Consider the following 72,089-nt stretch of genomic DNA (forward strand, 5'->3'; position numbering starts at 1 on the left):
CTATATATTATATGTTTCCGAGATTATTTCTTCCTTGAGGGCCATTAGGTAATATATTTCAATTATGGACAAATTCACAGGGTAGAATTTGCAAATCATACAGAAAGACAGAAATAAAAAGCGAATGTTCAGCCTCTCCCCAATTATCAGCCCCATTACCCAGACTTTCTGTGTACCCTTCTGGATATTTCCCATGTATACCCAAACTATATTATATATTTCAATTTTTTGCACATAAGCATATTCCCAAATTGGATATAATTCCTTTCCTGGTTGAAATTTTTATCCAAATCACATTTAGTGATATAAAAATAATAAGCTACCTTTTCTGTATTTCTATTTATATACTTTCTAAAAGCTGTTTTGTTTTAAAATAACTATACATTCACAGGCAATCACAATGGTAGTCCAGATAGGTCCCAAGTACCCCTCACTCGGTTTCTCCCAATGCTTACCTCGTAAACACATACAGTATAATATTAAAAACAGGAACTCGACGTGTGTACATTTCCACGTCACTTTGTCCTGTATGTAGAATCCTGGAACCAACACTGCGATCACGTTGCAGACACCCCCATCTTCCTCCTGCTCCCCCTTCACAGTCACCCCCGTCCCTCCCCCCCCTCACCCCTGGGTGTGACGTCCTCAGCCTCTGTGGGCTCGTCCTTGTCACTGCCTGTGGAAATGAGGCTGCAAGCTCCGACTGGCCTCAGCTGACACCAGGGGGAGGGCACCTTGTCATGGCTGGCGGGAGTGGGACTCCAGGCTCTCCACCAGGCGTCCACTGAAGCACCTGGTGGCCACCTCTCCACTGCTCCTCGTGTGGTCTCACTGACCCTTGGGGTGGTGTTGCCCTTACTCTGGCACTGGCGAGCGCCTGATGCTCCCCCAGACCTCCTCTCTCAGCACCTTTCTGCACCAGCTGGAGATGGGATCCAGGTGTCCACGTGGTCCCATGGGTACCACCTTACTGCTGGGGAGAGGGGAAGGTCCCAGCTGCCCAACAGGCCTTGATGCCCCCATGGCAGGGTGGGGGGCTTCTTACGCCTGCAAAGCTCTCCACCTGACCTTCACTTGTGGAGCTGTGCTCTTCACTGTAGATGCCCTGTGTGCCACTGCCCGGCGGCACGACCGTGTCCGGATGGCTGGTCTGACGTGTACTCTGTGGATTAGGGGCTACCATCCATCATGTGTGCTGCCGCGATGTGCACACGGCTTCGCGGGGGGGCGGGGGGGGGCTGTGGAGGGCTAGTCTGTAATTCTCCGCGATACCAGGTACGTGTGCTTAACCATTTACACAGACTGACAAAGTTGTTTAAAAAAAAAAAAAGAAGCCAATTTCATTCAGCAAACAGTGACTGGGTGCCTGCTATGGTCCTGACAGTAAATTAAACACAGGAGGTAGGAACGTGAGCAGGAAAGGATGGGTGAGTTCCTGAGAGGCATTGTCTGGTAGACGCGAGGCGGGTATCTGACTCAGTGAAACGTGCTGTGTCCGTGTACAGACTCCATGCCGAGTATTTCATCAGCTGTGCTTCCTGAGCACATCTGGAGACGTCAGAAGAGACGCTGCAGAAGACGTGGACACGGAATGAAGGAGGAGGTGGATCTATGGCACAGGCTTCTGACAGAATGCACAGGACCCAGGCAAGGAGTCCTTCGTACGAGAAAGCAGGACCATGTTTCCACCACAAAACAGCGTGAACTAATACAAGACATAGTTGAGGGCAGGAAAGAGACCGTGGGCAAACGAAAAGAAGGTGAGAGTATCAAGACATTCGAGACTTTGAGGTTTGGAAAAGCCCAGCTGCTTCCTGAGCCCCAACAGAAAGAGACGGGGTTTCCAAAGGTTGCACACAGCAAGGGCCTGATTACAGCTACCCAAGGAGTAACACGGCAGAGGCCACCGTTCTGATGTCCCACTTCCTATTCCAAATTTCGATCCAGCTGCCATAGATTGAGAGAAGCCAAGGCGCTGACAAAGGAATGAAACAAGGTGGGCTGGAGAACATGAAGACACGCCTTTGGGTGTGGAAACAAACACGCAGGTGGATGGCAAACAAAGGACAGCAGGCTTCGGCTATGTTTTTGAGGAATTGCATTTCCAAAGAAATCGTGAGCCTTTGGCTGGTTGAGCCTTAAAAACAAAAACCTCACGAGTAGATATGTGGTTATGAAAGCTCTCCAGGCACCGACAAGGACAGAAATCCCAACACCTACTTCAGACGTGAACAGGGAGGAAACTCAAGAAGGAAGAACCACACTGAGACCGGACACAGAAAACGTGATGTGGGAGTTTCTCCTCGAACACATTTTGTTCAACATCTCCTCGCACAACCAAAACCCAGAGCGTTCAGTTAACCTATAAACAGTGATGACGGCTATGAAACAGCAGAGTTCAGTGATGACAGCACCTTCCCAAAGTCTGTCTCGTGGGGACTCGGGGGTGACAGCACACGTACTGACGGCGGAAGTCCCTTTTCACTTTGAACGTCTCCTTCACGTACGGTAAGTCTCGCCCTTTTAAGGGTACAGTTGAAAGCGCTGTAACAATTGTGTGTAGTCAGGTACCAGCCACCCCAATCAAGACACCACCCCCAAAGTTCCCTCATGCTCCTCCGCAGACACTCCTCTTCCTCACCCACCAATGAATATACTCTCTACGATCCCATTTAGATGACAGTCTGGAAGAGACAAACTATAAGAGCAGAAATGAAATCAGCGGTCGCCACAGACTGGGGGGATGTAAGTGGTTGTGTAGCTGCCTGGCGAGAGTGAAAGGCAGAGGCAAGCAGGGACTCTCCACCTGGGGGACCCCGACTTCCTCAGCCCCTCCCTCCCTCTGTCCATCTTCCATCAGTGACTCAACCAGAAGCCGGAGGCCAGAAAGTCCCCGAAAGTCCCAGTGGAGGTTTAGGGGGAGGTGGAACCTCAGAAGGTTACAGGAAGAGAAATAAATCAAATCAGTCAATTTGCAAGATTTCTTCGGGCCGCTAGTTTGGCTTCTTACTTGTGTCAAGGATTCCACAGAGCAAAGCAAACAGCGCCGAGTTTGCCAATTAAATCTAGGCATTGAATTTGTTGGCCGAAATCGGAGTTGTCCTGTTTGCCAAGGTGCTAAGTCGGCTCTGAGAAAGATTACAGTTATAGAAATAGGAACGGAAGTAGGAATGGATTTCGGCGAGAGGGCTCAGAAGGACGAAATTTAGCCCCAACATAGGAGGACTGCTTACAATATTTCATTTTCAAAAACCTTGGGGAAAGTGCCTGAATGAAGCTTTCCTAACGACTAGAAAAAACATGGTGTGGAACACGTATTTCAACTCAGTGCTGCTAAGACGGTCGCAAGCATCTCTGAATGCCTGATAGTACTGAAGTTATACATGAAAGGTAAAACTTTTTTTGAAATGTTAGGAGGGGAGAAAAGTAGGTAACCCTGTCATTTGTATTTTATCATAAGAAATATTTCTGGCCAGGATCTTACACAGTTTTGTTGGATTCACTAAATGCATACAAACAAGTAAATGACATTATATACTGGCTGTTTATATACTGATTTTATTTCTGGAATGCGTTCTGGCAATATGAAACGGAGGCACTGTTAAAGGGACTTCCATGGGTGACACATTTAGTCTGCAATATATTAGGGGTGAAAACCTAGGACTTCGATTCCTAGTTCTAATGGTTATTCCATCGTTAGACAAAAGCCAGCTACAGTCTCCAGCATCTTATGCACTAATATAAAAGCATATTAAGTTACTGTGTTTTCTTTCATGGCTCATCTACTTTTTGAGAACAAAATATATATATTCAATTTCCCTCTAGCTTTTATGATCACTTCCTCCTATTTTCTAGAATTTCATATTAAATATGAATATTATGGGCAGTACAGGTTTTGTTTCATTTGTCCTATTTTGGGACCATTTCAATTTGAAAACAGGTGTCCCCTCTTCAGCTCTGGGAAATACTCTCATTTCTCTGTTTTTTGGTGTGTTTTTTTAAAATCTTCTATTTCCCTTGTCCTTTTTCTCTCTGAAATATGAAATAATTTCAGACGACCAGAAAAGAGCACCAACCCTTGCACCCATCACCCAGGTTAAGAAACAAAACAGAAGAAATGCATGTGGGTCTCCCTCCTACCTCTCTCTAACTGCACGTTCTCTCCCTCCCCGCGACAGCTCACCACTGTTCTACATGAGGGGGTTGTTATGCCGCAGGTTGGAAAACCTGCTTACGCCACCTGCATCTGTTTCTGACTAGGCCCGCACAGACCACAGTTGCACACTGCACACTTTGTAAGGGCACCATCCAGTGTGGACCTTGCAATGTGATGTCTGCCTAGTACCACGTGTGTGAGGTTCATCCATACGGATACACACAGTTTTCCTTCCACCCTGAACGGTACTCTACTGTCATGGACAATTTGTGTATCTGGTCCTCCACTAATGCATTTAAAATTTGTCCCCAACTCTTTCCTTTTACAAACAGTGCTGCCACAAACATCATTCACGTACCTCCGTTTAGCGCTCAACTAGTTCTTGGAACTGCGCCTCAGTACCTCGCCCAGGGATGGAGGGCAGTTCTGACCGACTGTCCTGTATGACCCCCGCCTCTGCTGGCCTCTGCAACACATCATCCGGTCAGAAGCGGCCACCTGTGCCAGTGTGCCGGGTGACAAATGACATCTCCGTCACTTATAACTTGCATTTTCCCGACTCTGAATAAAATTTGAGATCGTTTAGAGATACCATGTTTCCCCGAAAATAAGACCGGGTCTTATATTAATTTTTGCTCCAAAAGACGTGTTAGAGCTTATGTTTAGGGGATGTCTTCCTGAAAAATCATGCTAGGGCTTTTTTCCGGGCAGGTCTTATTTGAGGGGAAACACGGTATTGGCCTGTGGGGTTTCTCTCCGTGAGTTGCTGGGTTCTCTCATTTGTCCATTTTTATATTCTGTTGTTTGTCTTTCACTTACTGATTTGTAGAAGCCTCCGAGATATTCTAGATGGGCAGACCTTGGTGATTCAGGCTGGGAATACTCTCTCCCATGTGTGGCGTCCCCTCCACTCCCGCTCTTTTAAAAGAAATACTTTCTTGTTCCGCACTGATGTTTTTAAATGCAACGCAGACTTCTACTGTGTGTGTGGTTTGTTACGTGTGCCTCTTGTATGTGAAATCCTCTCCTCCCTCATGGGATCGTAAAGATATGTGTCTACGGATTTGCACACAGTTGTAGCTTTGATTTCCATACTCACAGCTTTAATGCACCTGGGCTTCATTTTGCGGGAATGCCGAGTGCAGCTGCTGACGACCTGGTTCCCCACGTGAGGAAGCTGCTGGTCTGTCCACCAGGATCAGTGTCTGTCCCCTGGTACACGGCGCATTCCCTCCCACGGCGAGGCCACCTTCCCCGACTCAGGCAGCACCCTCAGCTCCACGGGGGCAGCTGGAGAGAGCGGCGTGGTAAAAATGCCTTGGGTCCATTCCACAAATCGGCAGGTAATCTGTATTCCAGTTGTCTCTGCAGCTGCCCCACCGCCAGGGGCGTTCAGGACGGAGCACGTCCCTGCTGCGTGGTCTCACCTGCTGAAACCCTCTCTTAGAAGCCATCTGACCGTGCTTTCCTTTACCAGGACATTTGATCCCCTCTGCTTTCTGTCGCATAGAGATTTGTCAAAATCTTGGTCTGCTGTTTCCCTCTTCCAGTGTCTTAAAAACATGGTCTCTTTTATATTTCTTTAATTTCAAGCTTTGAGGGAACAGGGGGCTTGATTATATAAGCTTTGTCCACCATGCTGAGGCAGGACAACAAATACTATGTGAATGAACTGTGATTTGCATACTGTTATCAATACTTATTCACAGGGGAAATAGTTATTTCCAATTTTTCAGTATTAGAAATGGAAAAGCAATAATTATTAATGAGTTCAAACTTGTCTCTATTTGTTAGAACACCTTGACTACACAATTTTCCCAGTTTTTCTAATGAATATATTTGGGCTCTTAATATAGTAACTGTATTAACACACGGAAATTTTGCAAATATTGTGTCAGATTTTTGTTTTCCTTTCATTTCTGCTAGCTATTTTAAATGAATACTATGTTTATTAGATAAAAATCTAAGAATATTTTTCCTTCTGGTATTTTTTTTTTTTGCTTTTATTCTGCAAGTGTTGTTCTTTATTGAGATAATAGATAATTATTTATCCCCATTGTTTCTTAGACATTATGGTACAATATTATCCTTTTTTTTATTTAGCTATTTAAATCTATCTGGAATTAAGTTTGGGGTATGAGATATGGTGAGAATATTAATTTATACAATAAATGACATTGAGGAAATTAGCTAGTTTCTTTAAAAAATGGGCAATTCCTTATTCCACTAATTTGTGATATTCTCTTAATATATATTAATTTCTTTCCATTAATGTGTTTTAATAAAACATGTACACTAACCAGTCATAATTTAGAATGCCTGTTTGTGGAGATGAACTCCAGGTACAAGTGAAATACAGATCATTTGCAATCACAGAGGTGACAGACCTGCAAGTTTAAACAGAAGTCCTGACACCACGTGCGGCCCGCTTCGCCTCAGAAAAGTTCCTCAAGTAACCTCACGTTTACCTGGTTTGACTGAAGATTGACTCGTTGGGAGTTTATGCAGCTCCTCTGCTGAAGTGTCACTGGGCTACTCTGAGCTTCTTATGTCAGAAATGGCCATTTTGATTTAACACACACCTCCATTAGGCATTTTCATCTTGGATTGTGGCAGTTTATAACCTTTGAAGACTTATCTTCATTAATATTTAGTGACGCACCTGAGGACTTTTTCCCTACTTTTTTAAAATCTGTTTTAGCTGCAGTTTATTATCTATTTCCATGAACACCAGGCTTCCTTGGAATGCACTGCAGGCTGATAATACAGGGCGAGTGTTGGTCTGGAAGGCAATCACAGAAAACCAGGGGTTGCTGCAGCACCTGACTGGTTGGAGACTGAGGCCCCCCTGATCCCAAGAGCCCCAATCTGGCCTTGACCCCAGTCCCTTCCTCTGTGGGGTCAGCTTCTTGGTTTGACATCCAGCAAAGAATGGAGAGTTGTGACTCATTCGTTCTGACAAACAAACTTTCGAGGGGCTCCGCTGGTTCCTTCCAGAGCCAGCACTTCCGTGTTCCCTAAATCACCAGGAAGCCTCTCTTACAGGGAAAATGCTCCTGCAAGCTGAAAAGCTGGCTGGATGGCCTCCTGGTTCCAGGCTCATCCCACAACCTCACTGCATCTCAAGGTTATGATGAGTCGGCTGCTTAAGGAATTTGGACCGAAATAATATTAACCAAATCTACAACAACCTATTAACACTTCCTCAGACGTGGACATATGTCGAGTGTCGTAAGGATCTCCTTCCCTCCCAGGCCCAGTTTTTAAATGGGGAGCATAGCCCCAAGAAGACTCGAGCTGCTGGAAAAGTGAAACTGAATTAGGAGAGGGGATCGGGATAAACCAAACCGTTTCCTTCGGGAAGACAAATAGAACCAATTTAATAGTTGTTCTTTTATGAACGTTTTGCTGAGTAGGCAGAAAAGATGTACACAGAGGAGTCCAGGGGGGCCGATGCAGGTAGAGCATCGCGACAGGGCTGTGCCTTTGGGGCAGGAAAGATGTCCCGTGTGTTAAATATCCCCGTGGCCTCAGCGGCCTCCGAGGTCATCGACTTCCGGGAGTTGGCACGCTCACGCCACCACTGCCGCAGACTGAACAGAACCCAGCACCCACCGATGCAACACGCCGTCCGCACCCATGAGAGTCAAGAAGTCAGGTCAGGAATCTCAGGCTGCAACTGGGAGGATGGACCACTAAACACACAGCAGTTACACAAGCACCAACATGGCCTTTAAATTAAACAGAAAAACCACGAAACTTACATAACAGCTGTGTGCCTTGGAGAGAAGAACATTACCATTTACACCTGCAAAAGGAGGGATTTGGACAAATAATCCCAAAGGTTTCTCTGACTGCCAACGTCCTATGCCTCTGTGGCCCCATTTCCTGTCATCACTCGGAGGCAGCTTTCTGGAAAGGACGAACATGCCACCTCCTCCTGGCACACAGGCCCTGAAAAAATAGCACGCCGCCCCCACACGTGGAAAATCACGAAGCCGATGACTCACCCCCTGGATGTGTCCTGCGGTCCCCAGTGGGCTCGTTCCTCCTCACTCAGCACTCTCTTAGGTGCCTACTTGCTGGGCTCCAATAACTCATTTAAGTTGTCATAGCCCAGATATACCTGTATTTTAAACAGGGTGCTTGAGAGTGTACAGCTCAACCTAGAGAGATGTTTTTATTCGGAACAACATATCAGATATCGAGAGGAAGTTTTTGGCGTGAACATCCTTTAACTCTGGCCTTGCAGGTGGCCACCGAGTCAGGTCAGGTGCTGGCGATCCACTTGGGGACCGCTTGTTCTGGGTTATTGTTCCAATAACCCTACTAGAAGGTACACAGTACGTCCTGAGGTCCAGGCCAGGCCAGCTGAAGTGTGACTCCCCTTTGGAGCTGGTTAGTTTAGAATGTACTAAATGCTAGTGAACTGTACACTTTAAGGCACAGGCTGACCGTGTGTTTAAACCACGTTCTAACAGACCGCCCATCAAAGAACAACACCTGGGCTGCCACAGGGGCGCGTGCGCTGTGTGGTTTGTTCTCCCACTAGCAGGCCCTTCCCACCCTTCCATCGTCACTAAACTAATTTTCAAACTCTCAGTGGAATGAAACGGGAGTTGATTAGGAAGTAGGACTTCAAGAAGGTGCCTCCAGAGCCACCTTTCATTGCTTAGTGGGAGGGGGACACGGACATTTGGATCATTTTGGAGAGAAAATAAGTAGGAGAAAATGTCCGATTGTTCCATTTGAAGTTCTACTCTTTCCGGGATAAACACTAATTAGGCAAATGGCTTTTTCCTCCTTCCAGATACCATTAATTATGTCATAATATAATATAACATAATATAATATAACATAATGTTATATTGTTGTTATATATAACAACATGTTATAATATAACATAATATAATATAAAACATATATTGTATTATACATCTTATATATTTTGCACTATTTCCTACCCACTCCCTCTTCCGCCAATGGCATCATATTCCTTTTGGTCAGGATAGTCAGGTTTTCCTCCTCTGTGGATCAGAATTACTAGTAGGGCTGAAATAAAAATAAACATAGGGAAAAGGATTTATCATCCCTCTCTGTAATTTTGCACGATTATTTAAAAGTCGCACGGCTCCCCGAGGGGCTGGTTCACGGTACACCCCACCTCCTCTGGGTTCTCTTCCAGCTCCCAAACCCTGGGCGTCCCCTGTCAACACCAGAAATGAGCAGCTATGAAATGACAGTGATAGTTCAGATGTCCACTGGAATTCAAGTGGAATGCAGACAGCGCTTCACCGCTGTGAGGTGACAGCATGGGACGTGTCTAGCCAATGTGGCTTTTAAGGCATCAGGTCAGTGGACGCTGTCTACACTTCAGCATGAGGTGGCTGATGAGGTGACCCAGGCCCCATCGGGACACCTGGCTCGGAGTCCTTCTAAGGTCACTCCTTTAGGGCAGTGGAGACTTCTACCAGCGTGCAAACATGTGCCCTGGGAGAGAAGAGCCTGAGTAACAAAGTAAAACTACACCCGGAGCCCCTTTCAAATGGACCTGGAGCTGACGTCCCAGAGGCACTGCCTCGCATGTCTTCTGCCTCGGACCTTTGGAATGTTAACACGGGACAAAATAAACTTGGCACTGGGCCCTAAGCAACAGCGTGTCCCAAAGAACCGTTTGCAAGGTTAACCAGAAAGCAGATGTTACGACGACCGGACTGAGGAGTGCTCGACTGGAAATGTTTTAACTTGTTTGGAATGGGCCTCCCTACGTATGTTCCCTGCATCAGGAGCCACGCCTTCCTTCTGTGGATGTCACTGTCCCCCTTCCTTTCTCATAAATAACCCATCACCTTTGTCTCCTCATCAGAACGTTATTTGGGCTTCTGCCTGAATCAGCAATTCCCGAATAGCTAATTTTGTATTTTTTTGATCTAAAATAAATGCTCGTTGCCTCTCACTTTGAAAGGCCTTTTATTTTTAGGTTAACAATAATAATCCGTAACCCACGCACAATTCCTTTATCTGAAATGCTTTATTTGAAAGCGTTCCCACCAATTAACTCATCTGATCCTTACAACAACCCCGAGAAGAATGGGGAGAGGACCTGTAAGACAGGCTCAGACAGGCCACGTGACGTGGCAAAGCTCAAACCCTCAGAGGGAAGGACCCACGCCGACACAGGCCTTCCGGTCTGTCTCACACGCCCCACCAGCCAATCACAGCCCGGCATCACTTCCTGATGTATCTTCAAGAAGTACAACTCCACGCGTGGGAAAGCTAGCCACCACCATCCCCATATCAAGTGAGGGGCTGTAGGGCCTTCTAGCGGGGACGTCCCAAGCAGGAGTCAGAAGAAGACGGGCAGAAAGGGGCAGCATTACAGAGGAAGCGGGGCCCCTGGGAGCTCACGAGACTCTGAACTCTTCCAGGGCAGGCATCAGGCACTTCACACACTGTCCATTCATCATCATTTTGGGAACCCACGTTCCAGGCCCGGCACTCTGCTACATTATGGGGACATCCAGACTTGACAGAGAGCCAAGTGAAGGCTAAAACGGGGTCGGGGTGGGATCCAGACTTCTGAGCCCCTAGAGAGCAGAGCAAATACGAAAAGGGGAGCAGAGAGGAGCAGACGCACGTGTGGCACAGCACTGGCTCCCTGTATGTTGTCGCCTGTTGGGGCGCTTCCTCTGAAGGTGGGGCTTGGCACCTGTCCCCTTGCCAGCCACCTCGCTGCTGCCAGGCTAACAGATTTCTCTCTCACACTTCATCCTGCCCCCACCACTCCCAGGCAGAAGCTGTTTACAAGCCACGGGATCGATCTGAGTCGTGGAAGGAATCAATACGAGTATCTGGACGTGAAAAGTGGCCCCAAGCAGGTTTTCAGTGTCAGTGCACCAGTGCCCCCCAAAGTGTCCCTGTCCCCCTGCGTCTGTGCTGAAGGTGTCAGATCAGAGCACATGATCAGCCTCGGAGCATTTGAGGAATAATTCATCACGGACCCTGCACCTGCATCCACATAGCCAAACCCTCAAGTAAGTAATGATTCCTCTGTTTTGAACTTTCAGGAAAAAGTTCAGGCAACTCTCCAAAGAGCAAGCTGAAGGTTGGACTTAACTTCAGCACATTATTTTTATATTATGCTTTGTATCCACGCATATTCTGTCAAATCTCATAAACCTTTCAACTCAACTGGTACTGTCTTTTAAGGTAAGGAATCCTGGTACATTCTAACTTCTAAAAGAATTTTCAATTTTCTAGATGTTACATGTAACTTATTAATTCTTACCAAGACAGGAAGGAAAGGATTCTATAATTTGACAAAGATTTCTTGTTAAAAAAAAAAAAGAAATTAAAAGGCCATAGGGGTCCTCAGTCAAACCACATTTAATAATCACAAATCTAATTTCCAGCACATTTTGGAATCGAATTTCCATGGCAGCTTTGTTCATATTCAAAGGAAACTTTCTCCCATCTCAATCTGTTTTTACCCCTGCTTCTCCATTCTCCACCGTGAAACTGGGTCAATTTCTACCCACACAACACCATTATAACAAAGAGAAATGGTCGCTCCTAAAGGGCCGTGGACGTAAAACCCACAGCAGTTCAAAAGAGACCAGAAGGAGAAAGCATCTTTTCTAAGGAAAAAAGGATTTAGAGGCACCTTGGTTTTTATGTCCCTACAATAGTACAGAAATGATGAGACATGTAGTTATTACAGACAGTGACGTTGTCACCTATTTATACGCCATCTCCTCTACGGAGGGCACCAGATAGGGATTAATAGATATTTACGTGTCTACATCCCTAACGTGCAAGAACTCAGGACAGAGCTGGAAAGTGAACCACACGTACACTTGACCTCTGCCTCATTCATTCTGCATTCCTAGTGCCGTGAACAGCACCTGACCCAAAGAAGACACTTGACAAGTACTTGTCAAAGTACACGGATGAATGAGCAAATGGTTTGTATACTTACTATGTATTACAGGAGTATACGCTGCATAGAATCCCGAGAAAACAGAGCGAGTAAGCCTCAACAGGGGGCTTCTTCAGAGGTGTGAGGGTGGGGTGGGCACTGGAGACGGGAACAAAGAATCTGTAAGAGTTTAAGGGGCAGGGGGTTATAGGGTCCAACTCCTGCTTTCCCAGGGTCGCCCTGCGCACTGAGGGTGACAGAGGGACAAGCAGAAGACCAGCTGTGAAGCTACTGCAGGGACGAGGGGGTGAGGGGTGTCAGTGGTTCCGACTGGACGGCAGCCAGGTGGGGATGCAAAGTGCTCGGACTCCGCGTGTGTCCCGAACGTAGAGGGGACTCCTTATTCATTGGTGGCCTAAACCTGATTTCCGGCTCAGAAATAAGGACTATCATTTGCTTCCTCTGTGGGTTTGCTGAACAGGCAGGGAAACTGCAGGCAGCACGATCACACACAGAAATTTCAGTGCATTTTAAAGCATCAATAATTGAGTAAAGGAGGGTCATGACTTGCTCTGAAAGAGAGGTAGTCAGACGTCACGCGGGAGGCCAGTGTCTGAGCTGAGAGCAGAGACCAGCGAGGCGTCAGTGTTTGCGACTGTCTTTCTTTCCTTACTTCTGTCAGATTTCTGGAATACCGAGAGAATTCTCATTTGGGATCATTAGCTGTATCACAGCATCAACACCATTTTGGTGTTTCAACAGTGACACCCCTCAATCCAAGCCCAAGATGACTCATTCCATGAAGACTTCCCCATGAGCAGGCACGGGAGCATTCCATCATCACGCTTCACCTCACTGAACCCTCACAGGATTCTGGGGGTGCCTGGCCCCCCGTCACGGACGAGGTAGCCTAGGGAATGTGCAGAAGTGCCCCGGGAGTCGGGGACGCCCCACTCTCACACCTGGCCTCGTGTGGGCCCACCACGTGGCCTGCTGCAACCAAAGCTTTCTCAGCTCACGCTCAATGCAGGTCACCACCTCAGCGTGGCCACCACGGAACAATTTCACCTGAGGCAAGTCGCTTGATTTTCCATGCGTTTCTCCCTCGGTCTTAGAGATGAGGGGATCAACACCTGCCCTTTCTCCCTGACAGGATGTGGGGGGAAATAAAGTGAGATGCAAGACGTGTGAGAACTTTAGAAAATGGGGGCAAAGTATTGGGAAAAAAGAGTCAGGATAACCTTCAATAAACCACAACCAGCCCGAGGACAAAAGCCGATGCAGGTGTTCTCTGAATTTTAACGCACTCAGTTCTGTTTCTGGACCTGCCTTTTGTGAAAATACGCTCAACAGTTAATGTTTTCAGTCTCCTTCTCTTCACTTACTCTACGTTCTTTTCATGTTTCTCTCATTGTTTCATGTATAGCTCACCTCCCCAATATTATAAAGCTCCAGGGAGGCCGGAAAGCCCTCTAATGAAATATCACACATGGAAACGGCAAACAGTAGGCATTAAATACTGACCTAAGGTTTACTGAGGTTCTCAGTAAATATATACACAAGTACATACACACACACACATACACACACACACACACACACACACACACACACACTGACAAAAGGATCTACTTTAATCTGCCCAGAAAGAAAATATGTCAAACTAGAACTATGTTGGAGAAAGACGTATGTAGGAAAAACCACGGAAGCATCATTTTTAGGTCACTTTTGTTAGTTTTATCAGGTCTAACACAAAAATGATTCATTACTGAAGTCAAACCAAGAACACTGTGTAAAAGCTCTTTTTTAAGAAATGGAAATAAATTTGAAAAACTAGAATTATTAGTATAAAAATTATTGAGCAATGTACATTTACCTAAGTTAGTCATTGTTCTATTTAGGAATACTCCATTTGCTTTAAGCAGAGAAAGCAAGCCTCTTCAACCGTGATGCTGGACAACCCACCTTCTGAAAGAAAATCCGTTTAAAAGCTGTATGACATCTACACGTAATATTAAATTCCAGATGTATTAGGAGAAAAGTCACACAAAATTATAATGAGTAGAGTGAATGGAAATACATCCTAAGCTTGAGAGTAAAGCAAAATGTCACAAAGAACACTGAAAGCTTTGAATTCCTAATTTAAAAAAAAAATCCATGAGAACAGAACAGAAAACAAAGTATGAAAAATATTTAGAGCAAATATAGCATAAACTTCATCAGACTAATAACTAAATAAATTAAATTTTAATTGATGCCAGTTTAACAAAAAATTATTGAAATGATAACCATCAATGCTGATGGTACTGAAAGTGTGTGAGTATGTGTGTGTGTGTCTGTGTATGTAACTGTGTGTGTGTGTGAGTGTGTGTGTCTGTGTGAGTGTGTGTGAGTGTGTGTGTGTGTGTGTATGTGTGTCCCATGACTCCATGACTCTCTCTCATTATGGTACCTAAGGAGAGACTGGCGACGCCGAGGGTCAGCCCCCAATAATTTGCTATTGGAATCAGCAGACACCTGCCTGCTCTGCCATCCAAAAGAAATAACAGAAACTCTCCTGGGCAGTCCAGGTCAGATTAAATACTGAAGTTCCAAAACAATGAGCTGTCCCTTTCATCTGCTGGCCCCAGGCGACATCCTTCAGAGTGTGGGGAAAGGTTGTGGATTGGGCCCCTTCCTTCTGGTCTGGACTTCTCAGGAAGAACGGCACGCCAGGCACTGATGAATCTGCCGGTACCTGGATCTGGGACTTGCAGCCTCCAGAACTTTGAGCAATAAATGTCTGTTGTTTCTAAGCCTCTCAGTCTGTGGAATTTTCGTTAGAGCAGCCTGAACAGACTATGATGAGTACATAATCAACTTGGAAATGTTTTACATGAAGATGACATAAAAGTCCAAATATTTAAGAGAATATCATTGTGGAGAGGGATGCCTGAACGGATTAACGATATTGTTTTCAGTAATGGAATAATTTCTTCACTCCATACATCTACTCGACGTATTATAAAACTTCCAATTTCATAGTTGGTAGAAAAATGCAATGGCAAAAGCTATGCAAAAGCTCATAGACCCAACTGCAATGATGGAATAGAGGAGATCTGAGAATCTTTGGGAGACTTAAAACCAAATATAATTACATTTACGAAGTCACATGAAAGCCTGGCTCTCACTGAATTTCATTAATGAAAACATTTTTTTTAAATATTTCATATTATTGGTAGATAACACATTTAAAAAATTAAATAGCACAATGATAGGAATTTACTTACGTACAAAAATTAGCTACTGAAATTATTTATTCATTTTGTGGTTAGCTGTCATTTTTCCCGTCCTACTCTGATAATATCCCCGGAGGTCTATGCACAAATTCTCTGCAGACGCCTGTTTCATCATTTTTTTCCAGTTGACCTTTGAAAAACATGAGATATTGTCGCCAAGATCTTGTTAAGTTCTTGACAACTGAACATACATGTGGACTTTTAGTAGAATTTCCTAACAGTAAATATCTTGTCAATGAGAGTTGTCACTAGCTCGTCCCACGTCCTAACAGAGGCAATTATGTGACATTATACTTGTAAATAAGTTCCAGCTCCTCTCTGAGAAACACTTCATTACTTCCACTTCAACAGGTTATAATTTTCCAAGGTGTGTTACTGCCAGTTCAGGTAACGCTATTTTCTTCTCTGTCTTATCAACACAAACAATCGTCCCTTATTACTTCCCACAGCATTACTTCTTACTCCAGCATCCACCTGTATCTGTGAATTTTGTTTTCATGTCTTCCTTATAAAGAATAGCTTCTGATTGTCTCGTGTCCCTTAAATCCAACGCAATTCATCACAGGTAGAGATAAACATCTGACTACCTCATTATGTATTAGGGTGTGGCTGTCCCAAATCATTTTCATAGAGAATATATATTAATATCCTTTTATCTGCCTATCATATCGGAGATAAATGATTATGTTGGTTTTGAAAATTATGTATGTAGCCCTATGGTCTATGAACTTTATTTCAGGATAAAGTGGACGTTACAAAGTATTTCCTTATTAGATAGAATGAATCTAAGACACCGTGGATTGTGAGACAAGACATTATTTTGTGTTAAGACATTTACAAAAACACTGTAACTAAACTATGACACGATGGCTTCGTGTCGCTTGTGATTTCTGAGAGCGTCGTCTTCTGCACCATCAAGTATTAGCAATGCAGTATTTCTTAAAATGTTGCTCTATTATCAACACCTACATTTTCTTCCAGCCACCATTAATGACACTCACACTTTCTTGGTCTTACCCAGTATGTCAACGGAAGATTTTCAGGTGATACACAGGAAAGCATTGTCAATCTGAATGGAACCCAGTGCAAGTAGCTCCAGCACTAAAGTGATGGAGCAGGAACCCCCCCGGCCCCAACCAGACACACACACCTACAGCCAATGGCGACACTGAACCTGATAAGCTTCAGAACCACTCAGCTAATGGAATCCTTCTCCTCTGGCTCCTTTTGCACTTATAAATAATTTGGTCCAGAAAATGTACAGACCACCATGATGGGTAAAAAGGCTATACATTCCTAATTTTGAACAGGTCAGTGAATTAGCAGCTATAGATGACAGTTCACTAAATGCTACCAAAAAGCCGGTGGATCCATGCTTCCAAAGAACTGAAAAGAATTCTAAAGAGGATCCAAAAGACTTCACCTAGGGTTTTGTTCTGAAAAGCAGCTGGATATGTTCCAAAATGTAAAACAGAAAAAAAAAAAAAATCCCACAGACCACCCCCACGAGCTGTAACGTAGTAATATAGCTTTGGGGTTTTCAAATGTAATGTCTATAGAATAGATATTATTCTCCAAGTTTTAAAGAATTTAGATTTTTTTTCTTGCCATAAAGAAAATCTGATGAAGGTAGACATGGGTTGGCCACTTGAAGCTAGCCAGCCTGAGACCAGCCCGGGGAAGACCAGTACAGAGACACGAATGTGTCAACAATACTTTTCTTCCTCCCCTGCTCTAGCTCCTAGGGTTTACACTGGACATTCCCATAATAGACACCTTTCAATTCAGATCATCATTACAGAAAGTTAGACAAAATAAGCACAAATAAGGAAAACAAAAAGTGTGAATCACCATTAAACTCAACAGCTAAATATAACCCCAGTAAACAACGTTTTCTGATGAAAATTTTTACGCATTAATGTATCATTTTTAAACAAAGAAAACTGGAATGTTTTCCTCAACTGTGTCGTGTGTCTGAAGAACACCGTCTCCGGGAAATGGCTGCTTAAGTTTGAATATCATATTGCTGCTTTTTTTCTGTCATAATGAATATCTCTTTACAAACAGTTTTGTACATTTATCCAACCATATCCAAGACACGTTTTTAGAAGGGGAAATCTTCGTCCCCTCCCAGAGGCTTTTCCACATAGTGCCAAATTCATTTCTAGAGGGTTCGCATACATTTTTACTTCCCTAAACAGTGATGAGACTTCGTTTCTTTTGCTGAAAAAGACATTGGTATGGATTTAAAAGAATGATCTTCCCAAGCTGATGGACCAAAATAGTAGTCTCATTCTAATTTATCTATCTGTCTATATATAGATATGTAGAGACATATATATATATATATGTATATATATATACAGAGAGAGAGAGAGAGAGAGACATAGATACAGAGATATATACATATATACTTACAAATATGTATGTATATACACCTTAATTACTAGGTGTGTGGACGTGTTTGTAGTGTGTTCGTTATCTGAAATGTTATTTTGTGACTTAGTTGACATTATTTACATCTGTGCACTGTGTTCGTATTTCCATTGACGTGTAATTGCTCACTTACGTAGTTTATCATTATTAACTAGAATTTCTAGTCACATACCCTTAGTGCTGCTGAAGGAAGTGTTACTATGAAAAGACTAAAGTATCCATTTTGCAAGAGAGAAATAAAAACGATAAATGCCTGACAAGAATGCCCAAATGAGCCAAGTGAACCCCGTCAGTCCCCATCTCCGCCAGCTCATCTGTGATCGATCACAAAATGGATGTATGAAAAGTCAGTGTTGTCTGAGCAAAGCATTCAGTAAAAATATGAAATGGATACAAGTTTACATTAGAAATAACAGCCAATATTTATAGACTTCATCCTACCTATTTGCTGTTTATTCCTACGTGAATAAAACAACGAAGTTTAGTAAAGGTAGAAAAAAACACTTCTACAAATGAATACATACGGCACCCCTTCCTTAATGAGAGAACTCAAAAAATTAGAAATGCATTAGAATTATGGATTGATTCGTAGGGCACTACCACCAGAACACTAAAAAGGAAACTTTTTCAAAAATTAAAAAAAAAAGAAAAAATGAAAGAAATGGGAAGACACCTGGTAAATGATTGAAAAAGATTAATAAATGGAAAAGATAGGAAATTGGGGTTGAAAATATCCCTACAAAATACTAAAATTGTGTATAATTAATTCAATCAACAAATGTATGTTGAATCCCCACATACCAGACCTTCTCCTAGGCCATTGGGATGAATCGATGAAAAAATCCAAGAGCCCTGCCCTCCTGGGGCTTCCAGTCCAGCAAATGGCCAAGCATGGGCTTATTATGTGAGACTGAAGGGAGGGAGGGAGCTGAGCAAAAGGTCAGAAACAGACCCAGATATGTACAGACACATTTGGCTTTCTGATAATCCAGGCTAACCAGCGCTTTCCTCTCTACAAGCCTCCCTCCTACCCTCCTGAGGAGCTAAGCTCACTGCAACTCCCAGTTGTGAGTTTTCCACTAATTAAAAAATAAAATCCAAATAAAAAACAAGAGCAACAACAGTGACAAGAAAACCCCTACAGTCTACTTGTGGTTGCTATGGATTTATCATTTGGTTTTTTGGATTACCTGTGAATTGCAGGTAGTTATAACTTCATTGTCACCCCCGTTGGTACCCTGGATAATTGAGGATTAGCTGTATGTTACAAAAGATTTTATCTTTCAGTATTTCATGATGCTTATTCAGTCTTCGATTTGGTCTGATATTTTAAGGTTTGACTTAGCATTGTTTTATTCAAAACTAGTAAACATGAATAAAATTTATATCCAGGTCCCATCATTCTCTATTTGCCCATTCCCTATAAAATAAAGCATTCCAAAAAAAAAAAAAAATACCCGGCCATTTTTGGGTGGCCTATTAATAATGGACCACTCAATCTTTTCAGACACTGAAACCATTAGGGCTCCAATGTCCCATCAGTTACTGACAGTGACATTTATGAGCTTTACAGCAATTTAACTCTGTGGGAGTTAAAATTTTTTAATGGAATTCATAAGGTATCTCTTCACCTGGAATTAAGTCATTTTTATTGCAATATATCATCCAAAGCTAATTCTCTTCAAAAACAAGAAGAACTGAAATATTCGGGACGGTCAAATATCTCCCTTTTAAACAATTTAATTCTTCTCAATGACATAAAAGACTACAGGCAGAATGCCGGCTAAACGTTAATGAACAAGGTAGAATCAATTCTGGAAATTAAAAAATAATATCCTTTATCATTTTTACTATCGTGCACACAATTCCAAATTCAGAGTCTCCCTCCTCTACTATTACATTTATGCTAAATACAGAGAATGCATATCTTTGCTTCCAGATTGATGAATTAAGAATTGCAAAATAGGCTAGAGTGCATGATGGTAACGTTCTTTGAAAAGTGCTGATTATACATTCATTCTGTTTGTGGACGCACTCTGATGATAAATGCAACACCAGCTGTACAAAGAGAACCGGAAAACCATTTAATTTACTTCCTGAGCACTCATTGCATCTTCTTATATTGTTTTAAATTTCCAGGGGAATGACAAAGTAACATTAATAAAATAACTACTGTACAGTCCCAGGCATTACATGTCTACACAGACAGCACCGATTCTTTCCCTTAAAAAAAACAAGATTGTAAGACTCATCCATGTTGCTACATGTACCTGAGCTTCATTCTTTTACACTGTTTCGTAGTATTCCAGTGTGTAAACAATGCCACAATGTATTCACCCTGTTGTTTCCAATCTGAGACTCGCATGACAACTTGGTATGAATACTCTTGTACGTACATGTTTTTGGGACATACGTACGCAGTGAGGAGTGACAATCCTGGGGGGTATGTTCACACTCAGCTTCAGGATACAATGGCAGTTTTCAAAACTAATGAATTTACACTCCTACCATCAGAGTACCAAGTTCCTATGGGTATTTTAACTTTTTAACAGGCCTTGGGAAGTAAAAGGTGATAAATACACAGTGTCAACTTCCATATCTTTCCATGCAACATAGATTTTATGACTTGCACAAAATTACAGTTGGACGTGGTTAAAAAATAAGCTTTGGAGTCTGAAATCCTTGAATATACGTCTAAACTGTGCCTTGCTTTGTGCTCGGTGAGCACGGTGTGTAATGTGCTACCATCGAGGCTGGCTCCACGGAAGTTTTCGTGGGTTTCCCAGCTTCTTCAGTGATGTTTGCTTAGTAAGGTACAGCGAGGCAGATGCTCCTGCGTGTCACCTGCAGGTCACATTCCACATTTCTGTGAGTTCCGCGAGCAAAGCAAGGCACCAGTGGGATTGTCTGTACACTGGTACATGACGTGGAAGCAGCCAGGTGGTGGGGAGGCTCACGTGTCTCGCCCACTTATTTCTCTTCTCTGCGTCTCGGGACCTCGACCTGACCATGGGGGACGACAGAGCAAGGTGAGACCCTGACTGGGTAGAGAAATGCATGTGGCCAGAGGTGGCGCTACCGCAGCTCGTACCACAATGGCCCAGGGACAGAGCCGCCCACACGTAAGCAGGACGGCGGGAAGCAGCGACCAGCCCTTTACTTTCCCTGCCCTCTGGGAAACACGCCCTCTGGCACTCTGGTACTTAACAGGCCGCGGGGCACTGCACCACGGAGAACTCCTTGCGGTGCAGGTTACAGTAAACCCCGCTTACAGGGCCTCGGCACAGGGGGACGTGGAGCTCACTCGCTGCTGAAATCCCACCAGACACTAGGCTGCATCACGTCCTGCTCCAGGCTGTTGCTTTACGTCTGTGCTTCTCCGCATTCTGCCTGCCTCTGGGTGACGACTTCACCGTCCCGGGCCCCGGCCACTTCCTTTTGTAATAGCAAAATGAATTCCAGGTTCCTCACGCGCCCAAAGTCACAGGATGCAAAGGAGAGGGAGCCGCTGTGTCTCAGATTCAGCCAAAGTCCCGCCGCCGTCCCAGGTCTGTGGGATATGCTCACAGCGGCCTGGGGGATGCCACAGACAAATCGGTTAGGCACAAGTCACTGGAACTGGTCCCGTGGGGGTGATTGAGAGAGGATTTTATTCCAACTGATGTAGATGAATCATGGTCTACCCCCCAAAATGGGGTTGGGACTAAACCCTCCCAACCAGCACGGTGCCCATGAAAGAGAAAGGGGCACAGGGATATTGAGGGGAAAGCTACAGTGTCCCCCACAATGATCCTGATTGGTCCTTGTCGACCGAATTGTCAATATTAAATGTAAGATGTGTTTGGATAGGTACCTGCATCTGTGGCTCTGGAGTGGGGGCCTGAAGCTTTTCCCCAGATTATTATGGTAGTTTGTGACTTTAACCATTACTGCTTTCTGACCTGATTACGTGTCTTGACGTACGAAAAACCCACTAATAACATCTCATAAATTAGGCCATAATTCAAATATCCTTCAAATGATTGAGTTAAAGTTATTTCCAACAAGTGTCACGCATTCCTTTATAGAGGAATGACGCAGGGTGGCCCTGAGCCAGATCCCAGGGGAACTTAATCTAAAACCAACCATATGCCCTTTCACGTGTCTCCCAGCCCCCATCATATTTCCCATCTGCAAGCATCTCAATGACACAAAGCACAACTGTTCTCTGGGGACAGAAGAATGTGGGGTAGAAAACCAACCTCTGTCTTCCCTGAGAGATCCCAGGAAAAAGCAGAAGAGCTTTCACGGGGGCAAAAGAGGCTCCAAGGCCAGGCTTTTCTAAAATGGACTGAATTGAGGAGAGCGAATGGAGTTTTGTCAGCAGCGTCGTCCTAGAGCTGTCGCATGGCTCGTCTCCGGGTCACCCACCTAAAGAGTTCGTAAGTGCAGCTCTCACCAGAATCTCTTCCGTGGCGAATCCCTCACTGCCCACATCTGCCCTTCTCTGCATGAGCAACGTCCCCTGAAGCCCTGGGGAATTTTGATACAGGATTAATGAGGGATCTGGCAAGTGCTGGGCGATTTCTCATCTTGGACTGAAACTTCAGGAATCAAATGCAATCATGGTCAACCCAGAGCCAGTGGAAAACTTCACTCTCTGCAGGCAAGATGAGAAATGGGCCCAGGAGTAATCACAATGCTTCATTATTCTGACTGGTACAGATCGTCCATTAATCGGCACTAAAAACACTCTTTTAAAACAATTCAGAGAATAATACACAGAAGTATAAAAAATGGTCCCAGCCTCATCAACGACTCCCTCCCAAATGTTTCCAGAAAGAACTGTAATAAATACGTCAGGGAAATTTATCACAGCAATCATTTTACATTCGTTTCTTTTTTATTCCTCCCCAAGCAGTTGGAATTACACAGATTTCCTTTCCTCCAAATCTAAGGTTACGAGGGGACATCAGGCTATGATCCACCCCAGGAGGAAAGACCTTTGTGGAAAGCCCACCCTTTGCATCAAACTCCAAAGGCAAACCTAGAGGACCAAGAGGTACAACTAAACATCACATTCTGGCCACTGCACCGTAACCTCTGGACTCGTTCCCAAGCTGATCCTGTCTCCACCTGTATCGGCAGCCAGGGGGAGAACCGGTCCTGCTTTTCCTACCCCTGTACCTCTCAGGGTGATTCACTCCTATCTGTCCCACAGTCACTCCCCTTATCATCGCTGTGTTTATTCACACTCTTCCCAAGTGTATTCCTCAGAACCCAAGGTCTAAGGGAGGTCAACAGATGGGTAATAAATACTTGTTTAATAACTAAACCCCTATTATGTGCTGTGAATTGTATTTCTACAACTGATCTCATGAAGCTGATATCAAAGGGCTCTTGCAAAATTAAAAAGTACTCACAGCTAAGTAATTCTGGGAAACATTGAATTTGTTTTTTTATTACGAAAGAGATTTAATGAGAAATGTAACACATTATGCAGACAACATATCAAAGTTAAAACATTTACGGTATAGTCTTCTGATATTGCTTGTCCCCGGGAGTCTGTTTAAAGTCAAGTATCGAGAAAAGCTTGGAGAATCTAGTAAGCTCCTTGGGTCTCAAAGGAATTGTCACTTTTTTGATTAAAAAAATGGACAAACTGGATCAAAAGATGCAGAATTTCAACATTTGGAATGTATGAAAAAGAGCCAAATGGGCATTCTAGAACTGCCTCAAATTAAGAACTCACATTTGATGTGTTTAAGGATACTCTGTGTTTGGAGCAAGGATCTCAAAAATTCTGCTAGCACAATGAATTTGGTTAAAAAAAAAAAAAGGGTTCAGCAGTCAAAGCATTCTCAAACTCTTACTGGGCTCATAGGCACTGTTAATTTTAAGAAGATTGTCTATTCCACAGACTTATGTCATCGTGGAATCATTTCGTTATTTGGAGGGGTTTCCTGGGAGTACTCTGCAAGAATGCATTTCAAGCAATGCTATTTTTTGGATTTGCAAGACACTAATTTCTTTCGATTCACTGCTTTCCTTTTCTAAATCTTCCCTCTCAGTTTCCAAGAACGCGTTGTCCTGTTTGTACTTTTTCTTTAATTACAACCAGTTTCACCCTTTGCTTTGTACACTCTTATCTATAATCCTTAAGTGCCCATTTTTTAAAACTCTTCATTTAGAAGTAGTTTTAGATTTACAAAAAAAGTTGCAAATATAAGAGAATATTCCTGAATGTCCTTCATGGATCTTCCCTGAGGCTACCATCTTGTCCAACAATAGTACTACAAGTAGCAAAGTCAAGACATGTATGTTGCTCCAATACTCTTAACTGAGCTAGAGCACATGTTTGGATGTCCCCAGGTTTTCCACTAAGGTCCTTTTCCTGTTCCAGGACCCAGTCTCAGATCCCATACAGTTATCATTTGTGAGATAACACTCTCCTTCACAAGCGTGGGACCCTCCCCCCACCACACAAGCAGCCCCAGGTACTTCTCACTCTCCCATCCGCCCACACCTGACCGCCACCCATTCACCAACTATTCCAGCTGAATTCTTCCGACTGCTCTGTGACCACGAATCAAGGAAGCTGGTGTACACATCCCATCTTGACTGCATTCTCCTCGCTCTCCCTAGAGCTGGGTTAGTTGGCTGTCCTGAACCCTCATCTCTCTCACGGATAAGAAAACAGTCATGAACTTGAATGTTGACTGACATTTTCCTCATTGCCAGGGTGGGTAGGACACTCTTACCAGCTTTTAACGTTCCTGAGCAGAAACTGGAAAATTATCTCACAGTTTAAATTAATACCCACAAGCCGCTGGTTCCCAAGTCTAAATCTCCTAACGCCATGTCTTTCCAGGGCCAGCGACGTGCGTGTAGACGTGGAGATGTGAGAGGCAGCATCATACTCGCCTCCACAGGGCTCCCCTGCTTTCTTCCCTCGCTCCGTAAAGGGCACCATTACGGACCCAGTCACGTCAGTGACTGATGAAGTCTCACTAGAAACACTGCTGTTTGACAATACCAGAGGTCCTGACCACAAACACAAGATACATAAACAGGGACAATAAGGTAGGGAAGAAGGTAAGAGGTATCGCTGTCATTATTTGTGGACAGTTATGACCAAATACACAGAATCAGCAAAAACGAATTATTCGAACTAATGAGAGAGCGGCGAGACTAACGGGCACAAGATCAATTTGTGAAAAGAAATGATCTTTCAGCAAATAAATCAGAGCCATAATTTCCAGTAGGACACTGCTCTTGTACGATACTGTTCCTCTAAAAGAACTCTATGTACTCCATTCAACGAACGACCACATTGCTAAATGACCATTTTGATTAATTTACTCCTTTCCCACCATTTACAACCCAGGGTCGAGTGAGAATTTAAGCAGTTAGATTCAGAATCCAGATCTGAAGCCCAGGTCTGCTTCTTAATGGACATTGGACCTCGTGCATGTGACTTAATATCTCTGAGTAGACTTTACGAAAGCACCTCATAGCACCACTGGGAGGGTCCCACGAAATTCAATATGCAGAGCACCCCCTCTTTTAATCCACCGATAAACCTCCCTTTTCTTTCCTAATGACATCCAAGGAACACTATCTCCTTTACCAGGTTGCTGCACTTTACCAGACAAAGTTAGAAAAAAAGAAATCCTGTTCCACAGTAAATGTACAGTATTTACTTCAAATCATATTTTCACTGCTGTCTAGATACTGTTTTATTGATACTGTATTAACTTCCTAGTTTACGTCCCAAAACACCCAGATCCAAATATTTTTTTCTGCTGCAACCCTAATTCCATCAGTGATTTTTTTCTAACTTTTAAGTCTTCCACTTTCGATACTGAAATATGTTTAGACGATATTAAAAGAGATTGCATTGGCCTCAATTTTCTCTCACCCCCGCATTCTTCACCATCCAGGGGCTGCCTTCACGTACCCCTGTCACACGTCTGTTCCAGGTCCCCAGTTTACAAGAAATGGATCTACGTGGAGCCATCTAAGAAACAGGGGTACCAAGGGAACCTCAATACGCAGTGATGCAAATTTAAACACTGGTGTTACTGATACAGTTGACCAGAATAAGACTTCAAATTTTCCCATAAAATCTCATACATATATTTAGAAGTTTTCTCACTTTTTTGAAAGTTGGGTAAGACATAAGTTTTACATGCGAATGTTCTATCTTTAAAGTTGCATTTAGTGAAGTAATTTATTCAATCTACCCTTTAAAATAAGAGCTGTAAGTGAGCAGATAGAGGAACCTGGGTGTTTTTCTGCTCTTCCCAATTTGCCTCACTGCATGACTCGGGTACATCAAGTAGGAGTTTCTGGACCTCGGAAGCTCTTCACGACTCCCCCTTTCTGTTTTCTAGCTAAAAAAGGTTACAGTGACAGGTCCTTGTTTGTAATAACACATCGTTTAAAGACTACAACCAGGTCATTTTGCCTTTTCCATCCATCTTTTTCTTTCTTTTCTTCCTTCCTTCCTTCCTTCCTTCCTTCCTTCCTTCCTTCCTTCCTTCCTTCCTTAGTTTCAGGTGTACAAAACAATGTAGTAGTTAGGCATTTATGCCCCTCACAAAGTGATGACCCTCTCCCCCAATCTACTACCCCTCTGACATCGTATGTAGCTGCTACAATTCCATTGACTCTATTCCCTATGCTGTACTCCACATTCTATGACAATATCTATGTATTAAATTATAGTTGACTGACCATGCATCTTTTTCTCGACTCTCCTCAACTTTTGGCTCCAAAGCCCCGTGGACTATAATACAAAGGGACAGCTCACAGTGAGAGCAGTGACTTTGCAAATTAAGTGGATTCTGACGGGGACAGAATCAGAACAGATACTTAGGAAGTGAGAACAAAGGAGCTATGTGGGAAGGCCCGGTGGTGTGGAGAACGTCTTAGTGACCTGTCACTGAAGGAAGGCAGGAGGCTGTCGAGCTGCAGAATCACTGACGGGTGTGAGCGAGGAAATACAGGTTTGCGTGGCCAGTTTCCTCCTAAACCTGTATTGTATTTATAACGATAAGGTTGATAACTCTCTCACTCTACTGATCCTGTTGGATTTTGGAAGGGTTGCCTCCATCAGCCCCCAAGTCAGGGATGAGAAAAAACACACATGACTATTACGGAATATACTCTTTTCACTTTAAGTCAACTCATTTACCGACAGAGATCTACTGAAGAGGTTTAAACAAACCCCACGCAGTCCTCACTGTTTGCACCCATCTCGCATCCCCACTGCCAAAGTTCTCTTGTATCATCACCGTTCACGAGTATTTGTTGAGTGTGTACTCCAGGCGAGGTTCTAGCTTCTGTTCCAGGAATAAAAACATAGGTGAACATATAGACCAAGAGCCCAAGTTTTTTTAAAAATAATACAGCTGAGTAGATAAGCATAAAACATATTTATAAATATAAACTATTTGCTAGGCCCCTGGAGACCACCTACCCCAACAAACAGTTTAATGAAAGTGGCTAAATCTGGAGACGCTGATTGCTTGGTGATGGCCGCAGAGCCAGTGGGCAACAGAGCTGGCAAGGGGAACCCCATTCTCCTTCTTCCTATTTCAATCCTCCTTTCCAAATGAATGGCACCAACGTTTCCAATCACAGGTCAAAGACACGAGAGACCATTACGTGCTTACGACGACTAAGACCACTTCCCCCAAATGGGAGACTTCCAGGGATCTGCCACAATGACGCAACAAAATGCATTCGGGTTTATGTTGTGTATCACTCAGCAAAGGCAGCAGAGTGCTGGTACCCACGGGGCGGGCTGGCGGCCAGGAACGTCGGCATCATCGGGGGCCTTTAAGAAACACGGGCTCTTGGGCTCCACCGAGAAACGGCTCAATCAGAGTCTGTGTTTTAACAAGAGTGGCTGGGTGATGAGCGTGTGCAGGAAGGTCTGAGAAGCACTACAGCAGGGAATTGTAGTGCGAAGGGAGAAGAAGTCCCCCGAGCATTCCCTCTTTCCTGGCACGCACATGAGCTCACGAGCCACCACAGTTCCTAAAGTGTAAAGAAAATGAGATGCGCCACTTTGGCGAGGCTGCATGTGTTTTTGGGTAAACAAGGTCTCAACCAAAAAGCCACATCCTCCACTGCTCAGCTGAAACCCCAACCTTCCGTGGTCCTTTCCAAACCACATGAGCCGACACACACACCGAGCTTAGGTGGCACTTGACACAACTGCCCGATATTCTTAGAGATACAAGATAACCACACGTAGAAAGATACCCACGTTCAGACAGTCTCTTGCTACTTCGGTTTCAACCGAGGCAGTGAAAGCTAAGAACCGTAAAAATGGTTGCCAAGTATCCATCCAGCCTGAAGTGGTCTGTTAACTATTCATAAAAGCAGATGACAAAGGGCTTTGAAATTGCACAGCACACATTAGCCGATAGAGACAGTTGGTGGAAGTCTCTGGCAGCTCCATCTTAGGGGCAGGGGGCAGGAGGAAGGGAGGTGCAGCCAGATGAGGAAAAGGAAAGTTGTACGTTGCCTCTCAGCACAAGGAGAGTGAAGGGGGGGGGGCACAGAACACTTCAGAGAGCCTCAAATGGGTGCCTTTGAGCTCAGGGGACTTGAGAGCACAGCAGTGGCATCTAGACCCCACCTGGAAAAGTTAAAATCGCCAGCTGAAACCAGGGAGCCTCCGAAGCGGGCGGACGTGAGAGCGCGGGGTTACGGGGCACGCTGCAGCCGTGACGGTGAGGGTGGGAATGCAGCATGTGGGCGTCGCTCCTGGACCAGAAATGGAGCACATGGGAGGAGGAAGCCAGGGGCCACGTAGGAAGGACCCTCAGCCACCAGAGCCAAGGAACGAGCACAGGGTGACCAGAGGTGGAGCAAGGGGGTGGGCTGGGATCACTGCTGGAGGACAAGCTGCCATCACCTTTCAATCCTCTGAGTGGGGTCTCCAGAGAAAGGCTCCCCACAAGCACCCCACAAGCACAGGGTCAGCTTTGTGTACTTGTCACATTCACATAGCCTTGCAGGACATTTGGTCCTGTCCGAAACGTCCATGGAGACATGCGGTCATACCAAAAGGACCGGATACACCCACAGACGTTTCTGATAGGACCAACGATCAAGGACCTTTGGCGCTGGACCAAGTGTCTTAGTGGACGTCTTGGACAGGACCAAATGTCCACTCATCCCCGGGAGACCTATGTCTATCACCAGATTACAACTGCAGCCACCACGTACATGCACTCGGACTGTTCCCTCATTTCTTCTCTACCTGAACCCAACCTCGGAGAAGTGAGAAAGGGGACTAGAGGGCAGGGGAGGAGTCAGAAACCATGCAGGAGGAGGAAGCCACGGAGAAGTGCCTCTCCCCTCAACCCTGCAGGCTTCCAGGCCTGGAGCAGGCTCCAACTAGGGGTGGGGTGGGGGAGAAACCTGTCTTTGAATGGATTTGGGGGTTACCCTTATGTTCAACTGGACTGGGCGTTTTAACCTCTAAAATCGCACCAGTGGCAAAACGACCAGAAAAGGCTCTAATTTCTTCACAAATCTGGGTACAAACAAGGAGCAGCGAAAGCTTGGTTTTGAAGACCCAGTTGGAGGAAAAAATAAAGTTGTTCACGATTGTCCCGTGAGTCTGAGGCATTTAGTAGAACACTGGCAAATTCGTGGACAAGGGAGGGAGGTCACGTCCAATGCCTGTGGAAGCCTCCAGGTGCTCACACATTACACATCATTTTTGTCGGAGCTCGTTTGAGTGCGAATAAGGTAGAAACCCATTAAAAGTAGCTCAAATCAAACAACCAACGAATGTATTATGGACCCAATCTCGATTTTCTGGGCCCCCCTTGGGCAGTCTAGACTCTTGTCCAACCGCCAGCTTAAAGCTGCATTCAATGTTCCATCAAACTGTCCAACTCCAAGTCCCCCCAAACCCAGGTCTAGCGTCTGACACATTAGCGAACCCAAAGGATTTTATTGACACTTCTCTGGAAAGCAAGAGACAATAAACATTTCTATTCTATTCCCCAAAGTACATCTGCTGGCTGCCACAACATCATTTTTTCTGTCTGTTCCCTTTTATCTCTTGCCACAAAGCCTCATAGACACCCTTTATTTTTCTGATAAATTCAGCCCTGGCAAGCTCTGTCCAATAATAACCTGGAAAGTAGCCATCACTCCCACCGCTGCTTAGAAAGCAATCCAGTGACATTTGTTTCCCCTCCCTGTGCCTCTTGGGATACAAAGTAAGAACGCAAAGAAGCTGATCAGAAAGTCTGTTCAACAAAAACAGTTTGATTTGGTGGTAATGAGAGGTGGGAGAGAAAATAGGAAATCCTGCTAGTAATGAAAGAGTTTCCTTTTCTATCCATTTTACATAATGGTAGGTACCTCTCGGAATACTGAAAGGAAATAAAGAAAGGAAAGCACTTCACATGCAGTGTAACAAGGACGTCAGAGAGAGAGGCCATGTTCTCCATGTCTCGGGGGCCCCATAATTCATCGTCTCTGCTGCCTCTTGCCTTGGTTTTCTCTCAATAGCCATCCTTAGCTTGGCGTGACTGCACCCGGCAGTCAGAGCCTGTGTGACCTCTGCCCTCTGCCCTCGGAGGGCCATCTCTGTGTCTCTTAGTTCAAATTCCCCAAAGAGAGTGAGTGTTTCATGGGCTCAGCTCAACCTGTGGATTTATTCACCTGGGAGCAGCTGTGCAGCCCTGGGCGGATCAGCTGTATCTGGGAGTCCTGTGTCTCAGGTGGTAGACGAGAGGCTGTGGGCAGAGAAGATAAGTGGCCCAGGAAACCCCCTTACACAGATGTCCAAGCGACAGCTGATGAGTGAATGAATGAAGAAATGCTGCACGACCACAAAAGCCAATATACTGTGGGAGAGGATGACAAACATGGCTATGTTTTTATTGTTTCATATCCTGTCTCTTCTTACGATTTCTCAAACTTTTGACTATTTTGCAGAGGAAGGTGAGCTGCAGCGTCTGTAGCCTGCCAGGAATTAGAATCTATTCTCAGTAGTCACAAATAACAATCACCAGAAGCAAATATAGAAAATGTTCCATAATAACTGTCTATTAAAATCTATGGGTCCCTCAGTTGGCAAGGATTAGAGCTCCCACTTGGGGAAGCAGGGAGGTCTGTTACGCCGAGCCTATAGTCGGCATGGTTTTTCTGTGACGGTAAGCGATTAACCCTCACTTCCTGTGAAGCCTCCCCCACCCCAACTAACCTTGTACTGACCACTCTGTTCTCTGGTTGCATTCCTATAACTTGGCCTTATTTCTTTTTTCACACCCCGGGTATTTCATTCTGTTGTTTCTTTTCTCTTCTGTGAACACTCTGACTCACCAATAAAAATAGCAACTTCTTTTTTTTTTTTTTAAAGACTAGTAAGCAAGGAGTCCAATGCTTATGAAATACATAAATAATACTCAGGACTGAGGAAATTAATAGATTTATGGGTTGAAGCTTACTGAATAAAAGATTCAGTCCTCTTCATTATTTACGCATTTTCAGTTTGAAAACATTGTCTTGATTTTCCCAGCCCTGTGCCCACAAGTGATTTGTATGTAATCTCGTAGCTCAGTTTTCTCAGTGAAGAAATAAAAGGAGAAATACAAACTTATCTACCTGCCTAAGTGGCTGCTGTAAAGATGAAATAAGACAGCATTCATGAAAACGTGAGGTGAAATGCTAGAATGGAGAAAGATACCTCATATTGTGGGTCCTCTCTTCATTTCATAGAACCCTTCCGCCTTTAGGCCACAGGTTCATGTCCAATGTATGAAGCAGGTGTTTCTTTTCCTTCTGCAGTGGGAAGGCCTCCCACTGGCTTAGGGTTTACAGGAAGTATATTTACTGTAGAATTGCCTCTGACGTCTCTACCCAGGAAAGCCTGGGAACTGGGATCGCTTTGCCTACGGCTCTCTCTAGGGTTGGAATATCAGTGAGGAAATGCCCGATGGGGCCCAGAAACTCAGCTGATTTCCTCAGTTTCCAGAGAGCGAAGAAAAGGGCCCAGAATGCTGCAGCCACTTCCCCGAGACTCCACCCAAACAGGATGCACGGCTCACCTAATTCTGAGGTCCCGTCTACTGACGCTTCCTCCCTTCCTGCCACGCTGCCTGTGCCTCACCCGCCACTGCAGGTTTTCCACACCTGAACTTGTGCAGCTCACATGACTTTAACAAAGGCCAGTACGTCTTGGTCTTTTGGATCCTACGAGCAAGATGAACTTGTTCTGTTGTGTCCACATCTTGTCACATATAATTTTTAATTACACTGTAATGTCTCAATGTCTTGTGAGCTCTTAACATTCCATTTGAAATGTTCATTAAAAAGAGAAGATGCAGGCGATAGAAGAGAATACACTTGATATCTGTGTGGCATGGAAATAAACTTTCTAAGGCCCTAGAAACGTGGGGAGAGGATGAGCGACGCGATGGACACCTTTCCTCCACTCTGCCAACTCAGCACAGATTTCTAGGCCCGCAATCAAAACTAAGACTAGATTTGGGGTCTATAAAGTTCCAATCAGTCTATTTCCTTCCAAAGTTACAAGATGTGAGATCCTTAAAATACCATGTTTGAGATATGGCTTTTGACTTAAAAAAAATAATCCCACAAGTTAAACCAGAAAAACAATTAATACTTCTTTACTGCTCTCTATTCCTGGAAATTTAACTTATGCATGAGCTTATCTTCGTTTTATGTATTTTACTGAGAAAAGGAGGACAATTAAAATTTTTAAAATCAATAAAATGTAAAACCAAAATAACATAAATAGATTTTCAGTAATATCCTGGAAGTCGTTAAAGTAATTTATGTTTTATGCCTTACATTAAACTTTCTAAAATTCTTTAGGATGATTTAGATTCTGGATAGTAAAAAGAATTTATTATTGTTTTTATCTACTGGGGGTACCGAAAAAATGTGTACACATGACTTGTATTCATGTTTTGTTATCAGTATATATTGAGTATTACAATTTTAATAGTTATTTCCTTTCTTAAACTGTGTATACATTTTTTTGGCACCTTTTGTATGTGAGTTCCTTTTCCTACCTTTCCTGCTTCTTTCAGAAATTAGCAACCAAACAAGAAAGCTTCCTGTTTCACATGAAGAGCTACCATGGGCAGGACAAGCCATGAACCCAGCGTGCTCTTGCTAACATTACAGAGTAGTGACGTGTGCTGCAGGCGGACCCCCTGAGCGGCAGGAGGTATGTGTGTATAGCAGACGTGGCCCCTTGACTTGAACTCAAATGGAGAAGGACAAACAAGGACATAGCCGGCTATAATGGGATGTGCCAAGAATTAGGGATTGGGAATGGCAGAGGCCCGGCTCTCCCGTTACTTAGTTGTTGGATGGCAGTTTTTATAAAATGAGGAGGTTTGAACATCACTTCTGAAGCTAGAGCCTGTTTTGAAATACCACACATTAGGGATGGAGGATGCTCTCTGACGGGGGAAAGCAGGCTCTACCGCAGACGATGACAGGGGCCCGTGGTCAGGATCAGGATGGTGAGAATTTAGGAAGCGCTATAAGCTCAGGAACAGGTAGGTACAGGGACCAGAGCAGGGGGAAGGTCTGAAGTTCAAGCCAAAAACTAAACCGGGGAGTGATGCCTGCAGCCGGCGGCCAGCCTTGTGATGGGAGTCTCCTTCTCAGCTGGACCGCTCCCAGCACAGGGTGGGGCAGGCAGAGCGGGGACAAGAACCTCGCTGGGCCTGGTAAGCTTGTTGTGCCCACACAGACGTAAGTCAGTGGCTGCTGGAATCCTCAGGGAGACTTCCCACCGGAAAGCAGTGGGTGATCAAGCTATGTGCTAAAATCAAAGTGGGAAATCCTTTCACCCACGAAAAGGAGGGGAAGGCTGCTTGATTCCACAGACATGTAGACTGAGAAAACGTTTGTAAAGTGCATGAAATGCCTCATGGGGGGGAAGCCCTGCTGACCCAAACCGAAGGGGCAGCGAAGAGCGGGAAAGAGTCAGGAGGTATCTTGGAGAGGGAAGAACATTAAAATGGCTTTTGCTTTTTATGAGAGGGAAAGAAAAAAAAAAAGGAACAAATGAGAGCCTTTAGATTTAACAAGTTATAATTGGCCAACATCTCATTTTTGAGAACATAACACATTGGGAAAATGAAAGAGAGAAGGAGAAGAAAAACTGATGCAGGAGGACATGAAAAAGAAGCAGAATCAACAAGAGAGAGGCTCACAAAGATTTAAACAAAGTCCTGGTGGGGAGAAGACGGAAGATTAAAACAATATTGCGAGAGGTGACAGTGGGTTGGGTTGACCATTCTTTCCTGGATGGAGTCTCAAAGTGCAGAAACACATTCAGTTTTGAACTAAAGGTTCGGGAAAATAAAGTTAGAAGTAAGTCTAATGAGCTGTAATCATAGAAGCTTGATGTCACTGATTCTAGGGTCACGGTAGGTGAAGTCCCCCAAACTAGTGATTCTAAAGCCTGGGCATCGGATTGACTAATGAAAAAAATAGGTGGAGCTCCACTCCCAATAACGGCTGAGTACAACTTTTGTCAAGCCAGCTATCACACATATAACTATATCTCTGTGCAAAACACAAAACAGACCATCTGAAGGCATTAGAGAACAACCCAAAGTGAGCAGATTCTGGAGGGGACATAGTCTGAGCCAACTGGCACAGCTGGAAAGTGGGAGTAATTCTACAATTAAGAAAATCAGTAGGAGAGCTTCAAATTGTGGGTATCACGCTGCCCCTAAGGTCTGGTTGCCCAGTGAGCCATGCAAGTACCGAAAGATTCCAGGTGGCCCAGTAAAGATGCAGGAGCAAAACTTACATGTAAGTTGCCACTCAACTGCTCTCTAAAAATTAAAAAAAAATCTTCAGAGAAACATAACAGAATCCAGAGTCTCCATGCAATATTCACAGTGCTAAGGATAAAATTCAAAATTATTCAACCTACAAAGAAATAGGAAAATGTGACCCATTCATAAGAAAGAAGCAAAATCAACACAGACCAATCTCGAGATCACCCAGATTCTAGAATTAGAAGTCAAAGATTTTTTTAATTTTTTTTTTTACGGTGGCTGATATACCGAAGTCCATTAATTAAAGAAAAAAGGTATAGAACGTATGAAAAGATAGCAAATCTAAGCCAGGAAAATTGACACTATGAAAAAAAGAACAAAGTAGAAATTCTAGATTAAAGTACAACATCTGAAATGACAGCACTGAATGTGCAAACAATGGAACGGAAAAGATAGAGGAAAGAGGCATTGAATGTGAAAATAGAGCAATAGAAACGATCACATCTGAAGAAGAGAGAGAACACAGTTTGGAAAGATGAACAGTCTCAGAGACAATATAAAATATGTAATATATGAATAACTGTCATCTCAACAGATTAAGAATAGGACAGAAAAAAACTTTTTCTTCAAGAGATAATGGTTGCAAAATTCCCAAATATGGTGAATGTAAAGACCCAAGATGATCTATGAACCCCTAGCAGGATAAATATGGAAAAAAAAAAAAAAACACCATGCCTAGGCCTATAACACTCAAATACTGAAAAATCAAAGTTCGAGAGAAAATCTTGACAGTAAACGGGAAAATGGCACATTACATACGGGAACAACGAATCACACGACTTTGGTGCAGCAAGAGGGGTAGCTCTCCGCCCCCACCAGCTAGAATCTTAACTGTAAATAGGGTTCAGCCTGTATCCTCTGCAAGTGGTCTCAGTAACCCCTTACTCTCTCAGCACTGTATCCTTGACCGCAACTAGCGTGGGAACAGTGGGCGGAGCCTACATTGCAAGGACACCGGAGGGGTCCAGCCCATGGGTTAACCTGCAGCCATGTCCCTCTCAATGACTCCCCCAGCAGTTATAAAAATGCCTCGCATACAACAAGCAACATTCGAGCTTTAAAAACAGCATTATACCTCGTTTACCAGTAAACCAAATACTTGAACATCCAAGTTTATTTTCCTCCAAATGCTCAGGACACTAGAAATGTAACCCTCTCGCAAAAAGGTCAGGAAATACAACTCAACGCTGACCCTGCCAGCCTGAAGATTCTCACCCCCCCACCCAGCAGCTTCTAGATACCACTGCTTTTCTGTTTCCAAAAGCAGTGAAGGAAAGCATAAGTGCTGGCGAAGTAGTAAATTAACAGCTATGAAAAAAGCTGAACGGAACAAATTAAAGAAGAATTCGGGAATACAATTGGACTACTGCATACTGAGGTTTCAGTTGCCCAGTCTGCGCTACTGAGATGTCAGGAACCAACACCTTTTACCACGAAAGACGTTAGTGTCTTTGAGAATATGAACAAAAGCAACGCAAACATTTTGTGTAAACAATAAAACTGCAGGTCTTCTTTTATAAAGGTTATACTGGATTTTGATAAATACTTATGCAACAGTATATAAGTTTTCAAACCCAAAATTGTAAGTGTTCATATGGTTCAGTAATATTATCACAAAACATATTCACTGAGCCCACAAAACAACCCGCAATATATTACGACTATAGAAAATTAAGTGGAGAACAGTGAAAATAAGAGCCACTCTGTCTTCTAATTCTGAGTTACTCACAGTTTACAGTATGGTACATTTCCTTACCATCTTTTGTCTTCACATATGTATTTCTACATAATTAGTATCATAAAGTGTGTATCATTTTGTATGTTTAAGAAAAAAGAGAGACACTTCAGAAGGCATCACATGGGAGCAGGCAAACATCAGCAGTCCCGCCCACCCCATGGAAATGGTCCAGGTAGGGCCTAGCAATCAATCGTTAGGCCCCCTCTGCTAACTGGAGAACAGGCCAGTTGTTGACCGATAATTAACTAGTCCTGGATGGCTGCAGGTCACTCACTGGGTGCAGAGCAAGGGGTGGGTTTGATTGCGTGACCCCCCCAGGGACAGTGTGCTTTCTAATCCCATGTGACTGTAACTCCAGAAGCTGTCCTCTCAGGGGCAGTGGCTCGTGCCCACGCTGGGGTTGCTTAGCCTCTGGGACCCTTAGTAGCTCTACACAGATGGTCCATTACCCTCCACAGGCAGGAGAAGGAAAGCTACCATGAACCTAGCGGGTCAATCACACATCTAAAGATGGCTAAACTCATGCATTAAGTAGCCACCCGAAAAGCGACAGACAATACATGTTCCCCAGGAAATAACAGAACGAGAACAAATCATAATAATCTACCCAACGGAAATTGCTGAACAGTCATCAGTAAAGAAACAGACGACACAAAAGTGGGTCCCGCTGAAACACTTTCCAGAGGGTTAAGGCTTTCCTCTCTCGCAGTCTCCAAGACGAAGTCTCAGAACACCAAGATGGAAACGCACTTCAAACTTCTAATGACATAAACTGCTGTTACTGAGTTTTGTATTCTATGAAACACGACTGTAATCTGAGTCTCATGTGGTCAGCCGGGTACTTTCCAAGGCTGACGGTTAACCCTACTATGCACCTACCCCCTCACTCACCCCAGAATCCTCCTGACACCTCGTCTGCCACCGGGCCATCTCACTGTAGCAACAACCTTCAAGAGAAACTACAAACTCTGAACCCACAGACTTTGAGACAAACTGCAACCAAAGTGCATTCTTCTTGAAGGAAGGAGATTGGAATTTCTTTTTTTTCTTCCAGCAGATGAAGAATAAGAATCGCACGTCAGGCAACGGGGACCATCAAAGGTTTGAAAGCCTGAGGGGTGGGCCTGAGGAGAGCTGTGTTCTAGAGAGAGGGGCCATGTCCACATCTGTATTGGGGTACTCAGTCCTTGGGACGGAATAGGAGTCCACAGTGTGTGTGAAATGAATGACGGAGGATGACGGCTTGTGGAATGAAAGTGCCCACGGCCCCACTATTTGGTGGGCAGCTGCTGGTTGCCCAGGGCGCTGCCAAACAGGTGGCCCCATACCTTCTCACCTGATGGTGTGTTCTGACACTTCCCAGGACGTGTTGTTGGCCGTCCAATTCTGCCACGAAGCCACCCTAACCCTGGAACCAAAGGCACTTTTTGGAAAGAAATAACTGAATCTTCTGAAGTCCACAGATGTCTCCACTAAATACTCACTAGTGTGTGAACCTCCATTACTTTTCATTTAAAATCTCATACTATCAGCTCCTACATATTAAAAAGGCATTTCCTCTGGATATTAAATTAACTAAATGTGAAGAGTGTAACTAGTTGAATCATAGTTAATGAGAACGGAGATCAGAGATATGACTTGGGTATTCAATTATTTCCCCTAAACCTGACTGGGGTAGAAAACGCGTGGATATCGTTCAGTTGAAGTAAAGGTCTTGCTCCTAGATCCTAATCTCCCCTAACTCCGCAGACCCAGAGTTCCTTTACCCACCAAACGAATTCAGCATCATTACTGACTCCAATTCCACATATAACCCACCTCCAACGAATACACTGATGGGACCGGTATTCTAATAGCACACACATGTGCCTCTGCATATGCAAATGTATCAGGAGACCACAGGTGTAGCAAACAAGCTCCGACTGGGGCAGCGATTCAGGCTATATATCAGGTCCCAGTTCCAAGGCACTTGCCTTCTTTCAGTTTTTTCTTTTTAATAATAGAAATACTCTAAACTACGTAAAAAGTGCATTGATTCGTGTAACCAGGTAACCCAGGTGAGGAATTTCCTTGCGAACCAACCACATGCTAAGGTGAGCCACAGACCGGGGGAAGAGGAAGCGGGAGACGGCCTCGGCCAGCCGGGCTGCACGCACCAGGGCCCCGCGGGGCCGGAACTTCGCGCGTGAGAGCAGACGGCCCCTAAGTCACGGCCCTCCACACTCCGGGCTACCAGACGGTCCTGCCCGGGTCCCTCCAGCATCTGCCCGCTCTCCTTCCTCTCACTCGCCGTCGGTGATTTCGGGGAAGCCGGTCCAGGCCCGCGGAGCCAGTGGACGCAGCTGCGGCCGCGAACCCGCCCAGCCGGCGCCGAGTCCGCAGCGCGTCCCGAGCGCTCCGCCGGCTCCCGCCCAAGGGCCCGGTGGGCTCCCCGCGGACCCCGCTCCCTCCGCTGACCGGCGCCCGAGCAGGGCCAGCGCAGAGCTGGGCGCTGGCTCTGCGTCCAACTGCACAGCACCTCTCCTCGCAGACCCCGCGCCCCGTCGGCCGGCGGACCCGGGGACCCCTGCGCACCCGGAGGGACCGGCGCCTCAGGAGTCCCCCAAATCACTGCGTGGCCACTTGCCCCCACCGGGTGCCTCAGCCTGCTCTCCGCGTCCCGCCCGAGCCCCTCCGTCGCGAGTCACCTACCTTGTGGCCTTTTCCCGGGGGACACCTGACGCTGTTGGAGACTCCCGCGGTCTGATTCATGTCCGGAGAAGTTGGGGGCCGAGGCGCTACCTTCCAAACTTCTGGGCGCGTCTCCGCAGGCGAGCAGGGCGCCCCCTCTCCGCAGCAGCCCTCGCGCTTCGGGCTCCGGGAAGCCCGCAGCCCCGCCGAGGGGGAGCCGCTGCCCAGCCCCGCAAGGAGCCCGAGGGCGCCCGGCCCGGCGCTGCCTTCTCGGGGAGCAGCCCAGGACTCGGGACTGGAGCCCCAGCGAACCCAGGCGCAGCTCGGAGCGGGGCGAGGAGGTACGTGCGGGGAGCTGAGGGTAGCGAGCCGGGCTCTTCCCGCAGCGAGGGGTGGGGACGCCGGCGGGAGCTTGGGGACCCGGCGCCCTGACGCCCCCGGGCGGAGCCACGGGGCACCGCACCCCGGCTTCGCGCTCTGCGCCCCCGGCGCTCCGGCTGCAGCCGCGGTGGGTGCGGACCCGGCCGCCGCCCGCCGGGCTCGTGTTCACTAAGGGCAGCTCCGAGGGCGGGCGCGCTCCCTGCGGCTCCGGTGCCGGGCTCCGGGAGCCCAGTCTTCCCGGGATGGTCGGGAGGTGGCACGCGAGGCTCTTCCAGGCGCCACCGTACAGGGGCGGCGAGGGGCGGAGGAGGAGCAGGGACGGGCCCGGGCTGCTTGGCAGAGTCCCCAGCAGCCCCCGCTGAGGACGTGGCCGCTGCTCCCGAGCGGGCACTGCGCGCCGGGCGGGTGTGCGGGGCGCTGTCTGGGGGCCGGGCCGCGTGGGGAGAGGTCCGGGGCTCACCTACTCCGGCCGCGGCACAAGTGTGGGCAGCGCCGCGAGGCTTTCGCTTTTTCTTTCCTTTTCTTCTTTTTGCGCCGGTCAAGTCGTGACCTAATTAGGCCGCTTTCGGATAGAAATGAAAGACTGACCCTGCAGAACTGAGACCAACAAACCAAAGAAAGGGCCCTGCTCCGTGAAGACTGCATTGCAACATTTAGCATCACAAGTCTGAACGGGGGCCCAGGAGCACATCGGTGCAGCCATGTTGTGCAGCCACAAGTGAAGTGAATTCTAGATTGATCCAGGTAGAGACAGTTGAGTTGCAAGGTTCTGGGTGGAAAACCAAGCCCCGCCGTTGGGTTTCCGCTTCCCAGGCCCACGGCCTCACCTTCCTCGTCTATAAAGCGAAGGGCGGAGTTGGGTTCAGCTGTGCGAGCAGAGCCGCACCCAGGCCCCTGCTCACACCTGGTGGGTAACAGGTTTCCTCCTCAGGTGTTTGCTGACCTTCGTGGCATTTCCTTCACGTTCCCCAATCCAAACAGGAAGCCACCTCCGTTTTGTCAAATGAGCGATTGTGTCGGGTGGCTTTTGCCCACGGAGGAAGTTCAAGAGCAAGTCGTGACATTTCTGTTCTGTGACTGGGCAGCAGTGCTTGGGGCATGGGGGGGACGCGGCGGCCCCAGCGATGCCGGGGTGCTCTCCCTCGTGGGCATCTTTGGGCACGGTCGTTCCCGCCTTTCTGTTACAGCTCGGAGGTGGGTGTCCTAGTGCCGTGTTCCAGGTAAAAAAACAGGCTCCAAAATGTTGATGTGAACGGGTGCTTAGCACAGCCGGAGGCAGTCGTCGTTGTTGGCAACCGCCTGGAACTCCCCGCAGCACTTCACATGCACGTGGGGACGCTGCCGCTCCATTCTGCTCCTTTCTAGAGGCAAAATGCACACGCGTGTGGCCCACCAACAAGGAGCAGCACGGAGTGTGTCGCTGGGACACTCCTGCACCGTCACCTCTAGCCACTGGTCAGCGTCGCCACCGAACTCATCCTCCTGATGGCGTGTCTGGTCCCTTCTGCCCCAAGTCAGCAGATCTCAGTAGTGACTCCGAGTCACCCATCTCGGCAAATCCGGGGGACCTGTGTGCCCCCGGACCTCACTTCCCTCTGGGTCCAGGAAACATCACTGATTTTTAGTTGGTGCAGGTTTTTCTTGTTGTAAGCGTGGGAGCGATGACGTCTAAGCTCCTTACAGTTTGGAGTGGAAACCGGAAATCTCTGAGTATGTATTTTTTATTCTTGGGGTGTCCTGTTTTCTTTTTGTTTGAGAATTCTTCTCTCGACTCATCTCACTTCTCTCATGTTATACCATAAGCAGCAAAAAAGCCCAGGTGGGACCTTCCACACTGCTCAGAAGCCCCGTTAGCTAAAGAACCACGTTTCATGGGTGACATTGGTGGACAGCTCCTGTTTGGGGCACCTCTGCGGGCGACACTAGCGCTGCGAGTTCTGCATTTCATAATAAACGTGGCTCTTCCAATGGGATAATGGGGACCCATTTCAGAGCAGCCTATTCTAACCCACGCCGCTATTTTTAATAATTAATAGGAAGGCTAGAACATTCATTGTAGTGTGGCCAGCTTTACGAATAAATCATACTTTTCATAGGAAAGCTGGAGCTGGCAGATCTGGCAGTATTTGTTAGGGGGCCATTTCTCGGTCCGGGAGGAGCAGTACCCCACGGTGTCAGGCTTGAAGAAGCAAATGAGAGGGCCACATGCTGCTGTGTCCTAATTCTCGTCTTTCCTCCACTGCTGTGCCTTCCCCAGGCCCTCCCCACCGACGCTCTTTCTTCCTGGACACCAGTGGGCCGTGTCCTGGCTACTCTTCAGTGTAATTTCTGTCCTCAGGTCCTCTGGGCATCTCCAGTGGCCCTGAGGTTGGAGCAAACGCTGACCACCCAGGATTAGCGTGGTAGCAGAGTTCTTAAAGGGAAAACCCAGACCATTAGCCAATACTCGCAGCTTCCTCTCGACCAGGAATCGGGAAACCAGTGCACAGAATGAGTCGGATGTGACGTCGCTTTTACAAAGTTCCACATGGCCTCTCGTGTTTGACCTCATTCGGCTCCGGTTTCCTTGCTTCACAGTCATGTAGTTGGGGGTTTTTGTCACTTTAATTAGGAATGTAAAAACACACAGCGCTGCTGCTCAGTATCCGAGGAAAGGAGGTCTGTCTGAGAAGAGCAATTGATTTCTACTAACTTGCCCCAGTGATGAACTCTAACGACACGGTGCAGCCACCGCGCTGAGTTGTTAAATCCGATGTGAGCGGCACCTCCGTTTCTGACAGTAACATTTAAAGCGTACCCATCTCTCGTTATCTGTCTGTGCCCACTCTCAGCATCCTCCTCAGCTGGCCACCCACCAGCCACAAAAAATAAGGTTCCATGTTGGGCATTGCATTTTGATGGATGAAAACTCCTCTCTAACGCTCTCTTTCAGAAAAGTAGGCTAGTTTTCGTTTAACCAGCGGTGATGCAGATTCTCATCCAGCCTTTACAGCAGAGGGAGGCAGAAGCAACAGCCCGGGACCCTGTTCATTGTGATTCCAATGCTGTGATTCCAACGCTGGCTGTCTCACCTTCCGCCCAGGCCGAGAGACAAGAGTGAACCGGATTTATTGTCCATCATTCTTTGCCATCGGCGTAGAAGCAGGACTGAGATACGCACATTGGGGGCCACAAGGGTCCTCCCGCAATGAACACCCCTCCACCGTGGTTAATTTAGCATCAGCACTCGGTGGCGTTCATTGATCACCTCCAGGGTTTTCAGTGGGCACTCTGGAGCCCAGGTTTGCACACCTCACGCCTACCGAGTGCACAGTTGTCACGCTGGCATTTAGGGCAATTCCAGAACACTCCTTCGTTCACTAAAGTCACGAGAAAAATCTCCAGCAACTTGAGACACGGAGGGTGGGAGCTCCTCCGGCTGCGACTAACACTCACAGACCTGCAGGAACGTCATGTCCTCCTTGCAGGTCCGTCCAGCCAAACTTGTTACTTTGATTGCTTTGGCACTTCCAGCCATTATGAAAAGACAGCTGATTATGTAACCCCGGGCTCAGGGGGAAGTCGTCCGAGACCGCTGTTGGCAAACAATACCCACAATTAGACGTCTGTCCTTCCTAGTGGGAGACTCGTGTCACTCTCTGGGCCTGGCGTGTGTCCCCCGCTGGCTCCCGAGGCTGATTGAGGTGCTAGCTCTGCTCTTCTGTGAGCTACGGGTCCTTGTACCTTGTTTCCCTTACTTCAGGGCTTTGGGGTCTTCCCAATGACAGCCTGATTCCTCAACTTTTACATGGTCTCCTTGATGCGTTTCCTAAAGAGAGAGAAAAGGGCTGTCAGAATCTTGTGGAGGGCAGTGATAGGAATAGAGGAAGTCCTTGGCTGACAAGACAGGCGGCTGTCCCGATGACTGTGCATCTTGTTGAAAAACCAGCTCGGGGTGGGGGAGACCCACAGCATTTGTGAACACCTCCCTGACTGTGTTCTCTCTTTACAAAGTCACCCTGAGTGGCCTGGATGCTGAAGGGGAGGAGCCAGAGTGGGGTGGGCACGGCCCCATTGCTCCGTCTACCCAGCAGAGGCAGCAGGCTCTGGTGGCATCCTGCCCCTACCTTGTTGGCCATTTCTGTCCCTACCAGCCTGGCTTCCCACGGCAAGCACCTGTGTGACTGCACCCTGGGTGAGTGGCAGGCTGGAAGGGCCATGGGATTCGTGCCCCTGATGACGGATGGGACTTGTTGATGAAGGCCCAGCCCTAACCCTGGGCTAAGATCACTTAGAGGTACAGGGCACTGTTTCTCAGAGACCCCAGTGCCCACACTGGTAACTAGGCTAGCAATGCACCCCAGTTGTTCTCCCTCTCGTGTGTCTTGGGGTACCCATGAGAAGCCCTGGCCGGCCTCCAAGCACTGCGAGCCACGCTGGCGGAAGCCCCAGCGGTTGTGCTCTGGGTCTGCCCGGCCTTTGTACAGAGGGACGTCTCCCTCCTCCCAGCCAGTGAGGGGCCGTGCAGGGCTCGTGATTAAGGTCTGCTCGTGGGAGACGGGGGGTCCCTGAAGAAGGTCCTTAGGCCTGAAAAGTAACCCAGGCTTCTCTGCCTTGCTCCTCGGCTGGGATTGGACTTGCACCGTGTTCTGGTAGCTTCCAGGACACCCTCCCTATTTGCCCTCACGCAGCTATTTTCCCCTGATCAAGCCCTTTCATGTCTGTCACCGACGTGGGGTCTGTTTCCTGAGGATCGGTCTAACACATGTCAATTCCCCACCCCCCCGGGGGTGTTTCCAGCCTCATCTGCTAACTTCCCCACGCGTACGCCATAGGCTGGGATTCAGAGTCTATTTCTAGGGGGATCCCCCAGCTAAGACACAGTCAGAGGTACAGCCTACCCAGCACAGCCTTCATTTCGTTTTGTCCTATTGCAAAACCACAGAACAATTAGGATTAGAAGAGGTCTCAGACGGGTGCACACGCGCGTCTCATAGGAAGAAGGAGCGAGATGAGGCGGGAATAGGAGATGACATCAGACCCTGTGAACGCCAGAGGTCTGTGTCAAGGAAAGACGCGTCCCAAACCACTGACATGCAGTCATTGGAGCTGACAGCTGTCTTGCGCCGGTCTTTACAGACAGGCCACGTACGCTGCCCGTCCCCGGGGCACTGACAGCTGTGGGTCTGCAGACTCCTTGCAGCAGGGGCGCCCGAGTCTGGAGGCTGCAGAGGTAAAACAGGGTGCCCACCTAGGCACACGCGTGTTCACATGTGCTTAGAAACTGCTGAAATGACATTCTTCATGGGATGGGAACGTGTTTTCTCAGGCAGGATGTGCCACACGCTCATCTGCTCTCCAGTCAGGTGGCGTGACTGATTCTGGCATTTACAGAGGGAAGCTAATAGGAGGAACTTTTGTGACGCGGTGACCTGTTCCCTCTCCCTGCCTTAAACACACCGTGGGATTCCGATTAGGTACCTTCCTCCCAGCTGCCTGTCTCCTTACCCGAGAGCACCCCGAGTCGTTATTCCGCGGTCCTGGTCTGACGATGTGGCACCCCTGGAAACAGACGGGTGCCGTCTTAATTGATCTGTGTACTCAGTTCAGGGCCCCACATAATTATGTCTTAAACTGTATAAAATATTCATAAGGCGAAGTCCACTCTCTGGGTTTTACAATCTTAGTTCGATGTTAACATCATGTTGGGTGAACTCAGCGGAGTGACATTGAGTTTTGCATCTTTTTTTTCGGGTTTTTCTTTATCTGCCATCCTACTCTGTCCCTTGTATCTGCCATCTCAGATGTTCTTTCTGACTGCCCTGCATACCTTCTCTGTGCCGGAGTTGGTCTTTCAGGCACACTGTCCCCACATTTGGAACACTCCAGCAATCACTCTCTGCCCTCTCTTCTTTAAAACCCTCAGTGCTCTGTCCCTCAATGGGGCCTATTGGCTCCAAGACATTAACTCCTCAGTAATTTATGTCAAAATATGGTATTGGTGGGATTTGTCCATCAACGCCATATATATGCACGTGCACACACATACCTAAGGCAAGTATGCCTTCAAATTTAAAGAATCTACTTCTCTTAAAATAATTGCCACTTTATCCATTGTGAGAACTGAAATATTTCAGTTCAGAGACGTAAAAAGCTGCTCTACATCCTATGTACTTTGCAGGAAAATCAATGAATTATTTAATTTAAAAACATCACTGAGGCCCTTTCTTTTGACTTTGGTGGGATTTGGCTACACTCCTAGGCCAGTTAATGATTTTTGAATTATATTCTAAAGCTCTCTTAGGTGGAGCCTTACTAATTTGGCATAAATCTGGGCTGGTTTCTTTTGCACTCTGTGTGATAAAGGGGTTGACGAGGCAAATCAATAGTGCAAACAAAGCTGAACTCCTGAAGAGGAAAAAAATAATGTTTGCAAGTAATTTAGCATATCCATTACCTCACTGACAGTGGCCAACTACACAGGACGTGAAATGCACCACTCTGAACATTGTAGTGCACGGCTCAGTGGCGTCCGGTGCGTCCACAACACAGTGTAACATCACAGCTGCCTGTAACAAACAGCTGGGTTTTTCCACCAGTTGGAAATCGCGCCCTTGTCATCGTAAGCTCGTCCTGGAGAAGCCCCAGGAATGTTCCCAGCAGCGTTGTCTGCGGTGATGGGGAGCTGGCAGCACCTGCCTGGTCTTCATGGGAGAGCAGAGAAGGAGAGGCGTGGATGCAGGTGGAGAGCCAGGCGGTGGCTGACAAATGCGTGGCTTCTGGAGGGATCTGCACCCCAGCTCATCTCCTCACTCAGAAATCAAATTGCTCCCCTGCCAGAGTTTGTAGAGATAGTTCGTCCAAGTTAGCTGGGTAGCGGCCAGTGCAGGAGTAGACCCTGGAGTGGGATTGGTTGTGCACTAAGCCACAACAGGAGTTCAGCATAACAAAGGTTTTTATTTCAATTCCCTTCAGGTCTTCTGTGGGCCACACAGTGATTCAGAGACTCAGCCAGTTTTCAGTTTGCTGCGCTGTCATCTCAACGTGAGGCTTCCAGGTCAGCATGGCTGGGAGAGGCCACAGAAAGCCAGGGGCCGTACAGGACCTCTGCTTCCTCAGAGAGGGGCATTTTCATCTCTGCTGAGTCCACTGGCCAGACTTGGTCATGTGGCGCTGGTTGGGAGAGCGTTAGGAACTGTGGTTTTTATGTACCCAGAAAAGATGCTACCAGATGTCGGTGAGTTTGAGTGATGGCTTCCATAACATGGATCTTACATTTTAGCCCGGACACGTCCTACTGAGTAATGCCACATCTGGTTACATGTCAGCATGTATGTTCACTGTCACATGAGGGGCACAGTCCTCGGTGCCTGCTGTCCCTATGGGAGGCTGGGAGCTGAGCGTGTCCTTGGGGGCCCAGTGAAGGTTGCATGGAGGAGCAGTCCTAGGCTTTGCCATGAGGAGGATGTGAGTGAGAATGAAAGTGGTCCAGCTTACCACAAGCCTTCAGCATCATTTAAGCAAAGGTGAGAGGAAAGAATTCTCGTAGCCCGTCCTGGCAAACCAGGCAGGTCAGTCTTATTCTGGTGAAACGGTCACGGAGAGGAAAAGCAGGCTGGGTCTCAGCACACTTGTGGAAACCTGCAGGGGAGGAGACGTCAGGATGGGCACAGATCAGGGTAAACAGAACGGGCTCTCTTACTGCTCCAGAGTTCTCAGCAGTCACTCAGACCTGATGGTCACAGCAAAGCTTATACCAGCAAGTGACACGGTGCTCAGTGCATGGAGGGGAAATACTTCCGACAATACACTGGAAATGTGGTGGAGGGTAAGGGACCTAACGGCAAGTAAGATTCCTACACTTCGTTCCATGTGGGAAGACTGCAATTCTTGTGATGGTGGCAAGCTCTGTGTCTGTACTGCAAACACTGAGAACCACCACCAAGGAAACCATAAGCAGTCATACACTCAAATGGACTATCACCACACCGAGATGTGATCTTACAGAATGTGTGTGTGCCCCACAGGAAGGTAAGAAAAGAGAAGCGGAGGAACGAGAAAGAGAGGAACCACACAGAAAACAATTCAGTGTTTGATCGTGAGGGGTCCCTTCTCATCTCAAGGCAAAGACGAAAAGCTGTCCAAGCCCAGTGCCGTCGTTCAGTTCCTTGCACGTACAGACTCTCTCCTGGCCCAAGGACTTGGCATGCGCTCTCCTCCCCATCAGGAACGCTCTTCCTTTACTGTCCCCAGAGCGGCCCCTTCCTCCTGTACCCGAGCCTCCTCGAAGACGCCTCCTCTGACCGTTACATAAAGTTGGTTAATCCCCCCCAGGACACTCATCACACTAACACATGTGTGTTTCCTTGACAACAGTTAACAGGATTAGCTTTTTAAACTTAAATTGTGTATCCTCGGTGCCTGCAATAATGCCTGGCACACAGTAGGTCAGGGTGTATTTATTGAATGAGTGACTGAATGAATGAACGTTTGACGGGCCACGGCTGGCCCAGGTCGCTCAAATGGGTCACTTCTTGGTGACCAGCACGGCAGGGAGAGTCAGTCAACATTGTCAGCTGTCCCTCTGTGATACTACGTAGATTTCCAGACGATATATGTCAGACATATGTGAATTATAAATAAAGTGAAAACCCCAATTATCTGTAGCGATAGCTTTCAAAGGTGGCCTGAAGATAAACATGTAAACCTGAGAGAAATAGCTGTGGCATAAACTCCCAAGAATCTGGGGTTCTGTTGCTGTTTTTCACCGATGGCCCCCAATTCTTCATACATTTCCTGTCACATAGAAAGTGCTCAACCATGATCGCTGAACGAGCAATGATTTACGAGCCCTGTCCGCCGTGACCTGGTCAGCGTGACATAGAGGGCAAGGATTGAAACAACCTAATTTCTAATCCAACAGTCTGCTACTGTCCTTTATACTCTCTCCCCAGATTTAATTCTCATTATTTTACTCACAATAAACACTGATGGGTTTCACATTTCTTTTCTAATTCCTTTATTATATTGCCTTTTGGCTAAGTTGCTATTTTTCATTAATTTTTATTAAACTTACAATGCCTTTAAAACTAAAATTAAATGCATTTTTGCTATTGTAAGAGAAAATGAAGACGTCGAATCATTTTTGTTGATGAATCAAATTTAAAAAGCCAGAGTAAGAATTTTTTAGTTTAATGAAACTGATTTTTACCCATTTCATTGAATTATAACAATAGTCAACCCTTTTTTAATCTGGTTGTTATAGATTTTCTCTACATTATAAGAGATTACGTACTGTATTAGATGATTAAAAGCCTAAACACACACACACACACACACACACACACGATCCATCATGGTTTGTGTCAGATAAATTTTATAATAAAAAGGAAAAGTAAGTATAGGGGACATATTGGTAATATAATGTGCATTTTCTTAAATATAGGCTAAATTAGATTCAAGGTTGTATTAATTCCGAATGAATCTTTTTATCAGCACTAACTTAGGGGAATACTTTTCTCCTATGCGGCTGAGTTACTACATACACCCAGTATTCCTGAAATAGAAATGCCGTTAGCCTTTGGTGTATTATACTCATTCGGGCTTTCGTCCACGTGAGCCAGAAGCCCCCGCCTCACTCTCTATCCCTTTTCTTTGCGTCCCCTGGAATCCCCACTGCTTTCTCTTTTTCTGGTAGGGAGGGGGGAACCTACAGAAATGGGAGCTTTCCCTCAAAGCCACTCCACCGTACTCCTTGCACTTGCGTTGGAGCATGTAAACAGGCCCACAGACACTGTAGGTGTGTCAATTTGTTCCCTCGGACAGAAGACACCAGCGAGGCGAGCCTTGTTGTGATGTGCCTGGCCAGCAAGGTGGAAAACGAGCCTCGTGAGGAGACGCTGCTAGAAAGTTGCAAGCGGCTGGGATGTGAAGGCTGGAGCCCGCTGCCCGTGAGTGGCTCCCTCTCCTCTGTGGCCTGACATTCCTCCGTTAGAGATGTATTCCTTTATAGCCTAAAAGGTGACACAACCCAAAGCAAGATCTTTCCAGGAAGGATATCACACTAATGGTGTGTGCCCATCTCGTGACTCCATTGATTCTTTTTCTCACATAGAAAATATATAAACAAATAAAGGGTCAGGAAATAAAAAGTGGGTACCCAGTTTCCCGATAGTCGGCAGAAAGGGGGCTCCTAAGGAGACACAAAGTTGCTCATAGGAAAAGAAATGAGCACTCCCGACCACATCTATCACACAGCTTTCAGGAAGGGTGACTGTGGTGGAATTTCAGACCAGCTCCCCGCATTGAAAAGTACACACATTGAGGGTTCAAATGAGAACATGAACCCCTGGCAGGGTGTCTGGCCCATCTCCATACCTGATGAATAATCACCTGTGTGGGACGAAGGGTGCATCCTGCCACCAGCAAGTGAAGGATGTGTAGAAGGGATGGTCCCACCATTGTCTCATGAGCCCTTCCCATTTCTGGGCCTGACTTCCTGGGCCAAAGCCACGTGCGACAGAGTCGGGAAGGCCATCTGGGAGGGTTCCAAGCACCCACTGCTGTTTGTCCTGACCTGCAGGGCTAGCACCTTCCGTTTCGGCAGCACAAAACATTGTCAAAGCATTGCTGGTTTCATTTTCATAACAGTACGTGGGTCTCCGGACTCACGTGACATTCCCTTCAGGACTGGGACCTTTGAGGAATGTGTGCACGTCATCCATCTCTTTCTCTCGGCTATGACTTGGCTGGTCGTGAACCTACATCCAGTCACTGGCAGGGCCCTTTCGGTGGGCCACACAGCCCGCATTTAGGTCTACAGTGTTTGAAGGAGCAAATACTTTTCAACTTTAAAAAATGGGTAATTTACTATCACGTGGAGATCATCTAAACCATAACAAGGAAAGTAAAGAATAAAGAGAAAAAAAACGCCACGTATAAAGATTTGACTTCTGTCTCTCGGCTTGGCTCTCCTGGTCCCAGCTGCCCGTGGCCAGTTTTCAGCACAGGGCATGCGTCACACAAACAGCACCGTGTATGTACTGAGCCGCTGCCACCGTCTTCGAATGTCCTTCCTTCTGCTTTTTTGTTCTCATTTCTCAGCGCAGCAAACGTCTGCTCCCTCGTCCTCCTCATCGTTGTCACTTTTGTTTTGTTTTGTTTTTCTGGAGGAGGGGCCTCCTTTTAGAGCCACCATCCTTTCAGGGTGAAGCTGCCATTACCGGTTGTAATGGGACAGCAGCCTCCTTGGATGGCTTTGAGGTCTGTCCACTCTCCCTGCAGGTTTCCACAGCTTTGCGACGGCGTCCGGGTCCCCACAGGGTCTCGGGCTTTGTAGTGAAGTCACACTGTGTGAACACCAGACAAGCCAGCAAACTGGTGCCGGGAAGGAACCACACTGTTTTTTTAGCACAAATTAATATGCATCTGAAATATGTACGTCTTTTAACATAACGATAAATGGGAGAAAACAAAAAAAAAGGTGTTTTCTCCCTATCCAGGCCTAGTCTGCAAGAGAAGACACAGGTTCCCCAGTGAACGACATGGGACTGGTAGCGTGTGGGCTCATGCCTGGGGTCCACTGCCTTCCCCTGGTGGGGACACCCTGGTGGGGTGAGCTTAAGGCAACGTATGAAAGCAAACGTCTCCTTAGACGCTGCCCGCCTGCTCCCACAATGACACACATACAGAGTGGGTCTTCATTATTTGCAGATTCCAAATCTCTGTAATCACTTATGCCCTAAAAGTTACAGCGAACCCCAAAATCAGCTCTCCCAGAGTCTTTGTGGTCATTCGCAAAAACGCACTAAAAAAAGAAACTGAGTTGTCAGGGATGTAAATCCCAGCTGAGGTCAAACATGGTGACACTGCCCCTGGTTTCAGCTCTCACGCTGGGAACAAGGGCCCTTTGCTCGATCTGTTCAGGGACATGTTTTCTGCATTTCTGTGCTTTTTGGGTTGGTGACCTCGTTGTTTAAAATGGCCCCAAGCAAAGTGCCAGGAGGTGCTTTCTTGTGTTTCTAAGCCCCAGAGGGCTGGGACGTGCCACAGGGAGGAAGTGTGTGTGTGCGACAAACTGCATTCAGGCTGAGCTGCAGGGCTGTGGGTCCTGAGTTCAATGTCAACGAGCCCAGAGTAGGTATTAAATAGAGTTTCTTTAAACACACGTAAAAGCAGCAGCCAGACAGGCTCACAGGACCCTCACCTTGTATTTTCAGTTCAGTATTCGCTCATTCCGTGTTGGCAGAGACTTTATAGAATTATTACAAAAACAAGAGTTGAGTGTACTTCTCTTGGAGGGTTTTAAAGTCTATATAGTTTGGTTTGGCTTAAATATTCAGTTCCGTGTGTGTGTGTGTTTGAAATTAAAAAATAACTGCTCATTCTCCCTAATGGCTGCGGGCAATTTAATCAGCACATATTTGTGACGCTCCTACTTCGTGTCAGCATTTTCTTAAGTTCATTGGAGAGCATGGGTATAGAAAGCATTCCTCACTCTGGCTCCAAAAAGTGTCTTCTAACACAATACACACAATACACACAAAACTCTAGGGAATATAATGTCGTAATAGAGCTAAGAAGGGGTGCAGGAATTATTAGCTTAGCCCTGGCCAAATGAGGGGCTCCTGGGAGGATGTGGGGGCTGAAAATGGTCAGGATTCGACAGATGCAAAGGAGGGCGGTTTATTTTGGGAAGAACACAAGCAATGGGTATACTGTAAACATCCGGGAAAGTAAATAAGGAGAAAGTAGACTTGTAATGTGTGGCATGTTTTAGAATAATGTGCTGCAATAGAAAGCTAGTGGGGAAACGCTGCCAAGTTACTGCCGTTTCATAACTATTTTATTGTACTTTAGAAGCTTTGCATAAAACAGTATCTGATGTCTTCAGAGCCCATCGTTAAGTTGAAACACCTTTGTATTAAGACGACTGTGGACATCTAATAGTATTTTTAAAACAATTCACTAGGAGGAAGAGGTGCTCTAGAACTAAATTGGTTTTCAATTGTGTTTAGGTAAAACAAAGGCTGCGTATTTACTGTTGTTATTAATTACACGTTGTGTGAAAGCTGGGCCTCGCAGCTGTCTCCATTGAGGGTGATATTTATACAAAAGCAAACTTAACAAAAGCGAAAACTCTGCAGGCTCTGGGGGGGCGGGGAGCCCTTCTCGGCTCTGTCCTGCCCGTTGTGGATGAAAAGCTGCCACTCGGTGGGGCTGATTTCATAACGTGCGTGCCACCCACACAGTGTCACAGCTGCATGGTGTGTGCTGGCAGAAGGCAGGGCACAGTGTCAGTCGACCACACTGTGTAGAGTTGGTGGCAGAGCCAGCCCCGTGGCCCCCTGACCCTACACGGGAAGAAAGAAGCATGCGTGCCATTGTTCTCTGATGAGTTTTGAGAGACATAAATGCTGTACTTTTGCGGGGATGGAGGAAACTATTTCATGCTTCTTTGCGCTCTAAGATTTAATTTCAAGTTGCCAAGCTCGACGTTTGCACAGCTGTTTAGACTCAGAGACAAGACTGGCCTCCCAGTCTCCTGACTCCCATGGATGCTTTTTTTTATACTCCATTCCAGGATTTTCCTGCGGTCCAGGCACAGCTTCAGGCATTCATACCTTTCATGCAATGATGGTCAAGTCTGCTCTGAACTGAGATCTCTTTTATTTCCACGGTGACTTTGCATAACATATTTTCAGTCCTTTAGAAGTTGATTTTATTGTTGAACTCTCAGAGGGTATTTTTCATTCCCCGTTTATGAACTCAGGCTGACACAACAAAATACTACAGATAGGATGGCATCAACAGCAGGAATGTATTTCTCACAGTTGTGGAGGCTAGAAGGCCAAGATCAAGGTGATTCTATTCCCTGGGGAGGGCTCTTTTCCCGGCTTTCAGACAGCCACCTTCTCACTGTGTCCTCACATGGCAGAGAAAGGGAGAGAAAGCGAACTCTCGGGCGTCTCTTCTCATACGGGCACTAATCCCAGGGTGAGGGCCCCACCCCCATGACCTCATCTAACCCTGACGACCTCCCAAAGGCCCATCTCCAAATGCCATCGCATTGGGGTTAGGGCTTCCACATACGGATTTCAGTCGGAGCGGGGAGGGGACACAATTCTGTCAGAGGGGAAGGGGACAGCACCAAGTAACCTGAGGGTACAGATATCACCTATAATACCCAGAAGTGGAAATCAGCCCTTTGAGCTATAATACATAGTATAAAGTTTTACTTACAGTCCGTGCTGTTTTCCTAAATTACATGTTGACACTCTTTAAAGGCAAGCTGCCAGGTAGCGTGGGCTATTAATAATAATTGAAACAATATATGCCATGCAATTAGCTCACACTCTGCAGGTGTAACGAAGCATACGTCGGCCAGAGGACGTTACTATACAACGTACCTAGACTTGCCATTGCACGGTTGCTGGGTGGCTTTTCTTTCTTGGCATTTTCATGGGTATTTTTGTCTACAGATTCAGAGTCAGTAGGGTCCATGGAAGTCTGAGCTTAAGGCCTTGAGAGTTCATGTCAATGCACCCTTGAATATGTCCCACTGAATGTCCCCACCCTACCACTGACACCAGAAACGGCACAGCTAGACTACAGGGAAGCAACACTTTCACGATGAAGAGCTGGCTGTCCCTTCCCCCAAACTTGAGAATACGGGTTCCATGTTGAGTGTTGGAGAGAGAAGAAGGAGTCGCTCCTCCTTGGGAACACCCCATGATGACAAAAGTGACTAAAGGGTCAAGCTTAGCAATGGCTTCACCACTCAGTGAGGTATTTCAAGTGACATGCTTAGTCTAGTCTCCCATTGAAACCCTGACCCTGTGGTATAATTGGAAAGACAAACACATAACCACATCTTCTAAAATCATTGCATGTGATGTTCGTAGTCCTTAGGGATAAAGTTATTTCCCGGAAGACGTACGTTGAGCCCATCACATTTCCTGTCTTTTTGGAACAGGGCGCCAGGCTGGAAAGTGGCTCTACAACTTTGATGCGTAAACTTCAAACGTTTGAGTAAATGTTTAAACCAAATTATCCATCGGGTTCTCTAAACAGATGAAAAGTGAGTGTGGCCTGATCAGAGAACCAAATCCCTAGAAATTTATAGAGTAAAACATCCAAATGGACCGTGAGTGATTTGCTAAGATTGCAAGTAGAAAAGAGAGCCAGTTTTCTTTACCTTCATCATTTTCTTGTAGAGGAAAGGGGAGCGACTGGGGAAGGCAGGTGTCATTGCCTGGTCTGCTTGTTGCACACTTAATTTTTGAACTTCTTTTCAAGCTTCAATTAACACCAATCGCATAATTCTCCCTACTTAGGAAATGGGATCCTTTGGTTGTGTCAAAGGTGAGGTTCCGGACACATGGGCTCATGCCTCTGGCTTCTCGTAAGGTTCGGGGTCTGGATGACCGTAGCCTGGCAACCTCAGAAAGGTTCTGTTTGGAAGCTGTGCTCACCATCGTTACCCTGAACTTGACTTTTGAATGAGTGTATTCCTGAGGTAGCACCTACACTTATTGTGCAACAAGCGAAATTATGAAGTGGGAGATCTTCATGAACAGGGTCCCTGGCTATCCCTTTTTTCTTTGACCTTTAAGGAAGGGTCCTTACCCATTTTTGAGATATGGACCTCTTGACAGTCTAGTAAAGTCTATAGACCCACTTAAGAGTGATGTTTTTAAATGAAACAAGAAGAAAAAGAAAACCATGGAGTTACAAAGGACATGCAGTCCATTGAAATTTCAGTGATCTAAACTTAAAAAAAAAAAATTGACACTGTAACATGTGATTTTTAAATTAAAATCTTGTGGGTGATAGTTTGAAAGTCCTGCTGAGGGTAAATGACATCTCAAGATGTTTGCAATAACTATAACATGATATAAAATATCAGTGATTTCTAATGGTAACGAAGCTAATGCAATGGAGGTGGTTGATTACATTCATTCATCAAGGGAGATCCTACCTCCCAGTCAGTGATGAAAGGAAATAATGGTGCAACTGTTCTTCCGTATTCTTCCACGGATCCCCCATCCCTTCTCTACCCCATGAAATACTCTTGTACATTCTCCAGCCTACTCCTTCTCTCACCAGGTATACCTCAGTTTACTTTCAGGTGAAGTTAAACCCATGCATTTTATTACCCAGAGAAAGGTACCTTTTCAACAATCCCTCTCAATCACAAGGGAGATCTTATTTTCTTTTTAAAGACATGCTTGTGGTAGCCCCTGAAATCTTAGTAGTACAGCTCTACTAGGGGTTCTTATGCCAACAATTAGCCTGCATTTGCATTAGTCCATTTGGCCAGAGCTAGTGCACTTCTGGAAAGCTGATGAGACAGATGCAGAGGTGCAAAATTTGCAATTAGTCTGGTAGGCTGCAGCTGGCCCCGTGCAAAACAATTCATGTAGCATTAGGGAATGTGTCGCTTGCCCTGCCTCACTGTCTCGCTTTAGGTGCAGTTATACAAAGAAGTTGTCCTAATGAAGTATCGTATTATTATTGTTGTTAAAATAATAATGACATTTTGCAGTCCCTGGGCATCTCTCTTTGTTCCCTGACTTGGTTTGCACAGGGAAATTAAAGGAACAAATTGCCACTTAGTGCTTTTCCACCTCTGCAGTAAAAATCAGCAGGAAAGCACAAGCTCAGAATTATCAATGAGCAGATGCTAACAGGTTATGAAACTATGCAGATCACAGCGCACGTCAATAAATGAGCCAAGTTACTCCTCTGTCAACTTAAACGTAGCTCGTGGAATTCAAAAATGGAAGTTAGGGAAACTATTTAAAATAGAAGGAAATAAATGTCTGTAATATTTTCCTTCTCCAAACCGAGCCATTCCTGGGAGAGCAGAATTACTAATAAATTTACAAATCTTCTGTTTCTCTTACCCAGTGGCCATTTTCCTCCCTTTGCTTTCTTGCTGGCAGACACCTGGCTTTCCTTCCTCCCAAGAAATGAGATTTTAGGCACTTTCACTTGTCCTGGTTCTTGGAGGTGGAGCTGAGAGTGTCCTAATGATATGAGTCCTTAAAGCCAAAACAAAATGAACCCTAAATGTAACAAATTTATATAACGCAACAAAGGTATCCTTCTCTATCTCACATTTTAAGATTCTACTACAATCCTACAAAATGATACAGAACAGACGTTGGGTGGCAATGTTTAATGAGGGCAGGCGAAACCCTGGGATCACCATGTAACAGGCTTTCCCTCAGACGTAGGGAAGGCAAAGATGGAGATGATTTCTCCTGCCCTGGGGCGTTTAAAGCTAGTGAGACAGACAAACAACAGTCTAGTTATTGGACACTGTGATGAGGGATTTGAGAGAGGTAAGCATGGGGTGGCAAAGCCTCCACGCGGAAGTTGGCAGAGGGCTTCCTGGAGTGTGTGGTCCCAGAGGTGAGTTACAAGGAACTGGAAAGCACCACCCAAATGAGGAGAGGCAGAGGGGTTTTCCATGTAGTGAGAACAGCGGAAAGGTGAGTGAGATGTGGCAGCGTAAAGAAATGACGACTTGCTTCAAATGGTCAGGTTGTCTGAAAAGTGTGCTAGTGCACGTCTGTCATATTGTGCCAAGGCGAGCGGGGCAAGATGCTCTGAATGTGAGCACTCTTCTCTGAACCGCAGATGTCACGTTCCCTCTCTCAGTCTCTCGCTCTCGCGCTCCCCTGCCTCCCCCCATAAACCTAACAAAAGCATCACATTAAATGATGTTAACAGAATTATTGACGTGGAAGCAAAATCTACAGGAAGCCATAGAGAGCTGTTATCGAAATGCAAGACAAGTTAGGGACAGAGACGATTAAGGAAGAAGGTGTAAAATTGACCCCATCAAAGCACCAGAAAGAGACAGTGAAGAACATGGGGAAGAGATACTGCTGAAGAGAGAATGGAAAGGAAGTCTCTGGAATTGTGGAAGGCCAATCTTTAGATACAGAAAGCCTGATAAATCCTGAGCAGGAGAAATAAGGAGAAATCTGCATCTAGATATGTCACATCCAGAAAAATGTAGAGTACATGTCCACTTTTCAGGGAGAAAAGACACATTACCTACAAAGGAATGATAACAAGGCTGAGAGCTGGTTTCTCAGTCAAACCAGCAAAGAGAAAATTTCTCACCCGATCACTCTTTACACAACGAAACTACTTTACCAGAAAGAGGACAAAACAACTTAGTAACACAAAAAACACTTGCATTAACAGACACTTACTAAAAGTGTTCCTCAAGCAGCGTTCCTCAAAGCACAGGAGGTGGGTCCTGGATAAGATGAAGAGTTTGCTCCGAGACTTAAATCAACAGACTGCATCTTTCATTACGAGTCTTGTTGGGAATAGCATGTTGGCCGCTATTTAATGATGTACTTGATTTGCATTTTGGATCAAACTCCTTCTCAGGCCATGCACAGTAAGTAAGAGTTTGCAGACCAGTGCTACCACATACAGCACATGCTGATTCAAGAGGAAAAAAGAAAAATGAAAGGTTTGACATGTAAAAATAATGGTGAAGAAAGAAAATGGCAGACAAATAAATAAATCTAAAGAGAACAATAAGTTATATTTTGAAGAAGAAAAAAAACAAAGCTAATCTTAGAAGTCAAGCACTTTCCTAGGACAGCAGTCAGCAGTGGGCAGCGTAAAAGCATTATTCTTGGTTTAATTTGTTAAATATGTTGGTTACCCTTTAAATTTTTCAAGGTAAATATGCATGTTAAAATTCTTAAGGCTACAAAAAGACACAGAAAGAATAACATCCACACTAGTTGAGGAGACAATGGAATGTGAAAGACAAACGACAGAAGCATACCTTACTCCAAGTTAGGAAAAATGGGAGAAAAATAGAGAAATGCAGAAAAAGTACGACAAATAAAAAGAAAGAACAATATGGAAGAAATGAATTCAGACATTTTGGTGATCACGGTATTAACCCAAACTCTCTAGTTAAAAGACGTAAGACGTAAGAACACAAAAGACCTAAAGTCAAAAGATAGGAAAAGATATATCAGACAAACACTAATTTACTTGTATTTAGAAAAAGCTAATAAAATAATAACAATACAACTGGCGAAGCTACACTAACACCAGAGAGATACACACTTGAAGAGGGAAAGCATTTAAAAATAAAGATATTAATTATAGACTGATAGTCTGCTTCACTAAGAATGTATAGCAACTTTAAATGAGTATCTACCCAACTCTGTCACTTCAAAATACAGAAAACATAAATAGCTAAAGATATAAAATTTCAAAGCAATAAAAGGTTAACGACAAATCCACCTTTACATTGAGGTACCCTAACACCTGGTAATGGATGGACAAGCGTGTTTCTCCATGTGCTTGCATGTCAGCTGTGTACAGACACCAAATGTACACTAGTCTTCCTGGGAAAGGGACCTAGGGGAGGTGACAGCTACAGTGAGGAAATCAGAAGCACCTGTTCTTTCCTGTTTGGAAAAGAAGATTCCAGAAACGGAGGCGCAGAAGTGAAAGCCTCATTCTTGTCTTCCTAGGGTTCCATCTCTGAGGAAGGTCACCTCACACATATGTACAGCAGGCCCTGGGAGGGCGGCTTCCATGCCCCCAAATTTCCTGACACGCACTGCTATGCTCCTATCTGAATTTCTATGGTGCCATTCCACATTTAATCGTCAGCGACTGCTGGGAATGGTTTTGTATCAAGAAATTACCAGACACCCACAGAAGGGCATGGATGGGCAACTTGTTGAGGGCAGCACACACAGGGTATGCACCTTCCAGCAGGCACAATTGGGAGAAAGAAGCAGGAGCTGGAAGACTCGAGAACGCCCAGCTCTTTGGAATCAGGGAGCCACTCACGGCCACAGGGGTGTCCCTTGTACTTTATTGAACAGGTATAGAGGTGGTTTTTTCCTTCCCTTAGATTCTGTCTTCATCAAGTCTTTTGCCAATATTTGAATACTTAAAGTGTATTACCATCGTATAGCAGGTAGCTGCAGTCAAGAGTGAGCTCCATCCTACATGCCGCCATGTATTTCCCCAGCTGTTACTGCACTTATTCCTGCCTCAGTGGTCCTGGTGCCTTAAATCCTCACCCACGTTTCTTCCTACCATGTCAAACGTTATGCAGTTTTCAAAGCCAATGTCGAAGTCACCTCTTCCATGCAGTCCTCCCGCTCGAATATTATTTCTCCATTTGCTGAATCTACATACCATTCGTAGTCCTCAAAATGTGCATGCATGGCAGTTTCCCAAGCTGTAGTCTTGGGTCCCAAGTTTCAGGTCCCTTGTTTAATAGTTCCCCATAGTTCCCTTGGATCCTCCACAGGGAAAAATGCTGGTTGATCAACTCACTGTTGGATTGATGGAGACACCAAAATGAATTCGATTATATCTCCTGGATTCTTATAGCACGGAAATTCAAAGGTGTTTTTTTTTTATGACAAAAGATCTGAATATCAAAAAAGGTGAATTTTGAAATTGACTTTGAAATAATTGAATGCTGTAGCTATTTCTTAAACTTCGAGATGCCTTCTGAGTTGTACAATGTTTCAGTCTTGGGGGAAAGAGTCTGTTTATTCACCAGGTAGGATCCATTACTAACTTCGTCAGAATAGATTTGTTCCCAGCCCTGCTGGCCTCTTATTTAGTTTTAAAAGTCATCGTCACAATCAACATTGAAGTCCCTTCGGTCAAGCGACCCAGGCATATTGAAATGAACACAGATTCGGAAAGACTTGGGAAGCCGTTTCTTCTCTTGTAAAAAGGGGTATTATGTTTGTCTTTTGCTCATAAGAAACACCTTGGGGTAGTTCAATGAGAGATGTGGACGTCTCGCAATAAAGCACCAAAAAATAATACAGAACAAACTACAATATGTCCATTAGATGAAGAGAAGGAACAAACAATAAGAAAAATGTCTTTTAGCTGCAGCCTAATAGAGCTTCGCAGCTATCACTGCAATAAACTATAACTGAACTCATCAGGACCCGCTGACATGGGTACAATAATAATACACCACCGACCTTGAGATCCTGTTCGGAATGACTCCTAGAGGAAAAGAATCGAGGGCGTAATTCAGCCTCTTAAGAACACAGAGGCAGCTCCATAGAAATATGATAAAATTATTTCAGTACCCACTGCTTTGCCGTAGCTGCTCCTAGGTGCTAATGTCTCATGTTCCCCTGGTCCTCACAAGTGCCCAAGCTCTTGTTAGTCAATTACACATACTATGAACTTTGACCTTTGACCTTTGGGTTAGCCACGCACAGCTGGTCCAGGACCCAGAGCACCACAGAATCAGCTACTCCTCACCAACATCTGTCTGTCTATCTGTTTGTCTATCTATTATCTATCCATCATTGATCTATTATGTATTATCTATCATCTATGCATTTATTATCTAGCTACCTGTTTATCATCTATCAATCATCTATTATCTACCTACCTATCTACTATCTGTCATCTATCTATCTATCTGTTTGTCTGTCTATCTATCTATCTATCTATCTATCATCTACCTGACTACCTACCTACCTATCTGATGGCCGCATACCGGCATATGTAGTTATGCACAGATGTACAGAAGCTACTCTGTTGTTATGCCACTCATTTTGGGAAAGGAGGAGGATAAAAAGAGCATTTTTTAAACTCTCTCTCTCTTTCTCTCTCTCTCTCTCTCTCTCTCTCTCTCTCTCTCTCTCTCTCCTGCATTCGTTAACCCCGTGATTCCAGACTCTGTATTCACCTCACGTGACTTGTCTCCAGTACCTCCTCTCCTGACACGGGGGATCGGCCTCAGGTCCCTCCAGGAGCCCCCTGTCATCGTGAAAGGTCGCTGTGGGGCCATTGAACACTCGCTACTCCTTGAGTTAGCTCCCACCACCACCCAGCCTGTGGGCGAGGAACAGCGACGTGACAGTGGTGACATATTCGTTCCAGCCACCAGAAGGAACCCGCGTGCCCTCCTGCCCACACGTGGAAGCATCCTTTAGCAGTCTCGGAGCTGCTCGTTGCCAGTCCTGATGTATTTGGTGATTAAAATGCAGTCTGTATCGTCAGCATTTCTCCAGCGATGCAGGCATATCAAACAGGATAAGTTCAGACAGAAAAGCCAGATTGTTACCACGGAGCTCATTTAAAGAACAAAAGAAAATGAGTTGGTAGATTTGTTGTGCTCTAGATCATTTCTTAGGATTAAAATAAAAAACATTTGCTTAAAAAAGACGACTGTTCAAATACTAATGAAACAGATAATCGTATGTTAGGAAAACAGCTTCAGTGGAAAAGTCAAATACCAATTTGGTGCGGCTATTAGGACAGGCCTTTACTCCTGAATTTTGGAGGGTCTCTTCATGTAAAGATAATCCAGAAATAATAACTTTACAGCTTAGATACACTTTGAGAACATCCCCATGACTATTCGACAAAGCTCTTTGACGCTAATGACACATAATTTATTTGTAAATGTACTTACTGGAGGATTTGTAGCTCAGTACTTTGTTATTCTTGGGCTCGGCAGGATTTACGATACCCGTAGGTGTCCCCGGTTCTTAAATACCCGAGTTCTTTTTCCTTCCTTTCTTCCTTCCTTGCTCTGATTTTCTCCTTTCTTCAGTTCACTCTTATGGGCACTGCTGTACTCCTGCCATGAGCTGTGGGCAGCAGGGCCCAAGCAAGAACCACAACTGCTTAAAACCTGAACTGCCGATGGTTTTAATCCCGAGTTTTTAAAGGCAAACACTGAGGGTTAGGCATCGGGGTTCCCCTGCGAAGCTGGTTGGTTAGTTCTGTGTCAGCTTCTGTGGTTTTCTCCAGTCTGATTAGTTTAGTTCCTGACATCATCTTGTCTGGAGTCTTTGTGACTGTTCGGGTGATCTAAGGACGAAGGACCAGGATTTCGCAAAACATCTCGTGGCTGTATGTCCGTGACGTTCTCCTCACAGCAGAAGGCGGGAACTAAACATCTCGTAACCACTGTTACCGTTTACTCCATCGTTGCTTTATGCTTACCTAGCTACCTTCCTCTGTTATCTCCAGCAAAGTGTCCTTTTAAACACTTCTCCTGGAATTTGCTTTGCAGGCAGGCCTCCGGGACACAATTAAGACTAAGATTTCTTGACCTTTGACTATGAGCTACGTGACAACCCAAGCAACTGAAACATTTGGTTAACGCCTGTACCTACACCTCTAGACTCGATGATCTCATAGCTGAACACGTTTACTGCTACCTGTCGGTTTCATCATTCTCCCGTGTCTCCTCTACTCTCTGGGTCCCGATCTGTGGTGACCTCGCAGGGCGAGATGGAAGATGGTGGCTGCACAAGATGGAAGGTGCCTGGGTCCTCGAGCGACCGTGTGAAGCCTGGGGCTGTGATAGAAGAAAACAGAAAGGCCGTCCGTTGCCTTAAGCCACTGAGATTCGAGGTGGTTACTGTAAACCAAAGCCACGCTCAGCCACAGAGAAGGACACAGTCTGGAGAGGTGGTGCCTAATTAGTGCCCTTCAAGTGGCCGGTAACCCCCGTAAGTATAAATCACCACTAACTTGTACCCACGCATAGTCATGTTTATAGTGAAATATTTTTGTCTAAATCACAACACACAAAGGGACACCCACATCTGGGCTGCCTGGGGCTGGTATCACACACACACACACACACACACACACACACACAAACACACACACACAGCCGTGCACTGACTAGCAAGCAGGAGAAAAACAGGCTGGGTCACACAGCAGCTTCGTCGCCTGGGTGATGGCCAGGGAAGGCAGGACTCTTACACTGAACTGAAGATTTCTGGAAAGGCCGACGCTTAGTCCCTATATCTTTCCCCCTCCTTTTTGTCATCTCTTATGTTGACCATCCTTCGCTGTCCAAACAACCGACGCTCTGCTCTTCTAGTGCTTGAGCCAGCCAAGTCCCGCCACGGGGGTGTCCCAGAACTCTGAAGGGGGCTGTCCCCACAGGCGGCATTGCTCTGTGCAGGCCAGCCTCCTGGGAAGAGTCTGGCCAGCGGTAACTCCCAGTAACGGTGAGGATGTGGAACGTGATGCTCTCTGCGCAGGTCGCGGTGGACCTGGGTTTAATGATTCTCTATTCGGAGTTCAAGGTGGCTGCCTTCAGGCGTTCTTACGGTTGTAAGGTGGGGCTGACGGGAGGGGAGACCGGTCGCAGTCACTGGTCCGGCCAGTGCGGGAACGCTGAGAGAGGACGGAGCTGTGAAGGCCACCGGCCCTGAGGGTAGGGATGCCCTCTGATTGTTCCTGGTCCTGCTTCCTTCCAGGGAAACCGCTGTCCCTTGTTCTCCACCATCATTCTCTCTGACCTCTGGAGAGTTCTTTCTTTTTCTCTGAGTTACATCTGAAGTCATGCAAAGCTGGAGAAGCTGCAGTCGAAATCCTTAACTGTCCAGCTTTTACACTACGTTCAGTTAACACTTAATCAGACTTCAGGTCTGTTTGTTCCAGTCGGTTCCTCAAACCAGTAGCTGTGCCCAAAGTTATTGCCTTGTTTTCAAATCTGCCACGTTTCTTGGCTCCATCGGCCCTTGTCCCCTCTCCCAGCACGGCCACGGCTACCCCGAGACAGTCAGGCTTGAGGGAGAAAGAAGCCCAGCCTAATCTGGTCTTTGCTGGAAGGCCGGCCTCGACTGCCGGCGTCACTCAAAGTCTTTCTCAAGCCCCTTTCGTACTGTTTGGGTTTCGAAGAAAGACAATCCTTCCAGGCCTCAACGTCCGGGACTCTGCTGTTCTTATTTGCTCTTGAAGGAAACTGTTTGGAGAAACAGTTTGATAAGTGTATCAATGACAGCCTGGCCGTCAGGGCTCTCTGTTCCTTCACAGTCTCCTCCCCTGAGGCCGCTGACATTGTCGATGGCTGATCTGCCCCCCCAGCCGCTGCAGCCAGCAGTTGCGTTAGTGTTTGTCACAGCACAACATGTCCTCATCGGGTTTTCCCCTCATGCAGCCCAGCACAAAGCTATTGTCTCAGATTTTAGATTTTTATGTTGTCGCCACCCTCCCTCCTTCTCTCTCCCTCCCTCCCTCCCCCCCTTTTTCTCTCTCTCTCTCTCACTCTCTCTCTGTCTTTCTCAAACCCCATTCCTGGTTTACATTTATATATTAAGATAGAATCGCTGCTGTAACCAACCTTTCTAAATCTCAGTGCCTTATCACAGTAAAAGTATACGGAGGGTGCCAAAAAAACTGTATACACATTTTAAGAAAGGAAAAAAAACTGTATTAAAATTGTACTACTCAATATATACCGATAACAAAAGATGACTACAAGTCACGTTTGACTTCTGCAGTTACAAAAGGCGCTCAAAGTGGTTACTCTCAGTGTAATTTTAATAGCTTTTTCCTTTCTTAAAATGTGCATCCATTTTTTTGGCACCCTCTGTATTGCTCACTCATGAAAATTCCAGTGCAGACGTTCCTTCCTAGGTCTACTCGGAATGGTGTCAGAGGTCCAGGCTCCTTCAGTTAGGGTCTGGCGTTGGACCCCACGGAATCAGTCGGCTGTCCAATAAGCAAAGAGAGAATACTGCCTGAGTCCTGTGCAGTTCTTCTTTCAGTAGCTCCCAGATGAGTTTGTTATCTTTCAATAATAAGTATATTCCAACGTAATAATAATGAGCACAGAGTTTGTTGATTGACATTCTTCTGAAACACAGCAGGTTGCTGAGTAAGCTAAGTATTGTTTTTAATCCGCGAGGGGAAGGATGGGGCCCACTGGGTGTTGGGAGCCTTCAGAGAGTGTGTGGTAGGGGGAGTCATGGGGGAGGCAGATGAAAAAAGAGGTGAAAAAAAGAATGGACTTGAAGTCTAAGGCAAATGTGACTCATTTCAATTTGTCTTTTTTTCAGAAGAGTGGAAATGCTTGCAGAAGTAAAGAGAAATATACTTAGACGTTGCCATAGACAGTGCTGGAAAAGCAAGATCTTTGAGAATTTACTGTGACCATTATATTGCTGCTAACTTTACAATTAATGAAAAATTATTGGTCTGTATGTATGGAAATATGGCATAATTACAGGATGCTTAATAAGCAGCATAAATGGAATAGCTATGTGTTTAATATAGGAAATTTATGACGTCAGCTGAACTCATTAAAAGTCAGTTTAGATTTTCTACAATAGCTAAACTGAATAAGAATGGTATATCTATTCGATAAAACATTGTGCAGTCGTTCCGATAATGGTCATACAAACTGCATCGTAAGCATTTCACAGTGATATTGGTTGTAATTAGAGTACGTACAGTTCAATACCTTCCCTGTTTTTTGTGTAAAAATCACTTTTTTCACCTATAAGGGAAAAATGTCTCTAGATACAAGGAGGAGACCTTAGGCTCTCTTAGCCGTAGGCTCATATTTAACTGCCTGGGATATTTTCCCAATAGAAATAGCAAAACTAAATGGATGAGAAGTGGGGTTCATTCCTTGGGGACATTCATCTCTTGCATGATGTGGATAGAACATTTTTTCCTTTGTTATTATTGCTGTTGTTTTACAATTCAAGGGGGTTTAGACTTCACGTCAGTCTTGTTTGGACATCTGTGTACTGCTTATCTGTGGGGTTCAAGTACCTGAAGATTAGGACATTGAGTTCAGTGACCATACTTCTCTCAGATGTGACGTCATCTCAAGGGCACTTAGGTCCATCTGGTTGACAGTGGTACTGAAAAAACCACCAATGCTAGAAATGTCCTAAGTCCTGACAACCAACTCCCTCCATCTCCCCAAAAATGTTTCTTTTTTCATTGTCTGGGGTCAGAGATGTAAGGAATTAACTCCTAAAGGCTTTGTCCTTAGGAAACCACAGATTGTCTTCTGTGCGCGTTGGGTGGTGATGGGCCTTTTAAGCTAATATAAATAACTGATCTCAGGGTTGGTGGTGGCTATAGCATCCAGATGAACCCCAGCCTCTTCTCCCGCTGTGTGGGGAGGACGTTTGTCACTGCTCTATTGGGACAGGATCCTAGAAAATGGCCTGTGTCTCCTGTGACACAGGCTGGAAACTGCAAAGATCTAAAGAAAGGTGCTTTTCTAGCGGAATGATATCTGGGGACAATAACTGTTTAGGAACACATAGGACGACACCTACTTTGTTTGCTCGTAAGACTGGCTCTAGGAAAACTCGATCCCTCTGCGTAAATTGGGGCCAAATCAGAGCTCATGATAGTCTCCAAAGCAAACTATTCCAAAGGCATGCACATTACAGTAATTTTTAGAAGTTGGACAAATATGGATAAACATCAGAGTTATATGAATAATTATAAAAGGGGTTTATGTTATTCTAATGTAGAAGCCCACAAATTTAGCCCCATCAGGAAAGGAAAATCGTCTTGGTTATTGTGAATTATTTTGCCTCCATTAAAAATAAGAAACTACATCAATATTTAAGCGTGTTTCCTAATGCTATTGCTAACATTCATTCCCCGGCATGGACTCCTCCTGGCTACTGGTATACCTAACTGCGTCCCCATTAGTAGCTAAATCCTTCCAAGTAGTTGGAAGAGAAGAGAATTCTCTGTATTGATGTAATGCCAACTTGATCTGCATGGTATAAGAGCGTAGACTAAAAACATAATGCAGAGTACAGCTTAAGAGTAAATTGTTGTATCATCTTGTTTTCTGGAAAACAAGAGTAACCCTGCTTTCTTCCGCATTCCTGCAGTCTTCTTTCCATGTTTGGGAAAAGCACACAGTTCATTTTGGATAAGTAGATGTGTCCTGCTGCCCCAGAACATAGTATAATAATTATTTACCATTGAGAGTTCTTACAGCCAGAATTTTAAAATTTATCCATTGAGTCACCAAATAGTTATTGAATACCTAACTTCTGGAAGGTGCTGAAGGTCGAACAGACTGAAACATAGTGAAAGTTCCTACAAGGAGAGGATGGGCTAGTGGGAGAAAGAGACAGTGGGCAGGGACGTGGTAAGTTAACCAGGTGCTACAGACCGTAGGTCCTCACCTGAGTGGAGGAAGTCGGCTGGGAGAGGAGATGAGCAGTGGGTAAGGACACAGAGTGACTAAGGGAGCACTCGGAGGACGAGACGCCATTCAGGCAGGACCTAGAGGCTAAGAAGAAATCGTCTATGAAAAACTGGAGATTCTAAAAGGAGAATTACTTTCCTTCAGTGTGTCCTAGTTCTTGAAACATGTAGTGACCAAGAATTTTAAGATAGATCATTCTTATTCAAAAATCAGGAAACCCTTGACATCAAATGTCTGATAATCTGACAGCTCTTCAATCTACGTAGTTTAAAAAACTGTATGAATTGTGACAGAATGCACAACTTTTCTTGTCAGTCCTCTTGAGTCCCTGTCTCCCAACCCTCTAAACGTATTCTTCCTGTTCCTTGTACATCTGACTCATTAAAAGTTGGGGAATTCCAGAACCATTGCTCCCCACTTGCCGATATATAATTGCCGATATATTGCAAATGTTGAAGGCTGAGTCTCTCCTGATACCTTGTACTCTAGCTTCAAATATTCTTATGTGTTGGATCTTTGCCAGTTCAATTCTATCATCAATGATAATCTTCTCAGTGACAAACTCCTACTAATTATTCAAAATCCAGCTCAAATACATTTTACTCTGAAGTCTTTCCCCTGTGTTTCTCTTCCTTTTCCTCTTCTTCCTCTTCAGAAATCCTCCCTGAATTGAATATGAAATCAACTTAAAAGCTTTAAGACAAACAAAGATAATTAGTGTATTTGGGGGGATACATATGTATTTGGTAAAACAACAAAGAAAACCAAAGAAATAATAAACAAAATTTATAATAATCTTAATTTTGAAGGAGAAAGAGAGGCAATTGAGGAGGGACTCGAATGGCTCTTCATTGATTTTGTTAGTAACATTCTATTTCCTGGGCTTTTATCTTTTATATCTCGTTTTCCTGTGTATTTTATAAAATTTCAAAAGTAATTCATAAAAATAAATGGTTCTCAGTCTTAGTAACAATTTGTTAATTCAAATGAATTAAATATGTTGCATTTAAATCCACACTGGGGTTTGCACTCCACAGAGAAAATAATTTCCAGCACCTGATTCCAATGAAAAACGGGAAATCCAGCAGTTTCCTCAGGAGAGTGACCCTTTTCAGATTGAGTTCAGCACCAGAAGAGACAACCATTGCAGAAGTGACACCTGGAGCTTGGACGCCTACGCAGGATCTCTGCTGAATTCCTGCTGAGTTCTTAGATTAGCTGTCCTGCTCACTCCATCCAGAATCTTCTCTTTTCCAAACAGACCAACGGTACTTGAAAACACCAGGTATCCCCATCATAAATGCAGGCCCAGGAAAGGCTCAGAGAAGTCCAGAGAGAACCAGGAATGACACAAAGTGGCTAAAGGGGGGTCTGGGCTGTTCCCCCTCCTTCTAGATGGTTCTTTCCATCGATCTTTATGCCATGCCCACCGCTCCCCGCCCCATCTGATCTGATCTCCACCGCCCTCCGGTATCAACACTCTGTTTCTGTTGGGCTCTTCCACTGATGTCCTGCAGACACCGCCCGTTTCTACCCAAAGCCTTTGCTCAGGCACTGCCCTGGCTGGAACTGCTTTGTCTCTAAGCCAGTCAATCAATCATCCGCCAGTCCGTCAATCCAACAGTGTGTGTATAAATGTCCCAGTGGAACCATCTCAGAGACTCTAACCTCTACTGATCTCACGCCGCATATTCATTTGGTCTAAATTTAACATGCTTCAATGCATTGTCTTATATTTGCCAGTGCAATGGTTACGAAATAGTCCCCTACTTGTCAACTGTATTATGGCCCCTCCCTGTGAACAGTGGAGCTGCTGTAGAAACTATTCAGGCCTCAGTGGGGTCTTTTCCCAGTTACTTTGCAGCCTACAAGGCCAAACGTGGCCTCCCACACAAGTATCTACAAGGGAAACCCCCAAAATACTCTGAGCAGCGCTGCAGATGCTTCTAAACCTCCTGCAAAGAAACACAAACTTTTATTTCCCTGGGAATCGCTCATCCTTCTTTGAGATGCTTTTACGGGCTTGACTAACTAGTAAGCCCTGCTCTTAGGTCCTATGGGCGGCCGGCTTGCTTTGTCCAGCGATGCCTCAGACCCTTTGTAAAATGGTCCTGGAATCTCATGCCAGGCAGAGGAAATCTAGGAGTGACTCGATTCTCAGCGGTTAGGTAGAAGAAAGATTAAAAACTAAACAGAGAAAAGGAAAAAAGAAGACCAACAGCTAAAATGTCTGTTATATAATACAGTCAGAATCAACTTAGGATTCATTCCTTTTCATTCAGAAACCACCTCCAGGGCCTGGGAATATATGGTGGTTACTATAAGTGCCTCCTGGGAGCTAAAGTAGACCATCAATTTACAGTCAATCAGGAAAATACAGCGTTACCTTGAAAGGCTTCTAGGCCAAGACTTGAACTACAGTCTGACTACACATAGTGCGTGCCCAGTCTGCCTGCCCCTCCCTCTTTGGGAAGTCTGAAATTAAGTCGTTAGCGAATCATTATGCTTTGTTTTAGTTCTCCTGCTGTTCCCTTTCCACGTGCAAAAATTCGTGGCAATTACACAGCTAGTAGATAGCCTGTAACCTAGGGCTAGTTGGCAGGTGAAGTGGAAGAAGCCTGGAGCCCGAGGAAGGGAGCTGTACCCTTAACAAAAGGCAGAGGGGAGGCTGCGTCAATGGCTTCCTTCTGTACTTTGTTCCCTTCTGCACACACTGGTCACCGTCTGCTGTGACTGGCCACCGTGCTGTTCTCTAGGAAGTGTCTGGGGAAGATCGCAGTGAGGTTGTGTGGTGTGAAAGACAGAGGGCCCCTCAAGCTGCAGACGTCACATGATGGAAAGGAGAGGGAGGGAGGAGAGAGGAAGCATTTTCAAACAACTGCCAGGAGATAAACGCATAATGTTGTCTCATTCTAAAGTCCATTTAGTAAGTGACGTGGAAGGGAATCATATGACTATAGCAACTTCAGTTTGCATTTTTAATGTTTGGCCAGGAAATACCAAGAGACCAAGAGCAAACATTTGTTTCTCGTTTCCCACTGAGACAAGGCAGTAACAGAAGATACAAGGTCTCCGTGTCCAGGTCCAGCTAATTCCATCTTCAGCGTAATGCCAGCAAGGCCAGTCTCAGAGGATAGTTTAGAAGTTAACACTCTTGAATGGTCAGATGTGGAATTAAAGAAAAGATGGAGCCTGAGCCTCGCCAGTAACTATGATGACAATTATTGATAATTATAAAATAATCATTGGCGATTCCCTTTTTGCATTCTGGATGATTCAAACTAACCTATCATGGCAGAAAGCCACGCAGTGGTGGCCTCTGGGTGGTGAGGGACAAAACTGGGGGATGGGATTACCAAGACATGGAGTATTTTTGAGCAACAGGAATGTTCACAGTTTCCATTGTGGTGGTGATGGTTTCCTTCGTCCAAATCAATCTAATTATGCACGTTAAATACCGAGTTTTCTTTTAGGTCAATTACTTCTAGCTAAAGCTGTTCAAAACATACATCCTCAAATACCACATGTATAAAAACATTCATAGTAGTTTTGTCAAAAGAGCCCCAAACAGAGAACAACTCAAATGCCCATTCACAGGAAAATGAATTTTTTAAAAAAGTTGACTCTTCATGTAATTAAATATATCATAGCAAATAAAAGGATAGACGACGCATGCAGGCAACACTAGGGGTGAATCTCAAAACTGAGGCAGCCAGACACAAAATTGCATGATTCTGTTCATGTTGAATCTTAAGAACCAGCTAAAGTGTTTTAATGATAATGGACATCAGAAAGTGGTTCTTCTAGGAGCTGAGGGAGACTGACCAGAAAGGGTGATGAAAGAACTCCCTGAGGTGATGCAAATATTTTACGTGGTGTGTTTATTGATGATGATACAAAGCTGCCTAGATGCAGAGCACATGGGACTCTCACATTTAATTAGCACCTCTAGTATTTTAATTATAGATGGAGGCTCCTTTGACTTCCGTGTTCAAACATGCCCCAGAAACCACCGAAGAAGTATGGTTAAAAGCAAAAGCAGATACATTTGTCCCTGTCTGTCAGGTACAATTAAAGTCAAAGAATATTTATTTGCATAGCTGTACGAGCAGACAGTGTACAGCGTGGACCATCTGGCTTGCCGGGGTCCGTAGCTGCAGCGAGCCCATGTCTCTGGGCCTGTCCTGCCCCCGCTCAGCTCTTGAGAAAAGGCACAAGGTCAAATCTGTCCTCCAGTGCTTATCACTGGCATGGGGGAGGCTGAGATGGAGGCGAAGTTTGTCTTCACGCATCTCTTCTCTTCCCGCCCCCATGGAGGCTCCACGCTCTGGAAGCACAGAGAGTCACAGGAGTGAGACGGGTGCCAGCACTGACCCCCAGCTCTGCCACCCACTCGCTCCCTGACCTTGGCAGGTTGGCTAACATTCTGGTGACTGTGATGCATAAAGGATACAAAGGTACGCCTGGGATTTGAATGGGTCTGATCATTAACACAATGGCAGGTAACGCCACTGGTACTGGGATGGTACTCGATCTCAATTATAACGGACACGTTTCATTGCCATCATCCCAGGAAATAGTCTGTCCCTGGGACACCCCCAATTCGGAGACCTCAAAGGGAATTGGAGATTAGGAAGTACAAACTTCCAGTCATAGAATAAGTCACAGGGAGGTGAAGTACAG

General features: G+C 45.6%; 1 protein-coding gene across 1 annotated transcript; it reads right to left on the minus strand.

Annotated features, from left to right (window-relative positions):
* Positions 1 to 20,985: 20,985 nt before the first annotated feature.
* On the minus strand, positions 20,986 to 54,659 carry LOC117017966 (translation initiation factor IF-2-like). The gene is made up of 6 exons (XM_033098622.1): positions 54,606 to 54,659; positions 44,497 to 44,634; positions 43,804 to 43,953; positions 39,071 to 39,851; positions 22,227 to 22,300; positions 20,986 to 21,361 (listed from the first exon to the last, which is right to left on the minus strand). The coding sequence occupies exons 1-6, from the start codon at positions 54,657 to 54,659 to the stop codon at positions 21,152 to 21,154; spliced, it is 1,407 nt and encodes a 468-aa protein (XP_032954513.1). The 3' UTR covers positions 20,986 to 21,151.
* Between the last annotated feature and the right edge of the window lie 17,430 nt (positions 54,660 to 72,089).

This window comes from Rhinolophus ferrumequinum, chromosome 26, assembly GCF_004115265.2.
Source record: "Rhinolophus ferrumequinum isolate MPI-CBG mRhiFer1 chromosome 26, mRhiFer1_v1.p, whole genome shotgun sequence".
NCBI lineage: Eukaryota > Metazoa > Chordata > Mammalia > Chiroptera > Rhinolophidae > Rhinolophus > Rhinolophus ferrumequinum.

What these genes read in the sequence shown, in the direction of transcription:
- LOC117017966 (XM_033098622.1), bottom strand. Translation starts at nt 54,659, where the DNA reads ATGACACCTGCCTTCCCCAGTCGCTCCCCTTTCCTCTACAAGAAAATG. An exon ending in CCAATGACTGCATGTCAGTG is followed by an intron (nt 43,954 to 44,496) that starts GTTTGGGACGCG and finishes TCCCACGAGCAG; the next exon opens with ACCTTAATCACGAGCCCTGC. An exon ending in TCGCCACGGAAGAGATTCTG is followed by an intron (nt 21,362 to 22,226) that starts GTGAGAGCTGCA and finishes GGCATCCCCCAG; the next exon opens with GCCGCTGTGAGCATATCCCA.